Below are 72089 nucleotides of genomic sequence, written 5' to 3'. Positions count from 1 at the left end.
CAGTTGTTCTTTGATCCCAATCCGTACCGGTGTCACCAGACAACGTAATTTAACGACCACGAAGGGACTCGAACCCTCAATCTTCTGATTCGAAGTCAGACACCTTATCCATTAGGCCACGCAGTCTTTGTTGACAGGGTTTTACTGAAAGTTTGTGTTTTTTATAAAGCCTACAGATGCTCATAGAAAGGAGTTATTGACCACAAACAGTACTTGGAATGATTTGAATACTAAGGGACTCAAATCATCAAATCTGATTTCAGTCACCTTTTATCTACTCCACCTTAGTCTGCGGTAATAGCACGCTTGTATAAACTTCTCCAAATTGAATGTGTTAATAGCAGAAGGTATCAATTGAGGTAGGGAGTACAGATGCCCTACTCATTTGGTCGAAAGTAACAGCAGAGGTTGGAGAGTTGTTCTTTGATCCCAATCCATACCGGTGTCACCAGACAACGTAATTAAACAACAACGAAGGGACTCGAACCCTCAATCTTCTGATTCGAAGTCAGACGCCTTATCCATTAGGCCACGCAGTCTTTGCTGACAAGATTTTACTGAAAGTTTGTGTTTTTTATAAACACTACAGACACTCATAGAAAGGAGTTTTTGACCACAAACAGTACTTGGAATGATTTGAATACTAAGGGACTCAAATCATCAAATCTGATTTCAGTCACCTTTTATCTACTCCAACTTAGTCTTCGGTAATAGCACGCTTGAAAAACTTCTCCAAATTGAATGTGTTAATAGCAGAAGGTGTCAATTGAGATATGGAGTCAGGATGCACTGCTCATTTGGTCGAAAGCAACAGCAGAATTTGGACAGTTGTTCTTTGATCCCAATCTTTCCCTGTGTCACCAGACAACGTAATTAAACAACCACGAAGGGACTCGAACCCTCAATCTTCTGATTCGAAGTCAGACGCCTTATCCATTAGGCCACTCAGTCTTTGCTGACAATTACTTATTGAAAGTTTGTGTTTTTTATAAACACTACAGATGCTCATAGAAAGGAGTTATTGACCACAAACAGTAGTTGGAATGATTGCAATACGAAGGGACTCAAATCATCAAATCTGATTTCAGTCACCTTTTATCTATTCCTACTTCGTCTTCGGTAATAGCACGCTTGTATAAACTTCTCCAAATTGAATGTGTTAATAGCAGAAGGTATCAATTGAGATATGGAGTCAGGATGCACTGCTCATTTGGTCGAAAGCAACAGCAGAATTTGGACAGTTGTTCTTTGATCCCAATCTATATCTGTGTCACCAGACAACGTAATTAAACGACCACGAAGGGACTCGAACCCTCAATCTTCAGATTCGAAGTCAGACGCCTTATCCATTAGGCCACGCAGTCTTTGTTGACAGCGTTTTACTGAAAGTTTGTGTTTTTTATAAAGCCTACAGATGCTCATAGAAAGGAGTTATTGACCACAAACAGTACTTGGAATGATTTGAATACGAAGGGACTCAAATCATCAAATCTGATTTTAGTCACCTTTTATCTATTCCTACTTAGTCTTCGGTAATAGCACGCTTGTATAAACTTCTCCAAATTGAATGTGTTAATAGCAGAAGGTATCAATTGACGGAGGGAGTCAAGATGCCCTGCTCATTTGGTCGAAAGTAACAGCAGAGGTTGGACAGTTGTTCTTTGATCCCAATCTATACCTGTGTCACCAGACAACGTAATTAAACGACCACGAAGGGACTCGAACCCTCAATCTTCTGATTCGAAGTCAGACGCCTTATCCATTAGGCCACGCAGTCTTTGCTGACAAGGTTTTACTGAAAGTTTGTGTTTTTTATAAACACTACAGACACTCATAGAAAGGAGTTATAGACCACAAACAGTACTTGGAATGATTTGAATACGAAGGGACTCAAATCATCAAATCTGATTTCAGTCACCTTTTATCTATTCCTACTTCGTCTTCGGTAATAGCACGCTTGTATAAACTTCTCCAAATTGAATGTGTTAATAGCAGAAGGTATCAATTGAGATATGGAGTCAGGATGCACTGCTCATTTGGTCGAAAGCAACAGCAGAACTTGGACAGTTGTTCTTTGATCCCAATCTATACCTGTGTCACCAGACAACGTAATTAAACGACCACGAAGGGACTCGAACCCTCAATCTTCTGATTCGAAGTCAGACGCCTTATCCATTAGGCCACGCAGTCTTTGTTGACAGTGTTTTACTGAAAGTTTGTGTTTTTTATAAAGCCTACAGATGCTCATAGAAAGGAGTTATTGACCACAAACAGTACTTGGAATGATTTGAATACGAAGGGACTCAAATCATCAAATCTGATTTTAGTCACCTTTTATCTATTCCTACTTAGTCTTCGGTAATAGCACGCTTGTATAAACTTCTCCAAATTGAATGTGTTAATAGCAGAAGGTATCAATTGAGGTAGGGAGTCAAGATGCCCTGCTCATTTGGTCGAAAGTAACAGCAGAGGTTGGACAGTTGTTCTTTGATCCCAATCTATACCTGTGTCACCAGACAACGTAATTAAACAACCACGAAGGGACTCGAACCCTCAATCTTCTGATTCGAAGTCAGACGCCTTATCCATTAGGCCACGCAGTCTTTGCTGACAAGGTTTTACTGAAAGTTTGTGTTTTTTATAAACACTACAGACACTCATAGAAAGGAGTTATAGACCACAAACAGTACTTGGAATGATTTGAATACGAAGGGACTCAAATCATCAAATCTGATTTCAGTCACCTTTTATCTATTCCTACTTCGTCTTCGGTAATAGCACGCTTGTATAAACTTCTCCAAATTGAATGTGTTAATAGCAGAAGGTATCAATTGAGATATGGAGTCAGGATGCAATGCTCATTTGGTCGAAAGCAACAGCAGAATTTGGACAGTTGTTCTTTGATCCCAATCCATAACGGTGTCACCAGACAACGTAATTTAACGACCACGAAGGGACTCGAACCCTCAATCTTCTGATTCGAAGTCAGACGCCTTATCCATTAGGCCACGCAGTCTTTGCTGACAAGTACTTATTGAAAGTTTGTGTTTTTTATAAACACTACAGACACTCATAGAAAGGAGTTATTGACCACAAACAGTACTTGGAATGATTTGAATACGAAGGGACTCAAATCATCAAATCTGATTTTAGTCACCTTTTATCTATTCCTACTTAGTCTTCGGTAATAGCACGCTTGTATAAACTTCTCCAAATTGAATGTCTTAATAGCAGAAGGTATCAATTGAGATATGGAGTCAGGATGCACTGCTCGTTTGGTCGAAAGCAACAGCAGAATTTGGACAGTTGTTCTTTGATCCCAATCCATACCGGTGTCACCAGACAACGTAATTTAACGACCACGAAGGGACTCGAACCCTCAATCTTCTGATTCGAAGTCAGACGCCTTATCCATTAGGCCACGCAGTCTTTGTTGACAGGGTTTTACTGAAAGTTTGTGTTTTTTATAAAGCCTACAGATGCTCATAAAAAGGAGTTATGGACCACAAACAGTACTTGGAATGATTTGAATACTAAGGGACTCAAATCATCAAATCTGATTTCAGTCACCTTTTATCTATTCCTACTGAGTCTTCGGTAATAGCACGCTTGTATAAACTTCTCCAAATTGAATGTGTTAATAGCAGAAGGTATCAATTGAGATATGGAGTCAGGATGCACTGCTCATTTGGTCAAAAACAACAGCAGATTTTGGACAGTTGTTCTTTGATCCCAATCTATACCTGTGTCACCAGACAACGTAATTAAACAACCACGAAGGGACTCGAACCCTCAATCTTCTGATTCGAAGTCAGACGCCTTATCCATTAGGCCACGCAGTCTTTGTTGACAGTGTTTTACTGAAAGTTTGTGTTTTTTATAAAGCCTACAGATGCTCATAGAAAGGAGTTATTGACCACAAACAGTACTTGGAATGATTTGAATACGAAGGGACTCAAATCATCAAATCTGATTTTAGTCACCTTTTATCTATTCCTACTTAGTCTTCGGTAATAGCACGCTTGTATAAACTTCTCCAAATTGAATGTGTTAATAGCAGAAGGTATCAATTGAGGTAGGGAGTCAAGATGCCCTGCTCATTTGGTCGAAAGTAACAGCAGAGGTTGGACAGTTGTTCTTTGATCCCAATCTATACCTGTGTCACCAGACAACGTAATTAAACAACCACGAAGGGACTCGAACCCTCAATCTTCTGATTCGAAGTCAGACGCCTTATCCATTAGGCCACGCAGTCTTTGCTGACAAGGTTTTACTGAAAGTTTGTGTTTTTTATAAACACTACAGACACTCATAGAAAGGAGTTATAGACCACAAACAGTACTTGGAATGATTTGAATACGAAGGGACTCAAATCATCAAATCTGATTTCAGTCACCTTTTATCTATTCCTACTTCGTCTTCGGTAATAGCACGCTTGTATAAACTTCTCCAAATTGAATGTGTTAATAGCAGAAGGTATCAATTGAGATATGGAGTCAGGATGCAATGCTCATTTGGTCGAAAGCAACAGCAGAATTTGGACAGTTGTTCTTTGATCCCAATCCATAACGGTGTGACCAGACAACGTAATTTAACGACCACGAAGGGACTCGAACCCTCAATCTTCTGATTCGAAGTCAGACGCCTTATCCATTAGGCCACGCAGTCTTTGCTGACAAGTACTTATTGAAAGTTTGTGTTTTTTATAAACACTACAGACACTCATAGAAAGGAGTTATTGACCACAAACAGTACTTGGAATGATTTGAATACGAAGGGACTCAAATCATCAAATCTGATTTTAGTCACCTTTTATCTATTCCTACTTAGTCTTCGGTAATAGCACGCTTGTATAAACTTCTCCAAATTGAATGTCTTAATAGCAGAAGGTATCAATTGAGATATGGAGTCAGGATGCACTGCTCGTTTGGTCGAAAGCAACAGCAGAATTTGGACAGTTGTTCTTTGATCCCAATCCATACCGGTGTCACCAGACAACGTAATTTAACGACCACGAAGGGACTCGAACCCTCAATCTTCTGATTCGAAGTCAGACGCCTTATCCATTAGGCCACGCAGTCTTTGTTGACAGGGTTTTACTGAAAGTTTGTGTTTTTTATAAAGCCTACAGATGCTCATAAAAAGGAGTTATGGACCACAAACAGTACTTGGAATGATTTGAATACTAAGGGACTCAAATCATCAAATCTGATTTCAGTCACCTTTTATCTATTCCTACTGAGTCTTCGGTAATAGCACGCTTGTATAAACTTCTCCAAATTGAATGTGTTAATAGCAGAAGGTATCAATTGAGATATGGAGTCAGGATGCACTGCTCATTTGGTCAAAAACAACAGCAGATTTTGGACAGTTGTTCTTTGATCCCAATCTATACCTGTGTCACCAGACAACGTAATTTAACGAACACGAAGGGACTCGAACCCTCAATCTTCTGATTCGAAGTCAGACGCCTTATCCATTAGGCCACGCAGTCTTTGCTGACAAGTACTTATTGAACGTTTGTGTTTTTTATAAACACTACAGATGCTCATAGAAAGGAGTCATTGACCACAAACAGTACTTGGAATGATTTGAATACGAAGGGACTCAAATCATCAAATCTGATTTTAGTCACCTTTTATCTATTCCTACTTAGTCTTCGGTAATAGCACGCTTGTATAAACTTCTCCAAATTGAATGTCTTAATAGCAGAAGGTATCAATTGAGATATGGAGTCAGGATGCACTGCTCGTTTGGTCGAAAGCAACAGCAGAATTTGGACAGTTGTTCTTTGATCCCAATCCATACCGGTGTCACCAGACAACGTAATTTAACGACCACGAAGGGACTCGAACCCTCAATCTTCTGATTCGAAGTCAGACGCCTTATCCATTAGGCCACGCAGTCTTTGTTGACAGGGTTTTACTGAAAGTTTGTGTTTTTTATAAAGCCTACAGATGCTCATAAAAAGGAGTTATGGACCACAAACAGTACTTGGAATGATTTGAATACTAAGGGACTCAAATCATCAAATCTGATTTCAGTCACCTTTTATCTATTCCTACTGAGTCTTCGGTAATAGCACGCTTGTATAAACTTCTCCAAATTGAATGTGTTAATAGCAGAAGGTATCAATTGAGATATGGAGTCAGGATGCACTGCTCATTTGGTCAAAAACAACAGCAGAATTTGGACAGTTGTTCTTTGATCCCAATCTATACCTGTGTCACCAGACAACGTAATTTAACGACCACGAAGGGACTCGAACCCTCAATCTTCTGATTCGAAGTCAGACGCCTTATCCATTAGGCCACGCAGTCTTTGCTGACAAGGTTTTACTGAAAGTTTGTGTTTTTTATAAACACTACAGACACTCATAGAAAGGAGTTTTTGACCACAAACAGTACTTGGAATGATTTGAATACTAAGGGACTCAAATCATCAAATCTGATTTCAGTCACCTTTTATCTACTCCAACTTAGTCTTCGGTAATAGCACGCTTGTATAAACTTCTCCAAATTGAATGTGTTAATAGCAGAAGGTATCAATTGAGATATGGAGACAGGATGCACTGCTCATTTGGTCGAAAGCAACAGCAGAATTTGGACAGTTGTTCTTTGATCCCAATCTATACCTGTGTCACCAGACAACGTAATTTAACGACCACGAAGGGACTCGAACCCTCAATCTTCTGATTCGAAGTCAGACGCCTTATCCATTAGGCCACGCAGTCTTTGCTGACAAGTACTTATTGAAAGTTTGTGTTTTTTATAAACACTACAGATGCTCATAGAAAGGAGTTATTGACCACAAACAGTAGTTGGAATGATTTGAATACTAAGGGACTCAAATCATCAAATCTGATTTCAGTCACCTTTTATCTACTCCACCTTAGTCTTCGGTAATAGCACGCTTGTATAAACTTCTCCAAATTGAATGTGTTAATAGCAGAAGGTATCAATTCAGATATGGAATCAAGACACCCTGCTCATTTGGTCGAAAGCAACAGCAGAGCTTGGACAGTTGTTCTTTGATCCCAATCTATACCTGTGTCACCAGACAACGTAATTTAACAACCACGAAGGGACTCGAACCCTCAATCTTCTGATTCGAAGTCAGACGCCTTATCCATTAGGCCACGCAGTCTTTGCTGACAAGTACTTATTGAAAGTTTGTGTTTTTTATAAACACTACAGATGCTCATAGAAAGGAGTTATGGACCACAAACAGTACTTGGAATGATTTGAATACTAAGGGACTCAAATCATCAAATCTGATTTCAGTCACCTTTTATCTATTCCTACTTAGTCTTCGGTAATAGCACGCTTGTATAAACTTCTCCAAATTGAATGTCTTAATAGCAGAAGGTATCAATTGAGATATGGAGTCAGGATGCACTGCTCGTTTGGTCGAAAGCAACAGCAGAATTTGGACAGTTGTTCTTTGATCCCAATCCATACCGGTGTCACCAGACAACGTAATTTAACGACCACGAAGGGACTCGAACCCTCAATCTTCTGATTCGAAGTCAGACGCCTTATCCATTAGGCCACGCAGTCTTTGTTGACAGGGTTTTACTGAAAGTTTGTGTTTTTTATAAAGCCTACAGATGCTCATAAAAAGGAGTTATGGACCACAAACAGTACTTGGAATGATTTGAATACTAAGGGACTCAAATCATCAAATCTGATTTCAGTCACCTTTTATCTATTCCTACTGAGTCTTCGGTAATAGCACGCTTGTATAAACTTCTCCAAATTGAATGTGTTAATAGCAGAAGGTATCAATTGAGATATGGAGTCAGGATGCACTGCTCATTTGGTCAAAAACAACAGCAGATTTTGGACAGTTGTTCTTTGATCCCAATCTATATCTGTGTCACCAGACAACGTAATTTAACGACCACGAAGGGACTCGAACCCTCAATCTTCTGATTCGAAGTCAGACGCCTTATCCATTAGGCCACGCAGTCTTTGCTGACAAGTACTTATTGAAAGTTTGTGTTTTTTATAAACACTACAGATGCTCATAGAAAGGAGTCATTGACCACAAACAGTACTTGGAATGATTTGAATACGAAGGGACTCAAATCATCAAATCTGATTTTAGTCACCTTTTATCTATTCCTACTTAGTCTTCGGTAATAGCACGCTTGTATAAACTTCTCCAAATTGAATGTCTTAATAGCAGAAGGTATCAATTGAGATATGGAGTCAGGATGCACTGCTCGTTTGGTCGAAAGCAACAGCAGAATTTGGACAGTTGTTCTTTGATCCCAATCCATACCGGTGTCACCAGACAACGTAATTTAACGACCACGAAGGGACTCGAACCCTCAATCTTCTGATTCGAAGTCAGACGCCTTATCCATTAGGCCACGCAGTCTTTGTTGACAGGGTTTTACTGAAAGTTTGTGTTTTTTATAAAGCCTACAGATGCTCATAAAAAGGAGTTATGGACCACAAACAGTACTTGGAATGATTTGAATACTAAGGGACTCAAATCATCAAATCTGATTTCAGTCACCTTTTATCTATTCCTACTGAGTCTTCGGTAATAGCACGCTTGTATAAACTTCTCCAAATTGAATGTGTTAATAGCAGAAGGTATCAATTGAGATATGGAGTCAGGATGCACTGCTCATTTGGTCAAAAACAACAGCAGAATTTGGACAGTTGTTCTTTGATCCCAATCTATACCTGTGTCACCAGACAACGTAATTTAACGACCACGAAGGGACTCGAACCCTCAATCTTCTGATTCGAAGTCAGACGCCTTATCCATTAGGCCACGCAGTCTTTGCTGACAATGACTTACTGAAAGTTTGTGTTTTTTATAAACACTACAGATGCTCATAGAAAGGAGTTATTGACCACAAACAATAGTTGGAATGATTGCAATACGAAGGGACTCAAATCATCAAATCTGATTTCAGTCACCTTTTTTCTATTCCTACTTAGTCTTCGGTAATAGCACGCTTGTATAAACTTCTCCAAATTGAATGTGTTAATAGCAGAAGGTATCAATTGAGGTAGGGAGTCAAGATGCCCTGCTCATTTGGTCGAAAGTAACGGCAGAGGTTGGACAGTTGTTCTTTGATCCCAATCTATACCTGTGTCACCAGACAACGTAATTAAACAACCACGAAGGGACTCGAACCCTCAATCTTCTGATTCGAAGTCAGACGCCTTATCCATTAGGCCACGCAGTCTTTGCTGACAAGTACTTATTGAAAGTTTGTGTTTTTTATAAACACTACAGATGCTCATAGAAAGGAGTCATTGACCACAAACAGGACTTGGAATGATTTGAATACGAAGGGACTCAAATCATCAAATCTGATTTCAGTCACCTTTTATCTATTCCTACTTAGTCTTCGGTAATAGCACGCTTGTATAAACTTCTCCAAATTGAATGTGTTAATAGCAGAAGGTATCAATTGAGGTAGGGAGTCAAGATGCCCTGCTCATTTGGTCGAAAGTAACAGCAGAGGTTGGACAGTTGTTCTTTGATCCCAATCCATACCGGTGTCACCAGACAACGTAATTTAATGACCACGAAGGGACTCGAACCCTCAATCTTCTGATTCGAAGTCAGACGCCTTATCCATTAGGCCACGCAGTCTTTGTTGACAAGGTTTTACTGAAAGTTTGTGTTTTTTATAAAGCCTACAGATGCTCATAGAAAGGAGTTATTGACCACAAACAGTACTTGGAATGATTTGAATACTAAGGGACTCAAATCATCAAATCTGATTTCAGTCACCTTTTATCTACTCCAACTTAGTCTTCGGTAATAGCACGCTTGTATAAACTTCTCCAAATTGAATGTGTTAATAGCAGAAGGTATCAATTGAGGTAGGGAGTCAAGATGCCCTGCTCATTTGGACGAAAGCAACAGCAGAATTTGGACAGTTGTTCTTTGATCCCAATCCATACCGGTGTCACCAGACAACGTAATTTAACGACCACGAAGGGACTCGAACCCTCAATCTTCTGATTCGAAGTCAGACGCCTTATCCATTAGGCCACGCAGTCTTTGTTGACAAGGTTTTACTGAAAGTTTGTGTTTTTTATAAAGCCTACAGATGCTCATAGAAAGGAGTTATTGACCACAAACAGTACTTGGAATGATTTGAATACTAAGGGACTCAAATCATCAAATCTGATTTCAGTCACCTTTTATCTACTCCAACTTAGTCTTCGGTAATAGCACGCTTGTATAAACTTCTCCAAATTGAATGTGTTAATAGCAGAAGGTATCAATTGAGGTAGGGAGTCAAGATGCCCTGCTCATTTGGTCGAAAGCAACAGCAGAATTTGGACAGTTGTTCTTTGATCCCAATCCATACCGGTGACACAAGACAACGTAATTTAACGACCACGAAGGGACTCGAACCCTCAATCTTCTGATTCGAAGTCAGACGCCTTATCCATTAGGCCACGCAGTCTTTGTTGACAAGGTTTTACTGAAAGTTTGTGTTTTTTATAAAGCCTACAGATGCTCATAGAAAGGAGTTATTGACCACAAACAGTACTTGGAATGATTTGAATACTAAGGGACTCAAATCATCAAATCTGATTTCAGTCACCTTTTATCTATTCCAACTTAGTCTTCGGTAATAGCACGCTTGTATAAACTTCTCCAAATTGAATGTGTTAATAGCAGAAGGTATCAATTGAGGTTGGGAGTCAAGATGCCCTGCTCATTTGGTCGAAAGCAACAGCAGAATTTGGACAGTTGTTCTTTGATCCCAATCCATACCGGTGTCACCAGACAACGTAATTTAACGACCACGAAGGGACTCGAACCCTCAATCTTCTGATTCGAAGTCAGACGCCTCATCCATTAGGCCACGCAGTCTTTGTTGACAAGGTTTTACTGAAAGTTTGTGTTTTTTATAAAGCCTACAGATGCTCATAGAAAGGAGTTATTGACCACAAACAGTACTTGGAATGATTTGAATACTAAGGGACTCAAATCATCAAATCTGATTTCAGTCACCTTTTATCTATTCCTACTTAGTCTTCGGTAATAGCACGCTTGTATAAACTTCTCCAAATTGAATGTCTTAATAGCAGAAGGTATCAATTGAGATATGGAGTCAGGATGCACTGCTCATTTGGTCGAAAGCAACAGCAGAATTTGGACTGTTGTTCTTTGATCCTAATCCATACCGGTGTCACCAGACAACGTAATTAAACAACCACGAAGGGACTCGAACCCTCAATCTTCTGATTCGAAGTCAGACGCCTTATCCATTAGGCCACGCAGTCTTTGCTGACAAGTACTTATTGAAAGTTTGTGTTTTTTATAAACACTACAGACACTCATAGAAAGGAGTTATTGACCACAAACAGTAGTTGGAATGATTGCAATACGAAGGGACTCAAATCATCAAATCTGATTTCAGTCACCTTTTATCTATTCCTACTTAGTCTTCGGTAATAGCACGCTTGTATAAACTTCTCCAAATTGAATGTATTAATAGCAGAAGGTATCAATTGAGATATGGAGTCAAGATGCCGTGCTCATTTGGTCGAAAGCAACAGCAGAGTTTGGACAGTTGTTCTTTGATCCCAATCCATACCGGTGTCACCAGACAACGTAATTAAACAAGGGACTCAAATCATCAAATCTGTTTATAATTGATAAGCTGGCTTGAAAGGAGTTTGGCATTGATGACCAGCATTCTAGATCTGAATCAATCTGTTGGAAGAAATTGTTCATAATGGTTGATTGTATGGAGGAGTAAATATTCAAACCAAGGTACCTAAACTTCTATACTACAGGAATATCTGGTGGAAGCAATATGCTACTCATAGCTTTATTCAATCATAGGAGTGCAGATTAATGTGAGAGCATTTAGATAAATTGTGGGTTGCAGAGGTAGAGGAGCATGTTAATGACATGTTATCCAAAACCAAACTGCTATAGTGCTGACCACAAACATTGCCATTCAAGGGGATCAAATACCTTCTCTGCATCTAGAGAAAGCACTGCTGCAGGCATTTCCAGATGAGCTGAGGTATCAATAATGTGCAGAAGACAATAGATATTATCCATAGCCAAATAAGATTTAATAAATCCGGTCTGATCAAAATGAACCAGGTGAGACATGAAAGGTTCAAGGTGAAATGCTAGGACCTTAGCATACAGTTTACGTCTACATTCAGGATCGATAGGGGATGGTAACTAGCACACTCTGCTGGATCTTTATCTTTTTTTTAGCTGCAGGGATATTATTGCTGTATTCATATCCAGCTCCCTTTCTGACAGCATAGTGCATCATATCAAGTAGTAATAGTTCAAGTAAAAGCCAAAATGTTAAAAGAAATTCTGGGGGTATGGTGTCCAAAACAGGGGATCTACCTTTTTGCATACTCAACATTGCTTCTTTAAGCTCAGACAAAGAGGGGAGAGTCAAGTAGTGCTGCTGCATCAGGGAACATCTTAGGAAATTTCAGAACTTGAAACTTCAGAACTTTTTTACATATATTTTCATCAAAATCTATTTCTGAGCTATACAAATTGGAAATTATTGGAATAAAAAGTTTGAAATGTTGCATTTATCTCCCTAGGATCTGAGTGTATGAGTGTGCTATGTGAGCCAGACTTTAAGAAGATCAGAGTTTCATAGCTAAAAGCTGACTAGGACGAAATGTTTAGTCATAGAAGAAAAGCATTTTAACAAGTGCAGTGGATCAGAAATTCTGCATGATGTCTGAGCAAAGTACCCAACTCCTTAGTAATGAGGTCCTGTTCCAATGCAGTTTCAAGTGAAGCTGAATAATGCATCAGACATTAACAAATTAATTGATGAGATTGGACATTACATTAACATTCTCAAAAGTATCTTTTGAAATAGGTACAGTACCCTGTGTAAGGCTTTATACTAAAAAAGTTTGGATTTGAAATCAAACAATTACTATGAGATTAAATTAGAGATTCTCAGCTTTTATTTTTTGTGTTTGTGTAGATATTGGTTTCACCATTTAGAAGTCACAACACTTTTTATACATAGCCCCCGTTATTTCAGGGCACCAAAAGTAATGGGACAACTGGCTTGCAGGTGTTTCTGGTTGTGGGTGTGTTCTGTCACATTTGTGCAGGCATAATGGTGCTTTCAATGTCTCGTGTTGGGTGTCGGTCAACATGAGGACCAAAGAGGTGTCAAAGAAAGTCAAGGAAGCCAAGTCAAGGAAGCCGAAACAGAAACATAGCCAAAACCTTAGGCTTGCCAAAATCAACAGTTTGTTGTTTATATTGAGCAATAACCTTATTTGTTTGTTTATCTTTTAGATGTGTTGTTTTATTATTATTTTTCTCATGTTTATCAAGAGAAGTGAAAATCTTGAATAAAATATAAATCATTAAAGAAAAAGTTATATTTTCAACAAAATTGTTCATTAATAAGTGGTCGATGTTTTAACCTCAGAATAACTGTGTACATTGAAAATCCATTGTTGTTTAATGTCAGGTATGTTTAAATATGACATTGAGAGAGTTTTGATTGAATGTGTTTTCCCCTCAGGGTTGTTAATGCAAGGTTTAGATAGGGCCCTACTAGCACAGAGCTAGCTCACTACTGCATTGCAAAACTGAGAAAATCGCCTTTGATCATAACAAATGCTTCTCCAATAGAATGGATGAAATGCTAATCAGAAGCGTTAATGTAGTACTCCACTATTAAGGTGAAATAATTCCAAATGACATAGTGGCATCAGTTAGCACTCATTAAAAAAGAGTACATCATCTAAGCAAAGAGCCTTCCATAGCATAGACAGATCTGTCTGTGTGATCATATATATTTTCTAAGTTGATAGTCTTAGATGGTAGTGTTTCATTGTCACCTCAAGAATAGAAATAACGCCTCTGGTACTTCATCTCATCACAAGAATGCCCCTTTTTTTCTTCAAGCAGCAACACTTCGATCTGTCATTAAATGTGCTTGCTCTGAAATAACAAACCCCATGCTGACAGTGTAAATTAGTACTGAGATTTGAGAATCCACCTCTGAATCTGAAGACTGAGACTACAATTGCACCATGTGTGTGAGATACTAAAAATAGACACCAACACTGGTCAAAATGGGTGTAATCCATATCATGGACAGTTATGGTAGAGAAAAATATACAGTACAGTGTGCAAATAATGTGACAGAGAAGCTGAAGAATGTGTTCTTCTTGTGGCTCTACAGAAGTTTGGATTTGAAATCAAACAATTACTATTAGGTTAATGTAGAGATTCTCAGCTTCTATTTGATGGTATTTGTGTACATATTGGTTTCACCATTCACAAATTACAACACTTTTTATGCACTTTTAGTCCCCCTATTTCAGGGCCCCCAAAAGTGATGGGACACTTGGCATGACAGGTGTTTCTGGTTCGTTAGATGTGTTCTATCACATCGTTTGTGCAGTCATAAGAAAGCTCTCGATGTGCAGAGTATCACCAGAGAAGATACTCAGTATCTGGTGGGGTCATTGGGTCGCATTCAGCATTTGATTGACGGATTGTCTGAGGCAAAGAATAGTCTGTCTACATCTTGGGGTTTTTGAATTTGCAGTGTAATGCACCTTTTCACATTACACAATAGGATGGGGGTAGTCAAGGCTAAACCCCTTCTCTTGACCTTTTCATCATGTCGGCAATAGTCCCTGTTGCAAACCCTCTGCCAGGTTGAAAGGTGGGGGAGTGTTCGGGTGTGAGGCATTTAATATTCTTCTCAGTCAGGGACTATATTTGCCATTTGTGAGAGAGGGTTACCTGTGTTTAATGCTGGCTTACTTTCTCTTACAAACTTTAGGAAGGCTACAGGTACTGGCATGTATCCCATTTGCATATTGTCATTAAGCTGACACAAATGTCATTGAACAAAGCCACGCTCAGCAGAGCACATATGATTGAAACATATTTTTTTATCAAATGATGTGTCTGGAATTTGTTTTGCTGTCTTTTATTGAAATGAGATTCGTTGTGCCCTCCAGAACACAGCCCTGTGTCATATTCACTTATGATTGTCCTTTTGTCATCATTATATGTTGTTCTATGGGAAACATATGTAGCTTAGATAATTGGGTAGATCTAATCTAGTAGAGACTAGAGACTTGTATTAATATGTGCAACAGCACAGGAACAAGGAACATGAAGACATGATCAGGTATGGTCTATTTCATTTGAATTCCAGTTTCATGATCCCAATTGGATATTTGACATTGATATTCCACTTGCTTAACTGAAATTATAATGGTTATTAAACCACTACTTCCAAAAAGATGCCCGTAGATGGTTGCTTGTGTGCATCGTCTTTTCCAACCAGGTAGGACTATATTGCAGAGAGTTGTTTATGCTAGCTTGCAACATGGAAGAAAAACAGAAGGAAAAACTTCATTCAGTTTTGCCAAAAGTGTGCTCTATACACAAAATCTAATCAATGAGGTATTTGATTGGTTTTATCTGTGGCGAGGTGTCACTCATTTCAAACAGGTTTTCACCCCTTTGTAGCCACTTTCTGCAAAGGATTTCCCCAGGCTTTCCGAATTAGAGAAGCCTGGTCTCCAGGCCCGGCACCAAGGGAAAGTAACTAAGGGGGCACATTACATTTCATACATAATTATTACATAAGCTTGGTCATAACACAGGTTGGAAAATCTTTACAAAGAGAGAGTGCATTTCAATGACTTTGCAAATAAATGATTCAAACTATTATACTCAAACATATACAAAAATATATAGGTTATAGTTAGCTGGCTAGTTCTTTAGGTAGGTAGGTTTGTTTACTCAAACTATATTGCTGACGACCTGACAATACCTTCAACCCAGGCACCTGGCTTTCATTCAGTCAGTGACAGGCTCACACTCATATGAGCTTGACCAACAAGCGGCAACTTCAGATGGTGGTTTATAGGCTGGACGTCTTTCCAGAGAGGTGGGTGAAGCAATGAGCTGATCTCAAGACAGTTCACCCTTTGTGGAGCGGATAAAATGACTGGACCAAAGATGTTCCGATTTATGCATTGCCCCCTCAAGCCTCCTCATAGCACCGGGCCTTCTGGTCTCAATGAGGTCAATCTGAGAGGTATATTCAGTATATTATGAATTGCATGATCAATACCATACTAAGGCTATGGTAGTTCCAATACGCGCCTGTATCTGTAGCCACGACCAAAACTTTAACACTGCAAGTTGAAATACCCCCACCGTGCCATCAAATTGCTGGCTAGCTTTTCAGTGGCGTAGCTGGTTAACATCTGGTGTTTCGGAGGGTGCTCACGTGTGTTGGCAATATAGACCAAGACTCGTGCAAGCTTGTGAGACAGGAAGCTATACTGTTTCGCGACAGCGTGACACCTGTTACAGTGGTGCCGTGACCCAGACTGGCAGTTGTGTTCAGCTCAACGGCTGGGGTCACTGTGGAGTGAGTTTAGAAAGGTGAGTGTAACCAAATTGAGATTGTGAACTTACTCCTCAAGTTGAAATACCTGCACCATTGAATTGCTAGTGTTTTGGTGGTGAAGCTAGTTAACATTGGGTGTCACATGTGTTGGCAATACAGAAGACACAAGATCGAAACTCGCCGTGTGAGCTTGTGAGCGAGGAAGCAATATTGTTTCACTGCAGTGTGACACCTATGAGTCCGATTCACTTTGGGATAGCCATTTTTTGGGCAATTTGAATTTGGCAAACCTGGTTTCTATTTGCTGCATGAAAATACTGTACTAAAGCCTTTTAGTGAAAAAGGCGTGGGAAATAACTTTCAATCAAGCAAGTTCTGTACCCATGAGATCAACTGCTTTTCCACAGGCTCTTTCATTGTGCCGCAAATGAAGTGGATTGCAGGCACCCGTATCCCTCTAGCCTTTATAATACTATAGTTGCCTATACAGTACTAATTATACCTACACGTACTCGAGCGATGGATAGAGTTAGCCTATTCTTCAAATGTTCTTGTGTTTTTTTGTATGTCATGGCTGCTGGGGAGGCCCTCTCAGTTGACGTATTTCCCTTGAGATGCTACAGAGATCTACATTTTTAAAAATTTGTGTGTTCCATTTTACAATACACAGATTATTCATGAACAGTAAATATGTAATTACGTTTCATTTTACAAGTAATTGTATATTTCCATGGGAAATCATATAGTAAACGAGGCCTTGTTCACGTAGTGATGTATATTACTGGACACATTATTCCAATGATATTTTAGAGCAAGCCAGCATTATATCAATACTTTCAGAGATGGAAAAAGTTGTCAAACATAGAAAAAGCGGCAGCTGCAGGAAGCTCTATGATCCGTTGCAGAGAGCAGGTTTTGAACGGTTAATCCGTACTGCAATGGTTAACAAGACGAGAGCGGGAGAGGCGAGAGGCAACAGAGCAGGCAAGACAACACGCAGTGTCCCGCGCCTCACTGATCACAACGCCTGCTCAGAATGCAGTGAGGAACATAGCAGCGACAGATGTGATTATAATGGATTCAGATATGTAACCCTGTGATTTGTGCGTTTGCTTTCAATGTTGCCACTATAGCGACTTCCAGATTCAGAATCACTGTCGGAATACATAATTCTACCGAGACAGTGCGAGCGCAGAAGTCCTTTCCGTTGCGTACTGGGCGGCATGCATCGTAAATCTGCCTCTTTCAGTGAATGGGACGTCGTTGGTGAAAAGCATTAATCGACAGTTGATATATAAATTACTTATGAAAGTCTCCTCGAGGTCAGTGAACAGAGCTAGCGGCTGCATGGGCAATGAAGGTGGCCGGGAAACAGCAACCTGAACTGTTTGAGCGACCAGCCAGCCTCTTGGTTGCAACTTGGGTAAGTCGATCTAACCTTTTCCTCCCCTTATTTACCAAGAGATTGAGGATATCTGTCCGCTTTGTCAATTGGCCCAGTTATGCTGAAAAATAAGTTGCTTTTTTTTGTTTTGTTTTTTTAAACAAATACCGCAGGAGATCATTTCTCCATAATGTTTGTAGAATTAGGTGAAATTGCTGAAATATCATAACGTATGCAGTTTGAGCTGCGCGCTGTTTGTGGGAAGTGACACAGCTTACATTGACATGGGCTATGCATTTCAGTTTTTCCATCAATGTTGTCTATTTTGAGGCATTTAGTTGTTTGCCAGGTATACATGACATACTGAGGAACATTAACTCCCTACAGGGGCTATTTTGTCCTCCCACGGAAGCAATACACCTATTCCCCTATAAGTTATTAAACCCCAAATAATTATGTATCTTGGTCAGGTTGGTCAGTGATTCTTAAGGGGTTTTGGTTAAGTCTCATGTCTAAAGTTATTGATTTCGTTCAATAATCTGTCATCACGTATGGAATGAATACATGATTAACATGATATAGTCAGAGTGGAGCTGGCCACACTCTTGATTTTAGCCAAGGGGAAGGGATGAAGAATGCCATTATTGTCATATTTTAGTTGTATTAGCCTACTTGATGAAGTGAGACACTGGAATAATTTGGGAGGCTGGGGTACAAACACACACTAGTCATATTGTGTCTATTTTGAGCATATGAATGCCACTGAATACAGTACACACCTTGAATAGAGGACCTGTAGTCAATGGAATTGCATCATGGTGCATGCGGCTCTGCAAACCCCACAACAATGTGAAGTGTTGTTTGAGACACTTAAACATAATGTTTAACTTAAAGTTAAATAATCCAGAATAACAATATCACACCCCCAGATTTCCCCTCATTAAAGAAAGTGAATATCTGTGGGATTTTAAAAGTTATATAACACTCCAGTGTCAGACAGACCTGTACCGAATTGTCACTGACAAAGGTACAAGCTTTGATGTTAGGTTAAACGTCCAGACTATGATCCGAGATATAGTTTATGAAATGATATGAAAATATGATTGGTATAACATTGGCTATAACTTAAAACAGTTTGGGCTAGAGACAAGTTGAATGGTGAACTATGAATGGTGTTACCATGACAGTCACAGTACTGTTTTTCAGGCTACAGTGCAGTGTCTGGATATGTCTAGATCAAACAAACTTTCTGAAAACAGGAAAAATAAGTTTCTCATAAATGTGTCTCTTGATGCTCTTATTTCTTTATGAAAGCGTTCCAATGCCTGAACTTTCCGATGCCTTTTATGCCAATTATGCAACGGATGCCCCTTCTAGAAGAGCTGTCTTCTCCACATGGAGATTATTAACAGTATTTAGTGTATACACAACGTTTCTCAGTGCTGGAAGCTGACCTAAGCAACGGAAGCCTCCGTGTGGAAATACGTATGTAACATGTATTCTGATAATTTTTCAGAGTAAACATCCTGTTTTTGCAAGGGGAGGGAGAGGAAGAGACACTATTCTGATTTGTCATTACAATTTCCATTGCAGTGAAAAGACGGCGCAATCCTGCATACAGTAGGCCATTGTTTAAAAGGTTTGTACTGCCATTGCAACGGTGGTCTAAATGCCACTGCTGAGACAGACACAAGTTGTGAAGATGTGCTGCTGAAAGCAACCACAAGGTGGTGACGAGCTGTGAAGGATGTTTGAAAAGAGCCATCCTTCTGGTATAAATTACTGACAGTGCTGACATTATTGGTGTTACCTCCAAATAATCAGTCAAATAAAAATTTGAGAGAATGGTTTGTGATGGTTTGCTTTATCAGCTTGCCTTATCATATAGATATGTTTCAAGTTTATTATAGTAGCTCATGAATTAAAGAGATGCAGAGTGGTATGGTTTAAATATCACATTATCTTATTGAGGACCAAGCAATGGGACCAACTTGTTTTTTTTTCAAATGTCATAGCGTGGAGAAGTGGGGGAAATGTTTTCGTGCAATTTGACATGAATAAGCGTGAGTCTGCTTTGGTAATGGAACCAATGCATTATTTAACAATTACAGAAAGATTTTGGGTTTCAGTGGGATTGAGACTGGATAGAAAAGTAGCCTGCGGTAGGCTAAGATGGCTGTGACATCAGCCCACAGTTGATGACAAATTTGCTCACCTTCCCCCACTCCGGCCCTATATTGTAGTTCCCTGCGCATTGCAGACCCATGATGAACTCTCAGTGAAAAGAGAGATCGCTCTGTCTGTATAAATGACTGACTAGCCCCCCTAGTTGATGACAATTCTCTCAGAGATGGGAGCACACCTCCCCCCCAACCTGCTCATAGATTGCTGCTGTGGTTTAGACTTGGCTCTCCCTTGTTGGTGTATGGGCTGGTCCCACCCCCTTGACACACGATCTGTTCCAGGTGGAGATATCGCCCTGCTGGAGAAAACACACCTAATCTGATTTGTCCTTCCCTATTCTAGTATTTTTCCACTCAACTTTTTGTATATGCGTGTGTTGCATCATCCTTCTTGATGACCTGACTTAACCTCTCCATGTATTAATCCAACGTACCACGGGACTAATGCTTGATCCATCTCTCATTTATCAACAGGCCATCACATTAGTAAATTTAGCACACTGCAGTAATGTATTTTTCTTATAGCAATAATAAACTGTTTTTATAAAAAAATAATTCCTCAACACTGCACATTACCCATTTGAATCAGACTCCCTTTGAAAAGAGAGATAATTTTGTCCAGCATGAAGGAGCATAAACGCTCAATGTTTTTATTTGTTGATTTGTTGATTTTTATTGATGCTTGCCAAAAATACTAATGAATAAAATGTGTCTGCAGTAGCTCGGAGCAGCGTGTTCATATGTCCAATATTGGTTAATATTGTCATATCACATGTCGACAGGGGGATCAGGGAACCTTATAACCTCACCCCCTATTTGGGGTGAAACGGAGCGGGAGAGGTTGGCAATGGCATTATGATGAAAACTGTGTGCACAAAACAAGATTAAATTACATTATTCTATTTGTTCCATATTTTAACGAAGTTCTAGATGTAGCCTACTGGTGACAGTTGTTTTCCATGACAACTGTAGCAAACAGACCTGAGATCTGAGCTAAACAAATCTCAGTTGTGGCACATCTCATGGATAAGCTTTTCTGCGACGTTGACGTTTTACAGACGTGACTAATGTAGGCATTAAAGGAGAGAGCAGGGTTGAATTTCCGATGCTGCAGGAATTGGTGATCTGCTGAGGGGTGCCTATTAGCATGGCCTTTGTCTTTCTGCTGTTGATTTGGAGGAAGTTGTTTTGCATCCAAGATTTGATCTCTTCACAGTTGGACAAGGTTGACAGAGCAGATGTTGTGCCAAGCTTGATATACAGTGCCTTCGGAAAGTATTCAGACCACTTAACTTTTTCCACATTTTGTTGTGTTATAGACTCAATTTAAAATGGATTAAATTAAAAGAATTTGCCATCAATCCACACACAATACCCCAGAATGACAAAGCGAAAACAGGTTTTTAGACATTTCAGTAACATTTATTAAAATTGAAATACAAAAATACCTCATGTACATAAGTATTCAACCCTTTGCTATGACACTCTTAAAATTAGCTAGAATGCAAAAATGCCATCAACAAATCACTCAAGAAGTTGAATTGAGTCCATCTTTATGCAAGGATAATAGTTCATGTAATTTTGGAATTAATATCTTTGTTTTTATAGGGTCTCTGGTTTGCATAGGAATCAATTACACACTTGACGACTTTGTGCTGTTGGAGTTGTGTAGACCTGCCATTGAGGAAACCCACCCCTACCACAAAACTGTCATTTCACCCTTGTTTCTGACAGACACAAGCCATGAATGTTCTCCTTGTACTGATCTTGTTGGCTAGCTAACAAACTAACTACTATCTATTAACTAATGTTTTCCCTCTATGTGATTAATTTTCAAAATGAGAGAATTAAGTGAAAATGAGGTATTGCTTGTTAAAAAAGTGGATTCAGGGATCAATCCACCAGTGCCTCTAGTCCTCTCCCTTTGTTAAATAAATCCCAAATTGTTCCTGTAATGTAAATGAAACAGCACTTGATTAAATAAATGTTTTATACCTTATTTTGCTCAGTCTTTTAATTGTTTTGGCCTGTGAATTGGACCAAAGTAATTGCCCCTCTGAAAAGTCTCCTCTTTAGTTTTGCAGCTAATTTGCGTTCATTCTAGGGTAAGAACTAATCCTAAAAGTCACCAGAAATTAGCATTTAAAAGCTTATTTTTATGTATTGTACCAGTTTGCATCCCTGTCTGACACATTCATGCCTACCTCCTGGAAAGTGTTCCTGATCTGTGGGACAGCTGTTTTGGGGGTTTTCTTAATTATGGTGAGCACTCTTCGGTCATCCACTGTAGACGTCTTCCTTGGCTTACCAGCCCATTGCTAGTGATGTTTCAAACTGTTGATTTTGGCAAGCCTAATGTTTTGGCTATGTTTCAGATTTTTCTGCCTAATAATGGCTTCCTTGACTTTCACCTTGACACCTCTTTGGTCCTCATGTTGACACAAAGGCAAACTCAAAGCCGAGAATCAATACTGTGGATGGATTTGGTGGAGCCAGCCATGTGATTTAAATGTGGCTGATACAAAAACAGTGATCGTTCATCCAATGTGAATGGTGATCAATGCCCCCTTCTCTCAGCCCGGAAAACCTATTTACAGTTGAATAAGCATGCCTGGTGGACGTCCTGAGGATATCGTGGCTTTCCTGTCGTCAATTCCTATTGTAATGTATAGAGTATAGGCCTCTCCCACCTGTGTCCTATTGCCCTTCTGGCCATTCCGGAGTTGAGACTGAAAAGACTCTGGAATGACCTGCCTGAGGATATTAGGCTAGCAAGATCGGTACTTCCTTTTAAATCTCTTAAGATTTTTTTTTTTATAGACTAGCCTTTAACTGACGCTGCCCTTATTGTTTTTAATTGTTTTTTCAGTTTTGTACACTTCAATTCCTGCTATCCCTCAGTTATGTGTTTTAAGTTGCTAACTACAAATAATTAGGACCAGGATAAGGAAGGCATCTCAGTTGGACCATTAGTAATGAGATGTTGTTAAGGATCTTAATTGAGATTGTGTTGTTTGTGTTGATGGACTTTAGGCCTACCAGTTCCAACCAAAAGGTATCACTCCCTTTATTTTATAAGTGCTCAAAGAAGGATGAATAATGGTTAACACATGCCAACACAATGTTTTTCAAGCACAAACATGTTGCAAACCCCATAAGGTAATGACTGCAGTCATTATTGGCATATTTCACCAATAGGCATTTGCCAAAATACACTTTGTGCCCCCTTTGCGTTACCATACCATCTGTATTCCCCAGAGACAGAACACCTGAGTATAGCTACTTTTGTTGTGCTCCTGACTTGTGTATTGCCCAGGGGGTCGTTTCAGGGAAAATGGCAAGGCCTTAACTCCAAAGTCTCTCTCGTCTTCACTCAAATCTGAACTTGAAAAGAGACATGGCTCAAACCTTTGGGCTTCCTAGATTACATCCACTCAACTGTTTCAAATGGGAATGTAATGTGTTAACAAAGATAGGAAGAGATTTTGAAAATGTGATGAAAACGTAGGAACTTTTAACATGACAAAGGTTTTACAATTGGATAGATTAAATGTATTACTTTTGACCTCCACTGGTGCATATAATATTACTTTTACTGTTACTGTGTTCACACACAATTATTTTTCATATTATTTGGAAATGGACTCTGTTTTTTATTCAACTTTAATTAATCAAACATTACTTTTAACATTAGCACAACATCCCACAGATTTACACTCAATTAGTAATTAAAGGCACAATCTGGAGTTACTTCTGCTGTTGAATGGTCATTTCATGAAAAACTAAAACAAACTGAGAACACCTATTTACATATTCAGCCCATTTGCTGTGGCAATCCTAGACAGGGTCCTTTTTTTATATATAGTATGGCTGTGATGTGGTCATAATCACGAAGTGCAGCCAGGTGTCGACGACCATCACAGCCGTTCCGATATCCACGATATAGGCCAGCACACCCTTGAGTGTGTTTTTGCTGTTATACAACTTTACACCGACAGCAACTATTTTGACAACAAACAATGATGCTAGTGTTTTTTTCATGGTAGTTCATAAAACTATCACCGTCTTTAGGGACGGTGCTATTTCTGGAACGCATGGTCAAATGTGATTGGCATGGGAATGTAGCCATTGAACTAGCTAGCTTGCTTGGTTCGTAACGTCCAGTGCCTTTGGTGAATATGTGTCAGTTTGGCTAGCTAGCCATCTGTATAGTCGCTGAAACAAGTGATGTAGCCAGATTAAAGATTTAGTAAGCCTGCTAGCAATAAAAAATCCCCAGATGTAGCTGCCACTTGTTGCAGATCAGTGTGACAACAAAATCGCAATGCACCCACGGCTGAAACTAAATTGGAAACATTGCATCCATCCAAGGGGTTCGCTGCACTGGTGCAGTTCACGAAACACTAATCATGCTGATGTAGCAATAAAAGTAAAATCAGCTGTTTTCATTGTCCATAGACGAGTTATGCATCTAGTTGAGTTGTCTATAATGCCCACATTAGCTGCACTGATGGGGGGAGATTCCTCTTCTTGCATAGTGAGCTTGAGTGTGTATTATGGTGTATCTATACATTTCTCAAGCTAATGTGATGAGGTAGCCATGCTGGATATCCCATGGATATCAGATTGGCTGGAATGCTAATTTTGCAATAACAATTTTTGGTTGGATCTAACCGTTATAATAATATATTTTTTTCTATCCCACTAGACAAAGTCCGGAATTGCCCTGCTGTATAATGAGGAGACCAATAACACTTTTGATGTCCGCCTAAAGCTTACAAAAGAGTTGTTAACAATACAGAAGCTTGATGTGGTTTGCACAAGAGGAGGTGACCCACAATTAAATGTAAGTACTTAGGTTTTACCTTGCCAATAGGGCACTCATTTTGGTATTGTCTAACTATGTGTTTGAAAATGTTCCTCTATGCTTACATTTGTCTGGGTAAGAGAATGGTATTGTCTTTCTCTTAATGTTTAATTACTCACTGCCACTTCTTTGACATGGTAGTTGGCTAATCAAGACAAGACATGTGGTGCACAATGCTTGGCTGTAAGGAAAGCTGAAAACTTAAAATCCATTAAATGAAAGGACCTATTTATAGCGGTGATTAGGCTACACAAAGTTGTAATGATTGACCATGTCCAACTAATATAATTGCGTATATTATAACTACATATAAAGTGTAGCATTATTATTCATTTACTTGCAATTGCTACACAATTTGTGATTGGTCTACCACATGGATTTGCCCCCCAAAATGGGTGTGTATAAAGCGTGTATAAAGCCTTGAGAATTTATGCACCAAATCTTTTCAATAGTTCGAATTGATCAGTTGAAAAAATGTTGTCTTGTTGTGCTTATAATTGTACTAATTGTACTGGTGGAGGGGGCCCAAAGTAAAGTTTTTCCATGAAAGTATGACATTGGAATGCATTTTTATGTGACAAACTAGGATGCATGGTATGGTGCCTTAAATTGGCCTAATGAAGGCACCATAGCAGGCATAATTTTAAGGTACCTTCTGAATGGGACATGCAGTAACTTCCCGCCTTCAAATGCTGCCTTAAAAGACAGCATCCTTCCTGATTGAGACACAGCCGAGATGAAGCTGGCCATTTAGAATGTTGCAGTAAAATGCAGCAAGACTGTTCAGAATACTGTAAGAAAATTATTAAAATTATTAAAGTTATGTAGTTGTTTGAGCTAGCACAGTATTATTGCCTTGATCACTTTTGTAAATCAAAAAGGCCACTAGATTCCACATGTGCACATGCAGTACAAAAACAGTTTTTTTTGTGAGATTTTGAGTCTGGGTGTGCTCAAGATTTATGATGCCATGTGTGCCGCATGCGGTGGATGGCTCAGACATTACAGACAGATTGATAGGAAAATGACTTGAGTCTCCCAGTACAACAGCATAAGCCTATGTTGCACGTTTTGTTCATCAATATTTTCTTATTCAGTTATTTGCAGTGAATGTTTAGTAGTAAATTAATCATTTGTAGCAGCTATCTATTCTAGAAGCACAACTAAATAGAAGCACTTTCATTGAAATGATTTACATACTATACATTTGTCATATTTTAATGATTAAAAGAAAATGAATAAATTGAATAAATACAAAACTTTAAAAAAAAACTGACGTTTTATAGTGCCCTACAAAGTATGAAATAAAAAATACAGTGCTCCACGCACAAGCCCTGTTATGAGAGTCACACAAGCCGATAGTCCTACTGACTACCCCTTTTTCTCTTTTGAACCGAAATCGTGACCCAAAAACCGAAGTATAAACTGAACCGTGGGCTTGGTGAACTGTTATACCCCTAATACAAGGAGAATTTAAACGAGAGGCATAGCCAGGCACTTCCCTATGGCCCCTAACTATACTAGTTTGTATGTAGCCTTTTGGGAAGAGACAATGATTTGGAACCCTTTGTCTTCATAAGGTATTTAAGAAAAACATATCCTTCTGAACAGTTTATGAGAACTTCAATAGGACGAAGGGAAAGTAGGTCTAGCTCACTATCCTTCTCATCGAAATCCATTATTATACCAATCATCATTCTTCAATACGCTGGTAAAGTGATTGCATCATAATCAAAGAATACCATGACAACAAAGCTGTCTGGGCACAAACATAGCACATTTGTATTGGAAGCTCCATAGGAGACTAGTAAATAAAGCTAATAAAGTCACTAATAAAGCTGAAAAACTATTTTTGAAAACAAATGTTCTAACCTGTGCAGTTTTTCACACTGACATGTTTCTGGGATGATATGGAAAGCGAAATAATTAACACTAGTCAATTTTTATCATAGTGGGATAAAGTTTGACAGCCAAATATCTGCATTATCATGTCAGTGTTACAGCATTGTACGGTTGTTTGAGTGACGTTCAGTTTTGCCAGTGTATTGTCTTCATTTTATTCCAGAATATATGGAGAGTTAGCTAGCTGGCTAATTCATTGATCCTGCTTTACATAACATTACCATCACGGTCAAACACAACAATGACATCATTACGATGTTTCGCCTAAGCATGATGGGAGATAGTGATGTTGTTAATAATATGGTCTTAATTGAAAGGAAATTGTTTAAATATTATTTTACCAAGGTGAATTCCCATTTTTTAAAGCACAGAACTGTCGTACTTCGAAGACAGGTGACTGGCAGTCTGGGCCTAAGCATAAAAGTAAGTGTCAAACTTTAATCATTACAAATGGCTGAAATGTAAAGGCTATTGGACTTCAAAAGTTGTGAGTCTGTTACATTGTTTAGATGAGACAGCACTGCAAGAGTGCTCCTGGTACATCAAGGTCCAATTCTCTATTGAAATTTTGGGTTAAACTTGGATGATATGCATGGTTGTTTGGTGCATGAAAGCACATATATCCAATGGATGTATACAAATGTTTAACTTTTTGATGAGTAATTCTACCTTTCACTTGTTACTCCCAGGGAGGTGCTGAGCATAAAGTGCCTGTGGTCATATCAAAGATTTTCAAAGATCAAGTAGGTAAGACAGTATTCAATGTCACTCTTAGTATGGACCAAAAGAGCTTACATTTGTACTGATTTAATGAAAGACATCAGTGTAAAACACTTAAAGGGATAGTGTAACTACACAAACATTAGTTTTTTGATATGCAGTAGCTGTTGTGTCAGATAGGTTGTTGATCAATCAGTATGATTTTTAAGTGCATATCGTGGCTATTTAGTTATGTCCAGCAGCCCAGTTGCTTAACTTGGCGATAACAAAGATACAAGATACATTATTCTGTATTAGCTACACAACCAAGTTTGGTGTAATTAGTTTCCAGCATGATGGAGAGCATTCACTGACATGCAGTGCCCCGCGTAAGTCATGGGGCTGTGAAGCATTTTCTCTTCTTTTGGCTTTATACTCCAAAAGTTTGGATTGAAATCAAACAATTACTATAAGGTTAAAATAGAGATTCTCAGGTTTTATTTTAAGTGTACATATTGGTTTCACCATTTAGAAATGACAACACTTTTTTTATCCATAGTCCCCCTATTTCAGGCCAAATGTCCAAATTAAGCACTCATGTTTAGTATTTGGTCGACAATCCTTTGCATGTAATAACTGCTTGAACTTTGTGACCCATTGACCCCACTAGATGCTGGGTATCTTCTGTGGTGATGCTCTGCCAGGCCTGCACTGCAGTCATCTTCAATTCTTGTTTATTTTGAGGTCTTTTTGCCTAAAATGTTGTCATCAGGAAATAAAATGCATGTTCAATTGGATTAAAATCTTAAAATTGAAATGACCAGTCATGTCCTTTCCACTTTTTGGCCCTGAAAAACTCCCTAGTTACTGTGGCAATATGTTTTGGGTCATTGTTTACCATATTATGAAGTGACATCCAATGAATTTGGAGGCATTTGCTTATACTCAAGCAGACAAGATATTTCTGTACACTTTAGAATACATTCTGCTGCTGCCGTCAGCAGTTACATCGTCAATTAAGACAAGTTAGCCAGTTCTAGTGGCAGCAATACATGCTTTAAACATGACACCCCCTCCACAGATAACACCCCCCTTTTTCTCCAATCCTTCTACTTGCAATAACCCTGGTACATGATGTTATTCATCTTATCTTTCCACAATATATTTTTCCAGACCTCTGCAGGCTACTTTTAGAAAACTTTAGATACTTTTTAGAAAACTGTAACCTGACCATCCTTTTTGAGGATAACTAGTGGTAGCCTCTGTAGTTCGGATGCTAATGTATTCTGCGGATGGTAGTCTCTGACACATTCACGTGTTCCTGATCTGTGGAACAGTTGGGGTTTTCTTAATTATGTTTAGCATTCTTCAGGATCCACTGTAAAAGTATTCCTTGGCCTACCAGCGTGTTTGCGATTGCTGAGCTAACCAGGGCCTTTTTTTAATGACGTTCCAAACTGTTTATTTTGGCAAGCCTAAGGTTTAGGCTATGTCTCTGCTACATTTTTTCCCCAGATTTTTCGGCCTAATAATGCCTTCCTAGACTTTCATTGAAACCTCTTTGGTCCTCAAGTTGACAGACACCAATAGCAGACTCCAAAGACAAATGCAAAGACTTGAATCAATACTAGACATTGACAGCTCTGTTATGCCTGCACAAATGATGTGACGAAACACACCTGACTTACCAGAAACACCTGTCAAGCCAATTGCCCCATTACTTTTGTGCCCTGAAATAGGGGGACTATGTATATAAAATGTTGTCATTTCTAAATGGTGAAACCAATATGGACACAACATAAAAAAGCTGAGAATCTCTACTTTAACCTCATAGTAATTGTTTGATTTCAAATCCATACTTTTGGAGTATAGAGCCAAAAGAAGAAAAAATACTTCCCTGTCCCATTCCTTACACATGGCGAGGTACACTGCCATGAGACAAGGCAGACAACACATACAGTGTATCACAATACAATACAACATTATGTACAATGAGTGTGCAAGGTGCAGAGCCAGTGTTTAACCTAAAGCAGCGATGCCATGCCAACAAAGCAGTTGCGTTCGCAAATTTGTTCCCCCTTGCTCTGACTGACTGGCCACTCGCCATCATTTAATGAATTCCGGTAGTTTATAGGAGATTGACATGCAAACATTATCGAGACAAATAGCCAAAATGGGAGGTGTTCACCTTACTGTATATCAATCTCACTGTGTATCACTTTGTGTGGTGGTGCGCGTTGACATAGTTTCCTGCTAGATTGTAGCACAGGTTTGGATGAGTTGGGATTGACAAATATATGTAACGCTCTCGTGATCAGAGCTATTAATTGGATCCGGACAGATGCATTTTCACTGGAGTTGCTCTTTAGCAAAGACTAAGGGGAAGTCTGAGACTGAACTAGTTCATCAGCCCAATAGCAGATTAAAAAAGCATTTTCTCCTGTACAGATAATACAAACCATTTAATCAAAACATGACAGCGACAATTGAAATGCAAACAAATGATGACTGGTAGATATACCCCTAGAAGCTTGCAGTCACTGATATTTTGTGAATAATAAATCAATTCTATGCAAATTCCTCAACACCTTTTTAGCTTGTGAAAGCATGCCGTCAACATCCTCTTTCATAGATCTATGCACATCTTTTCAATAGTTAAAAGTTGTTTAATTGTTTTTGTCAGTGCCTCTGCAAATGAGTTATTATCCAGATTAGTTTCACATGTTATGCTTTTTTGTGTTCCTCAGAGCTCTGGGATGTTACTGGAGATTAGACAGACTGGAAAATAATTACTCATTTCATACATGGTAATGTGATGGAAATAGCAATCAATGTTCCTATGTTGTCATTAACCTTTGACTCTCAACGTTTTCCGCCCGCAGCAGATCAAACAAGAAAGCTATTTGTTGGGGACATCATGTTACAGGTCAGTTTGCTGGGCTCCCAACTTTTATCCATCAAGCTTCCTGAGGTCATCGGCGAAAGATGGAGATGTGCTTGTTGCATTTTAATTGAGCTATACCCTCTTTTATTCAAGAGAGAGTTTTATTAGTATACTAATATTAAGAAATCTGTAGAGCAGCAATAAATGCTCAATCTCACTAACCTTTTGTTTTTATCTTGATACCACTACAACAGCTTGACATTTTATGGATGGATATGCATTGATTTATTGAACCAATTCTTCAATTTCTTCCTTTGTTGATACAATGTGGGTGCTTTATATCTCACATCCAAATCGAATGTTGGTTTTGAAAGAGTTGGAAATCACTAAAGTTAAAGTAGCTTTGTTTCTGCCAACTATGTATATAATTTATACTTGCCAACTGAGTCGTGGGTCCAGGAAAATATAACTGCCATTGGCTTTTTATAATTTTGTGATACCTGCAAAGCCATTGATAAGGTTACTTCAAAGTTCAAATAATTCAGTGGTGGTTACATTTGCCAAGGCCAACCCAGAAATGTTTGTGGGTCACATAAGGCTGAAACAGAGATGGTATGCTGCTTTAACAATGATAAAAAACCTAATTTGTATAGCTAATTTAATTCGACATTAGTAATCTTAGGTGATTTACAATTTGTTTGTTAACTATAGTCCCTTATTTGTATTGTTGAACTGCAAGACAAAATTGCATCTATTTGCATCAATTACTATCAATTGACTTTGCGCATCTTCTTTTGTCTCTTTAGGTCAATGGCATTAATGTTGAAAATTGTACCCATGAAGAAGTCGTGAGTATATTTTTAATCAGGAGCTTGCCATGTGTAATCTTTTCCCAGAGTGAAAAACAAAAACAAGACGTTTTCCCAATGATTGCCCAAAGCTCCTGTCGTTTTCAATCTTGGCTATGACAAATCGATAAGAAGTAGATTCATCACACAAAGGCTGCACAAACATGTTGCTTAGAATGTCGGAGAGGTGTGATTCATGAGCGATTCTCTCTCTTTCGCTCTCTCTCTACTGCTACAGCTGTTCTTCGTATACATCACATCAAAATACATCATGAGCTATTTAACAGTGTAAAAAGCCAGGCTGTTCCAACAGTAGAATAGAAGGCTAATAGAAGGCACCATGCTGTGAACTTGGCGGCGCCACTATGTAAATATTTCAAGGCAAATTAAACTATGTTTAGTAATGAACTATGAACTATGTCACCAACGACATTGTTGTTAAAAACAAAAGCGAAAGTGTTTTAGCACTGCGTTTTAGCTGTATTTTTTGCACATTTTGACATGAATAAACACAAGTTGGCTTTTGATAATGCAATCCAGCGCCACCTTATTCAAAAATCCTGGAGAGGATCCTGCCTCATCAAGCTGTGACAAAAATGGGTACATTATTGACTTGTCTTTGATCTTGTTTGTACCGGAAATGGTTGGCTTTCATTAAGTTTTGTTTGTAAGTCCCTACCTATTTGCCTCTGAAATATATCACTCGATAGTGTTATTTTATGCTCCCTAGACTGTCACGCATGCACTGCTTTTGATTTCTTTGACAAGATCTGCAGTCACCATGTTGTTAGCTTTGAAAGGTGAGGTAGACTTCAGAAGAAATTGTCTTGACACGCTCAATGGTGAATACTGTACAGAAGCTTGTCCCCCAATGTCTTTAAACTGTCCAGACTTAAGTCATTTGTTTGTGTTCTCTACACCCCTACAAACAGTATTAACCATCATTGGGCTTACTGCACTAATAATTCATTCAGTTATGGCCATTAAATATGGGAGTGGTGTTGGCCCAGTAGCAAGGCTTGGCAGCCATTTTGAAAAAGATAGCCATGGGGGCAGCTGTGAACAAAAATCTGCGATGGCCCTATATCCAATTTCATATTTTTAGCCCCTCTCTATCCGAATTTAAAGGTTTTATTCTCTCATCATTAAGAAACTTTAATACAATTGAATTTATATCTCTCCACTGGACAAAGGCCATTCCTATGGGATGGAGTGAAATACACAGGGCAGATTTCTTGTCATGTCTTAACACTAACATTATATGAGGAGTCATATTGCATATTATTTTAATTAATAGATACTAGAGAACAGTAATATGACCTTTTCTGCTTAAATGTAAAATATTTAAACTAGGAGGCAAAAAACTTAATGATTTTGACCATTTTGAGGGGACACAACCATTTACAGGACACCTTTGTCATATGTTTGTGTTGTCTACATTCCCACAAACAGTATAAACCATCATTGTCTTACTGCACCAATAATTCATTCAGGTATGGCCATTCAAATTGAGTATGGTCTCGGCCACGAAGTGGTTAGCTGCCATTTAGAAAATTACTGCCATAAGACCAAATCTGTGATGGCCCTATAGCTAACAATGCTCCTTAAGACATGCCCTGGCTCTGTGTCAAATTTGGTGCTTTTATCACAAAAGGCACAATCCTTTCAAAGTGTGGCCTCTAGCCGCCCCACTATACTTTCAAGAAATGTGTGATCTCAGACATTAAGAGGGTAATTACCTTCCATTCTCAGCTAGCAGTTTTCAAGCCTCTCACCAGCAAATGAAACACTGTGTTTGAAATCATAGTTCTGTGTGTGATTACTTAAGAGAAATCTCACTTCAGACGGGGCTTAACTGCTGATTGCACGTTCTTTATTTAGCTCAAGTGTTTTCTTGTCTGCTTAAATCCTGTGCAGTTAGATGTGCTTGTGGCTTGTCATTTCATTAATCTCTGAGATGCTCAGCCCTCTCTCTCTCTCTCTTTCTCTCTTTCGCTCTCTCCAACCTGGCTCTGGCAGGTTCATCTATTGCGGACTGCTGGGGACGAAGTCACCATCACTGTACGGTACCACAGGGAAGTTCCGTCTTTTTTAAAGCTGCCTTTAGGTAAGAGTTTGAGGGGAAGTGCCAGATTACATTGGCCATGTCATATCCTGTACTGTAAATAACTATAGCTTTGGTGATTTGGAGTAATCAAACATGTACTGCAAAAGCTCAGGTGTGGCTATAAGGTGTAAGGCTGTCATGCTGTCATCTTCAAGTTGTTCCTTTTTTTATTACATTTATATTACATAATAGCATAAAGTGAATGCCATGCATTGGCCATGCATCTTCTGAGGCATATACAGTGATATCTAATGTCTGTTTATGCCAGTTTTGTGTTTGAGATTGGCATCCAAAGCTTTTGACAGAACACTTCCCGAACAGTTCCTGCTAGAGATGTGCATGACAATTGTGTGTTGCAATATGATGTTCCTAGCAAATATTGTTGGCAAACACTTAGCACAATGATAACCACACAACTAGGAATAATGTTCTCTTTGGAATGTATGAGCCTATAATCTTGTTCACCAGACACTTCCGGCCTAATGCTCAGTAGGTCTGGTGGATACCTTCATCGGTTAAAAGTCCCGACACACAGCCACTGGCTTTGCCTCCCATCACTCATCTCCCACAGCACCTCACCCCAGTGTCGAGTTTACTGCATATTGCAAGACACATGCTCCATGTCACGCCGTCTTGATGCAATTCAGACACGAGGAGACTTAATGGTGGCTCTCACACCGGTGTTGTGACTGAGCCCCCTCTCAACAAGCACCTCTTACATTGCACAAGTAGAAAGGAGCCATGATCAAAAACATTCAGACATGTCAGAATTAAAATCCGACGTGTTCATGTCTTCTCTTCATGTCGTTGACCAATTCACAGTGTGCGAGTAAAGGCGTCAAGTTCACCACAGATCTTTTTACAGCAGATATGTGCATTTGGTTGGGAGAATGTGGCTTGTGGCAAATTCGTGGCTGAAATCACACAGCGTCTTCTTGACTATACTTGTTTGCTCAGGGGAATGTTTTTGCTTGCTCAACACATGGTATGTTGATTCAGATTCTTTCTGATTCAGAACCATGCCTCACAGTTGTGTGATTTGCTAAGATGGTGTTACGCAACTGATCCTCATCAAAATGTTTATCAAGGTTTATCATGATTTTTCGTTGAGAGTTCACATTACCCAAATCTCACAGTTTAATATCCCCCTCTTTGAAAATGTTCTTGATCAACAATTTACAGTTTTGGTACTACCCATCCCATACCTTGAATGCCAAGTTATGCGACCATACATTGAGTTTTGAGGTATTAATTAAATAATGAAAAAATCTGAAATTCTTCCTTTGCTGTTGCTCTCAGGTTCTCCTGGACCATCCAGTGATCAAAGTAGCAGAGTACCCTCTCCATTATTTGACAGTGGTTTACATTTAAATGGAAATTCCAGCAACACAGTAAGTAATAACTATTAACATTATGAAATGCCATTGTTTTTTATATTGATGTTTTTTTCCTGTTGTTCAGTTTTTCTTTGTTGTTGTAAAGGTAAATATATCCAACTGATGTACAGCACACCAAAATGTCTTTCTCTGATCGTTGCATACTCAAATCAAGAGACCAATGTAGAGGCTTTGATACTGCAACCTATGGATTACAGAATAAAGAGGAATTTTTATTAAAGTTAGTAAAGTAACTAACTAAGGAGACAAATTCCCCCCAACAAATTCGCTCACCTTCCCCCACTCATAGCAACTTGCGCTCTGGTAGTCTAGATATCACACTGGTTAGGCTACTCCTAAAGCCTATATGCGATCTCTTTGTGTCGTGGTGCATGTTGGCATATAGATTGTAGTGCAGGTTTGGATAAGTTGGGATTGATATACTGACATACATGTATATGCAACGCTCTCATGGTCAGAGCTGTTTGGAGGGGTGGTCTCGGGTGAATTGGCTGTAGGCCTTGTGTCATTGTGACCCGATCATTTCTTGTTTTTCACTCGTACTAACCACTACGTTATTCTCCAAACTGGTATGTGATCAAGAATGTCAGTGTTGAAATAACAGCACAAACCAGCATTGGCCATTGTTAACAAATATGTGGCGTAAGGTGAAGTGGGAATTAAATGTCTGTGTGTGCTTGCTCAAATAGTTTCCGATTAACAAACAAAGGCGTTCTCCCCCTTCAAACGATCTCTCAAAAAGCACTTTACTAAATAAATGCATCATTATTATTACTATTATTACATTGTGTGAACGAGAGAAGGCTGCCCTTGCTGATTATTATTATTTATTTTTTTATTTCATCTCTGCAATTTATGAGCTGCTATAATAAACTTGATTTTGCTAATCTATCTGATAAGGCAAGCTGATAGACAAACCATTCTCTTTTCAAACATCCATCGCTTTTGCCAGCACTTCACACCGTGTGTCTGCTGCAGCAGCGGTGGCAAGAGTAAAGTGAGAAGAAAAAAAGGAATGGCCCAATATCCACAGCATATTTCATCTGTGAAATATGGCGGAAGGGTGTGTTATGGCTTGGGCATGTATGGCTGGAACTGGCTCACTTGTCTTAGTTGTTGGTGTAACTGCTGACAGCTGCAGTAGGAAGAATTCTAAAGTCTACAGAAACATTGTGTCAGCCCAAGTAGAAGTAAATACTCATTGGACAGCGTTTCATCATACAGCAGGACAATGACCCACAACATACTGCCATAGCAAGTACAGTTTTCAGTGGACATTTGTTGACTGGCTAATTCAATCTGCGGATTTAAATCCTATTGAACATGCATTTAATTTGCTAAAGAGGAGGCTTAAGGCAAAACATCCTCAAAACAAGCAACAATTGAAGATGGCTGCAGTACAGGCCTGGCAGAGCATTACCAGAGAAGACACCTAGCGTCTGGTGGGGTCAATGGGTCGCAGATTTCAGGCACTCGGGACAAACTTTACTGATGGCGTCCCGTTGTTTAAGTGTGAATAGGAATTCAGGGCAGTCAGGGTATCATCAGGGTACAAATTGGCTGAATAAGCCCCTGGTGTTGCCACTTACAACAACAGTTTGACATATTGTTATATAGAAGTTATTACAGGGACTTCGGCATGCAGGATACCATTTTTATTATTGTTTTAAATCCTTGAGCATGAATGTTACTATCCATGCTATACAATGATATTGTATAGCTGATCAAATAACTGATCTTACCAACTGACCTTAAGATGCATTCCATATGGCATCTACTATAGACTGGAAGAGTGAGGCTGGCTCAGTTCACATGGACTTCCTTGCTTCATTCTCTTTAAACCTGAAATATTTAGTATGAGCAAGCAGAACTGCAGCTAGGCCACTTGAGCATTTCATTGGAAATGTAGCTCTGAGTCTGTTGATTCTATTTTTATCTGAAACAAAAGCTGGAGAAGCCAGATATGCTCCTGGAGGACAGGCTTTTGTGTGATCCTGCATTATCCCTGAACTCCAATTTGTTCATGCTCATTTAATCTCTGTAGAAATAAATCCTGACACATGCCTAACTATGCATAAACAAGTCTGGTTTGACTTAATGTGACAAAAGGTCAGGTTGCATGATACTCTACAGCAAAGTCCCAGGCTGAGAGGGCAGGTGGCTGACAAACACCATTAGCCGGCCAGTTTCCTCACCCCAAAAAACCCTCATGACGTCAAAAACATGCAACAGCAATAACTGCATTGGAGCTACAGTACAACAAAATGGATCATAGACTGTCCTGAGAGTTCGGCTAACATGCGAGTGATTACGTTTATTCATGGTCTTTTTCAGTGCATAATTAATCTCGTCTCTCAGTCATCATTGTCTTCAGTCTTTTTCAGAGCAGAATTAATTATGAATGCGTTATTGTTTTCAGAAAATGTGAGTAGTTGTTGACATGAATATACTGTACATTTGTAACAAGATGTAGGGTGTAAAGTGTTTCTTTGTTTGCTTTGTTACTTGACATGATGTTAGCATTAGACAGACATGCAGCATAGTGAGTTAATATGTACAGTATGAACTAAAAGAAGGGTCAATGAATCAGGTTCAGAGGCTCAGTGACTTCTTTCTCTCTACTTGGAGTTAACATAAAAAAATGCTAGTTCAAGAAGAATTGTTTATCCTTGCCTGCAGGTGATGAGTATTGGCTATGCTTGTCCTCCCCTGTAGATTCCCTCGACTTTGAAATTATTGACAGTGATTTTCTTTCATTGGACCCAGAGTTTTTTTATTGATTCATTTACATGCCTCAAAATAATTAGGTTGGGTCTTGTGTCGCTTCAGAAATGTCAAGAGATACAGAAGGGTGACAGATATGAAAGACAAGGAGTGTCAGCTTAGCTCTCGTTCTCCAGGCCCTCTGTGAGAACAGAGACCTCCTTACTCTAATCTGTGTTAATGGTCTGTATTAAATGTCCTGTCATTTCATGCTCTTCCATTGCACGGCACAACTTGAAAGTCAAGGCAAGTGTAATTATAATTTTTTTTTCATTTTGTTGCTATAGATACTGAAATTGAAATACTTTATTGTTTATCCCACTGATCTATACAGCTGTGTTATAAACCCCATTAGTTAACACAAAATCAAAGATTGAAAAGCCACAGGGCACACATGAAGGAGCCTCATGCACTCACCTGCTGTGGCAGGAGACTCAAGAAAAAAGGCCCCCCTCTACAAGGAGTCTATACAGTCTCAAGTGGAGGGTGTTTGAGGGTTGGTGTGAAAGATGTGGTGTGGTGCCTTTTCTATGGTCCATTCTCATGGCCCTAACCCTTAGGCATGCCATGTCGGTGTGGGAGAGACAACAATATGGGCACACCCCCTTGGGCGTCGTTTTATGAATTGAGTGAGTCGTCCGGTCAATTTGAACGCTCAATTTGAGCCTGTGGAGACCGTCGACATTAAGACTTTGTCTTATAAGACGGCATTGTTGCTAGCCTTGACCACAGCCAAGCGTGTTAGCGACCTTCATGCCCTCTCGGTTCATCCTTCAAGGGCTACAGTAGGAAGGTCGACTCAATTTGTACTACGTTTTGTGCACTTGCTTTGGTGCGCGTGTTCTCTTTCACTCTAGTCTGGGCAACCAGGAAGTGAGATGCTGTGTGTGTCAGTGTGAGTGTGAGTGTGAGAGACATCACCAGGCTGAAACCATGCCAAATGAAATGGGCAGCTTCATGATAGCTACATCACGTTTAATATATTGATAACTAACAGTAGCAACAGCAGCTGACAGTGATAAGCTGCTGACACGCGTCTCTATCATTAATTTGTAATGTATGCTTTATGGAGAGAGAAAAAAGGAAGGCTCACAACTGATATATAAAGGTTGAACAAAGTATTCACAAGCTAAACTGATAAAAGGGGTGAGATCAAATGTACTTACACCTGGTGCTTTGTCGAATGTGGCATAACCATTTATGGCTTTATATTTGATATATATATATAGCATGCAATTTGCTCATAAATGATTTATGAAGCATTAATGTTGGCTTTATAAAGGGTAGCAGAGGATTCATTAAGCTTTTAACACTTTTTAGTGGGACCTTAAATATCAACTTAATTAAGGAGTATTTTTTTGTCCACACTGTCGTAATCCTCATCATTTTATTTGGATTACATGATTATAATACAAAATTACCCATCAATAATGATTAATTACTTACATGAAAGGTAACAAGAAAATTTGCCTATGGGTCCAAAAAGGAGAAAAACACTGTTGTTTTTCCATCTGCATGCAATGATCAAAGCGACCCGGCCAGTGACTGAGATAGCGGACCCTCATTGCCTTGTTCTTATATTCTACGCAGGCTCCATCCTCGCCCTCCTCGCCCTCGGCTAATGAACCAAAGTATGAGAAGCGCTGGCTGGATGCCGTGTCCCTCCCCTTGTTGATGGCCCGAGTCTCCAAATACAAAGCAGGAACGGATAAATTAAGGTAAAGGTAATCCTGTGTGATGTAATTCACCTTGGAGGCGCACAGTTCACCAAGTGCAGCTGTTGGTTTAGCACTTTTCATTTAGGTGAGAGGGTGTTAACGCCAATATATATGCGCAGGCATGTAGGGCCTTAAAAGGTCACTGAATCCTGCCGGAAAAGCCTTGATAGTATTGGAGGGTCTAACTTAACAGACTGGATTGGCTCTAGATTCAGACAGTATCAATGTTTATTTCTTGTCATTTTCCATCCTCCTTCTTTCAGAAATGTTATATACTGTATGTTATAAGACATTCAGAAATGATTCATTTAATAGCCCTATTTTAACTGCTGTTTACAAAGAAAAGATGTGTTACAATAACTGGTAACTTCTGCTAAAAACAGTACATCAAAAAAATGTAAGATATTGTTAAAAATGGCTCGCTACCTTAAAGCAAATGTGTGTTAAAGCATAACCAGTTATTTAGAAAAAGCTCTTTTGCTATTGATAGTAATACGATATTCATACGTTTTAATCTAACTAATTAATGAAAATATTATTGAATGGGTAATAAATGCAGGCGATAGATGACAAGGAGGAAGAGCTGCTGTCTTTGTAAAGGAGAGAGAGAGAGAGAGAGAGTGAAGAGAGAGAGAGAGAGAGTGAAGAGAGAGAGAGAGAGAGAGAGTGAAGAGAGAGCCAAAGATGATGGTGTGAGGGACTCCGATAGCTACTAGCTCGATGAACTTTGTCTTTTGAACTACTTCAGCTCCACCTCCATTCACTAACCAACCAATCAATGGTGTGCAACATCTACGCATACCGTTAGAGGCAATAGTTCTAAGAAAATAATTAATTAAGAATAAGATCATTGTTAGCAAACTATACTCCTCGAATGAGAGTTCTGAACACATTTTATACCATCCCAGACCATATGAAATTCATACAGAAAGCATCAAATGACCGGTTGTAATAAACTGATTTTTCACTTCAAACATAACTCACTTCATTTTCAATTCATTTCACTGAATTCCTGTTGAGCATTATCAAAGATACATTGCTTAATACTGGAAGGAACATTACACAATAATGACAATAATATCAAAATACTACTCGTAAGACACACTTTAAAATGAGATCAAATATGACCACAGACATCTATGAAACATTTGAATGTCACAAACTCCTAGGTGAGGGTGAGAAGAGGTCATGAGGAGTTAATTTATAATATAATATAATATATGCCATTTAGCTGACGCTTTTATCCAAAGCGACTTACATTGCAGTGAGTGCATACATTTCAGTATATATGGTCCCAGCAGGAATCAAACCCACAGGACGTTGGCCAGACATGCCCATTCTTCTGTGACACAATGAATCAGGACACTTGTAAAGTGATAGAGGAGTAATTGATCAAAGCATTCCCTTTGGCTCATAAACACAGGTAATCAACATGTGTAAATGTAATGCAGTGGTCATGAGTTAAGCCTACAGTTGTGTTTCCCACACTAATCACATTTCCAAACCAGTTTAATAATCAGCATGTCTTCAAATCCATCTACAACACATTCACTTTCACTTCAGGATGTACAGTGTCCCCTCAAAGATACATTCTCCCAGTTCCTCTTGATTTCACTGTGTTCCTGAAATTTTTTTCTCCTGGATGTCATCCTTTGGATTAACCTATTCATTCCTAACCTCTTATTCCATTCTGCTTCCTTAATCCCTTTGTTTTCCTTTATGTACTCCAATTTCCCAATGTGTAACACTCTGGGCTAATGTAATTTCTTGTTGTGCTCTGTCACTCTCAGAGATTGTCTTGGTTTTAGAGGACCAGGCTGCAGCAGTCTGCTGATAGTTGAAGCAGAACATTACACTCTCCAGGCAATCTCAGAAATGGGTCAAGCAGGGCATGGCTATATCTATCACTAGGCTTGCGTTAATTGAAATAATGTTATTGCGAAAGGCTACATGTACTGTATGTGTTATAATCTCTCTCTCTCACACACACTAAGGCTTCAAGCATTGCGCTCCCTGTAATGTATCTGCATCCCACGAAGCATTGAGAGGATAAAAATCATTACATTTGAGTATCCCACAGAATCACCTCTGGCAAACCAATGGCCACCACACAGAATTATAACAAGGCTATTGCACATGTGCACCTCAGAGTGTCAAGAGTATTTTCAACAGAGGAAACTAGGTTCACTAAAGGATATAAGAATCACGACTCTCACTAAACAATGTTTTGTCTTTTAAGCAGGGGTACAGGTTTTGATTATTTCTAACCTTGATTGCTGTGCCTGTATACTCTGTATTCTCTTCAGTCCGTGTGCACTACTTAATGTGCAACATATCACCCCAGCCATTGGAGGATTGGCTCAACACTGACACTCTCAGCTCTCCCTGACCTCAGTGATCAATGTGATTGCCTAACCATCACACAAATCTGATTTGGCGTTGTTGTCATGTTCAATGCTGCTCTCTCTGTTGAATACTATTGACAGCTGTCCCTGAGTCTAATTCATCTGCACCATGTTTCCAAACGCCCCAAAATGAAATGTCAAAAAGCATCACATTGAATTCTGCTGATGATTGGGATTCCAGTAGAATTGAATGCCATTTCACAGTGGCAGTATCATTATAAGTGACATGCAACAAATGATGATGTACTTTGAACCAATATAACCAAGTCGGTTTTTTTTTACCTTTTGACATTCATCATTTTAACATCAATATTTTTGTCACATTGTTTTGATTAGCAGAGGCATTCAATTAATTTCCTTCATTGTGTCATGCTGATGGCAACACAGTTTTCTTGTCCAAGTTTGAAGTTTGATATTTTTGCAGTGCATAGCTGGTGGATAGAGACATGCTGTATTTCCCTTATGCTCTTTATCACTGAAGGTTAAGAAATCCTCCTCATTGTAACCTACTTGAGATAACTTAATTGAAAGAAAAATGTTTCCTCCTGTAGTTAAAAGTGCTTTCAAACCACTGTATTTCTATAACCTCGACCTCTATGCTCCTCCAGGTCCAACAGCTTTGAAGTCTTTGCCCTAGATGGAGCAAGTACCAATATTCTACAGTTTTGCACTGCAGCAGAAAGCACAGATTGGCTTCAAGCAATATCAAGCAATATAAATGATTTGACACTAGAGAATGTAAGTCAGTATCTACTACACATTTTTGATTTGAACTCAGGATCTGGATTGGGAATAGGTGTGATGAAATAGAGCCACTTTTGGGAGAAATCCTACATGTGATACACATTTTCAGGTTAACCATGTGTTGATGTCAATGGGCAATTGGTGTGGCACTTTTTCGTTGATGTTTTTGCGGATAAGAAGTTAGGATTTGCGCCATCCGAATATGGTCACATATATTAAGCATTTGTACAGTGCCCTGCATAAGTAATGGGACAGTGAAGCATTTTTTCTTCTTTTGGCTCTATACTCCAAACGTTTGGATTGAAATCTAACAATTACTATGAGGTGAACAGAGAGATTCTCAGCTTTTATTGAAGGGGTTTTTATTGAAGAAAATGTCTCCAAATTCATTGGATGGCACTTCATCATACAGTAAGACAATGACTGAAAACATACTGTCTTAGCAACTAGAGAGTTTTTCAGCGCCAAAAAGTGGCAGGTTTTGACTGGTCAAGTCAATCTTCAGATTTAAATCCAATTGAACATGCATTTCATTTCCTGATGGTAAGATTTTAGGCAAAAAGACCTCAAAACAAACAACGACTGAAGATAGCTGCAGTACAGACCTGGCAGAGTATCACTTGAGAAGATACCCAGCGTCTGGTGGGGTCAATGGGTCGCAGACTTCAAGGAGTTATTGCATGCAAAGGATTGTCGACCAAATACTAAACATGAGTGATTCATTTTGACATATTTGATAAATCTGTCCCATTACTTTTGGGTACCCTGATATTGGGGGACTATGTATAAACATTTGTCATTTCTGAATGGTGAAACTAATATGTATACAAATACAATAAAATCATATCTATACTTTAACCTCATAATACTTGATTTAAAATTCAAACTTTTGGAATGTAGAGCCAAAAGAAGAAAAAATACTTCACTGTCCCATTACTTACGCACGGCACTGTATATCTTTCCTTTCTGAAACATTGGACTGAACATATTTGTGCTTTGAATAAACCATTGGAATCATCCTTATGATACTGTATGCAGGGCAAGTAGACAATGAGTCAAAAGTGTGAGTCCCTCTCCTTTTAGAAAAAGGTACTCTGCACCTAATTAATGACTGCTAAATACTCATTCACCATGAATGCTTTCAATGACCTCTCAAGAGTTTAGCTTTCTCATTTCCTCCATTTCATTTTGATTAGCGCGCTGATGATCTACAGGCGTTTGCCGCTAAAGATACAGACGTGCTCTGCACTTTACCACCGCACAGCTGCTTTTTTAAAATTGTGATTAATTCACTTGTGCGTCACCTAATTATGGATAAGGAGTCTGATTGCTAAATGTCCAATCAGGATGTGATTGTGAGGGAGCTTCGGGAGAGCGGAACTCTGACTTTTATTGTGGTGACCTACAACCTATAAATAGATTCTCTGACACATCCTTGGGGTCCTAATGTGTTTGTCAAATGAGAGTGACTATATGATGACTTGCAGTCACTTGCAATAGGAGGTTATTTGATTTGACCATGCCGCAGTAAAAGTAAATTAGTAAAGGCGTCAATAATCTTTCATAAATCCTTAAGGTTGAAAACATGCTGTGTCAACTAAGGGTGTCAAAAACGTTATGACACACATGGCAAAACACTGTATACAATAATCTGCTTTTATAAATCTGCTCATAAACAATTTTGAGAAGCATCTATATATATATATGTATATATATATGTATATTGTAAGATACTTTATGTTTTGTACATGGCCTGATATGCATCTTTGTATAGTAGAAAGAGCCTCATACTGTTAACATAACTAAAGCAACTAAAGTTGTGCCAATAATAAGCTGTTGGTATACTATTGGCCAAAGAAACACCACCATACTGATACACTTTTTTTCAAAATTTTTGTTAACACTTTATCATAACTGACTTACCTTTGTCATTCTAACCTCCATGGGAATCTTCTTTTCATTTGTGTAATAGTATCTGAAGTCAGAATTAAGATTAGATGTTTTGTTTAGGTGATGAAGCTGAGAATTTAAAAATATGAAATTTTTTAAATCCTGGATCCACTGTTTTCTCCTCTAACAGATGAAAATGATCAACAAATACTGCTCTCCGGATGATCAGGTATTAATGCCTTCATTTGCAAGGAGCATAGCTCAACTGGCATGCTCCACCTGGCTGCAAACACAGTTTAATTGTGCATTGAAATACATTTCGACAGTCAAATCTTGTACTTTGTTATTTCCCCTAATAATCATGAGAATAAGTTATATTATTAGTGTCATGTTATTATTGGTAATCAGTGTTACCTATCAGTGTCTCTTTTGCTAGAGCCTTCATAAGTTTATGATTATCGTTGGGTAGATCCCACATAAGGTGCATCGTTATCCAAACTGTTTCACAAACATTTTGCATTAAAACTGATGAATAAAGTCAGTATGTGACCACTTTTGAGTTGATTTGATATGATTTGAGTTGATTTCTGATATTTTCACCTGCTTGTTCACTGGCTGGTGTTATATGAGACACTTACTGTTGCACAGTAAAAAGATGCATACAAAAGACTGTGGAATGTGGAAACTCTGCCTAGTTTTCTGAATAGGTTCATGGAAGCATGACTCAAGAATACAAGATTGATTTTCATCTTTTGAATCTTGTCTTGGCAGATTGTTCACATGGGTTGGGTGTGTGAAAACCCTCAAGGAAATGATACTGGTCGGCCATACAGCTTCAAGTTCCTGGCATTGAGAGGCCCCTCTCTCTACATCTTCAAAGTTCCCCCTGTATGAACCTCCCATTTCCTCTTGATACACTGACTGATAACGGGGTGCACTATGCAGCATTTCCACATGTGAATAGCCCTTTATGTCTATGCTATATCTGTAGCTTGTAGTTAAGTAATATAAATATTTAAGTGAAATTTGTTTTGAATAAGTGATAAACTTGCTTGTTTGCTGGCGAGTGGTCGGCACCTTATATACAAACATCGTCCTCTTCATTCTTGTTTTTGGAATTTGTATAAAATAAATGTCCCTACAAGTCATGTTTTTTTGGATTGCGATGAGGTAAGAAAGTAGTACTCTTTATTGACATATTCTTCTGAAAATCTGTGGATTTTTTGACTCTTCACTATGTTCAGATTTTCTTGGAAACAGCATTTTTTTAGGCATAATATTTTGGGCAACTTACAGCATTGAGGAGTAACAAGTAAATACATGTTTCAAACTCTCAACAGTAAACAGTACAGTATGTAGACCACTATAATCAGTGGTGGAAATGGGAGAGAATCCCTGCCAGTGAATCAAATCTATATCCACCACTGATTATAATGGTGTTTTTTTGTGCATATGCTGTACATTTGATAAAGCTTCTTATTACCTTTAACCAGGCAACCTTTTGTCACGAAGAGTCCACATAACATGCTATTGAAGTCCATATACTGTAAACTGCAGTATGTAAACATAACTGGAGACACATCATTTTTGGAGGCAGGCAACAAAGTATTGCTGGAATTCGGAAATTGATCCAAAAATAAAAGAAAGAATAAGTCTTGTTCAAAATATGTACAGTACACACTTGTTTGATCTTTTGTTTTGCCAACACAGGTCAGTGAGACTGATTGGGGACAAGCTGAAACAATGTTTAACCTCTATGAGGTTCTTTTCAAGGTTCACAAGGTATGTCTGAAGTTAACCAGAGAGCCATCACATGCACATCTCATTGAATTGTGTGTGTCAATGTGTAAAAGTACAACAGCTGTCTGTAACATCTCTGATTAGGCAAAGTTTGTTGAGTCAAAATAGTCTCCTTATTATATTTATTGACTTTACAAAAAATTCCATCAAGATGGCTAGTCTGTTGTTTTTACAAAACATCCACATACAGTTTTGTCTCACTTGAACTGCATGCGATATCTGTTGAAATCATGTCCAGGCCTAATGAATGTCATGTTAACTGAAACGGCACATTTGTAACTAGAATTTCAGAATAAATGTATAAAGAGTGTTGCACCTCACCTTTCAATGCAGTGATTTTGTAATTTAAGACAACCTCTACTCTTGTTTAAGCACACACTCCCTCTTAATGATTTATTTTTCTAAAATATCTCTCAAATATCATAAAAAATGTGTACACTCTGTGGGTCCCCCAGGACCAGGATTGAAGAACACTGTCCTTGTAAATGAAACGAATGAGACTTCATGCTCATGGGTGTCTCTGTTGCAGCTGTGGATGGCAGAGGACTGCTGGATTCAGGCCAGGCTCTACCTAGGCCTCCAGCAGGACTACGACCAGCAGGACGGAGAGCCTTTCTGCTTCAGTATTCTGGTCGGCCACGGTCAGAGTTACACTTTCAGAGCGGAGCTGGCCAATGACCTTGCCGTGTGGGAAAATTCCTTCCAAAGAGCAGTCTTCATGGAGGTGCAGAGAGTAGGGGTAAGTTGACGAACAAACAGAGCATGTTTGTCACTGTTGCTTGATTGATTGGGTTGGTTGGTTGATTGATCATTTGCTAACAGGGACAATGCACAAAAGTCTGTTATTAGCAGTTAATTTACCCCAGGCAAAACCAATGCCTACTGTCTAAGAATCATGACAAATTGGGTCATTGCTGCCAATACCAGAATAGAGTACATCTTTAATATGCAACTGGCCCTCTTTTGGGTATCTACATTAACGACCACTTAAGGTTAGCCTACATTGAAAAATCATGCTACATTCATACATTCATACAAGTGTTTGTTTTTATAGGGTCTCTGATTTGCATAGAAATCAATTACACACTGTGTGGATTAGGATGTCACTACCAACTCAGCAAATTTCATAATTTTCTCTTGATCCTAACAAACTTCCCAGTCCCTGCCGGTGACAAACATACCCTAACTTGATGCAGCTACCACTATTCTTCACACGAGAGATGGTGCAGAAACTGCATTGCATGTGCTGGATTTGCACCAAACTTAATGTTTTGTAGTAAAATCAAATAAACACATTTCCAGCCACTTTCTTTGCTGTATTACTTGAATTCATCCATTAAGGGATTCTTTTTGGCCACTTGGTTATAGACCAATTTTGTAAAGTGACTGAGATGATCCCATCGACTGTGCTTTTTTCAGGGTCGCATTCCTACGCAGTTTTGTTCCTCTCCATTTGCTCAGTTTGTAATGACAACCTGATCCCCACAGTGTGTAATTGATTCCTATGCAAACCAGAGACACTATAAAAACAAAGATATTAATTCCAAAATTACATGAACTATTATCCTTGCAACTTTAAGAGTGTCGTAGCAAAGGGTCTGAATACTTATGTACATGAGGTATTTCTGTATTTACATTTTAATAGATTTACTGAAATGTCTAAAAACCTGTTTTCTATTTGTATTGTGTGTGGATTGATGGAAAATTCTTTTAATTTAATCCATTTTAAATTGAGTCTGTAACACAACAAAATGTGGAAAAAGTGAAGGGGTCTGAATACTTTCCGAAGGCACTGTATGTTCACCAGTACATACTCTATGCATTTTTTATTAAATCTCTCGCCAACGCCAATGTGAAAACCTGGAAGAGGGACAATATTGATTGGTATGGCATAGGGCTCCATTAGAGCCCTGTCATGGGAACTTTATGTTATATAGCCTAGCCTGAACTTTAGATTTTTTCTAGAGCAGCCATGCTTACTTTTTTAACATAATTTTTTCGTTATCATACATTTGAGCCACTGGTAAAAAGGTATGCTGGATGTCAAGTCAGGGATCACATGAAATGGCCCCTTCAAATGCAGCCAGCCAAAGTAAAAGGCTGAAAACACAGTAAAGCCTGAGGGCTATGAGAACTAGAGACATTTATACATAATACAAAGGAAAGAACCTGTCAAATGAGATTTGAATCACTGCAGTGCTGAAATACATTTCAAGGGCAAAGTGTGAACCCTCAAAAGTCCACAACTGGCTTCTGCATCAATTTTCCTTACGATCCCATGTCAGTTATTACACAAGAAAATCCCAGAGTAGCTCACAGGGTTGAGCAGACTCAGGTTCATTGGTGGTTGAGAAAATAAATCGTCAGTGTGACAAGTCTTTGAAACCAAATATTAATCCCCTTATGTTATACAAGTGTTCATGTGGTCATGGAGAGTTCATGATCATGATTCCACGGGGCTCAATAAAGTTTCCCAGTTAATTCTGTGGACAGTCATTCCCTAGGCAAGTTCTTAACTGTACCAGAAGAAAATGTCAACATGTAGGAACTGGAGAATGTAATGGGCCACGGCCTATTACAAAGTATGAGTGAATTGACAGGCTCTCTTAATTTTACACAGACTGAACTTTCTTTTGTGGCTTTGATGTATCTGCACTTTTTGTGAGCAAGGAGTCTTTACATATCTGCTTTCTGTAGTCATATTGGACGATTGGCATTAACCTGAACTGAGCTACCATTGAAAATGCATATATTGACTTACATTCACTGAGCACTTTATTAGCAACACTATACTAATACTGGGTGGGGCCTCCCTTTGCTCTCAAAACAGCCTCAATTCTTTGTGGCATTGATTCCACAAGATGTTGGAAACATTCCTTTAAGATTCTGGTCCATGATGACATCCTGCAGAAATCCTGCAGATTTTTCAGGTGCACTTTCAAGCTGTGAATCTCCTGTTCTACCACATCCCAAAGGTGTTCTATTGGATTCAGATCCGGTGACTGGGAAATAGATCGAATTTTGAAATTATGGAGAGGGAAACATTTGACCATCTATGGAAAAATTACTCTGATTAATTCTCTAGTTATTTCACAGTTTACATATCTATTTATGGCTCTACCGACTCCTCAAGTCATATGAGCAAAAATACTTAAGTTTAAGTTTATTAAAGTAGAGATTATCAGCTTTTATATGATGGTATTTGTGTACATATTGGTTTCATCATTCAGAAATTACAACACTTTATGCATAGTCCCCCTACTTTAGGGTACCCAAAAGTAATGGGACAATTGGCTTGACAGGTGTTTCTGGTAAGTCAGGTGTGTTCCGTCACATAATTTGCGCAGGCATAAGAGAGCTGTCAATGTCTAGTATTGATCCTAGGCTTTGCATTTGCCTTTGGAGTTTGCTATTGGTGTCTGTCAACATTAGGACCAAAGAGGTTTCAATGAAAGTGAAGGCGGCCATTATTAAGCTGAAAAATCGGGGGGAAAAAACAATCTGAAACATAGCCAAAACCTTAGGCGTGCTCAAATCAACAGTTTGGAACATCATTATAAAGAAAAGAAAGCACTGATGAGCTCAGCAATCATAAACAGGCTGGTAGGCCAAGGCAGACTTCTACAGTGGATAGCTCATAGTAAATAATAATTTAAAAAAGAAATACTGATCAGAAACACTCTCCAGGAGGTAGGTGTGAATGTGTTAGAGACTACCATCTGCAGAATATGTCACCAGCCAAGCTACAGACGCTTCACTGCAAGGTACAAACCACTAGTTATACTCAAAAAAGATGGTTGCTGTTACAGTCTGCTAAAAAGTACCTAACGATTTACAGCATACCACCTCATCTGTGAAACATGGTGCAGGGGGTATTAGGTTTGGGCATGTATAGCTTCCACTAGAACTGGCTCACTTGTCTTTATTGATGATTGTAACTGCAGCATCAGAATTAATTCTGAAGTGTATAGAAACGTCTTGTCTGCTCGAGTGCAGGCAAATACTTCCAAATTCATTGGATGGTGCTTCATCATACAGTAAGACAATGACCCCAAACATACCGCCATAGCAACTAGGGAGTTTTTCAGGGCCAAAAAGTGGAAAGGTCTTGACTGGCCAAGTCAGTCTTCAGATTTAAATCCAATTGAACATGCATTTCATTTCCTGGTGATACGATTTTAGGCAAAAAGACCTCAAAACAAACAACAACTGAAGATGGCTGTAGTACAGGCCTAACAGAGCATCACCAGAGAAGATACCCACCGTCTGGTGGGGTCAATGGGTCGCAGACTTCAGGCAGTTATTGCATGCAAATAATTGTTGACCAAATACTAAATATGAGTGCTTAATTTGGACATTTCATAAATCTGACCCATTACTTTTGGGTACCTTGAAATAGGAGGACTATGCATAAAAAGTGGTGTAATTTTTCAATGGTGAAACCAATATGTACACCAATACCATCAAATAAAAGCTGAGAATCTCTAATTTAACCGTATATTAGTTCGAGCCATTATTAGAGCCAAAAGAAGAAAACGTTCTTCACTGTCCTATTACTTTCGCAGTTCACACTACGACTACACAGGCATTATTAGCCTATTTGACAAGTGATGTGATCAAAGTATTTTAAGGAAATATTTACACACCATGTTTTCTTTTTTGTTACACAGTGATTGATAGAACAGATCCAAGAAAATATTTACACAATGTATGGATAATTAGGGTAATATTTGTGGTACACTCATGTCTATCTTTCACACAGCAAAATGTTTACAGACAGGAAGACATATTTAAAGCTTCTATAACCTTATACTGTCACAAGGGCATATGACTGTAACCAAAACATTATTAACAATGAGAGGACGGATCCTGTGTTACTTGATGTATGATGTTTCCTTGGGAGTTAGTCATCCTCTTTATTTGTAACCATAAACAGGACACAACAAAAAAACACTTCCACACATTATACTTCTGCTACTGCGTGGTTTAGTGAGGGAACATTGTACGAAAGTGGTAAACATCTCTAAAATAAGCAGCTTCACAATTAACTTTAATCAATGAAACCCTGAAAGTTTTGTATAACCTCTGATTGGTTTGGCAGGCTTATATTTTAGCTTTCGGGCCTTTGCCCATCTTCTGTCTCCCCTGGAGGGAATAAGCAAAATGCTGATTGTCTGAACCAAAGCTGAATTTAAATACATTTTCATTGGCTGGTTTTCATTGGCTGAGCACATTAATATTTATGTTTATTCATTGAGAGCATACTTATAATTCCATGTATTTTTAGTGCATCCAATATAAAGAAAAGAAAACCTGCACTCGCGAGAATTACTTTTAGTAATTTAATGCATCAGCAGCGGTCAATGAACGCATTTCTGCATTTGCCTTCTTCAGTGTTATAGAAGAAGAAATATAACATTAAAGTATGGCACAGGTTTACAATAAGCTGAATTATATGGTATTAAAAGATGGGCAGGAATACTGTCATAGCAAATAGATGCTTCCCACACTACACTTTCAGAGTTGTGTTTGATTTGTATAGCAGCTTGTCCAGGGTGGAGGGAGTTGACACTTGATTTGGTCTGCAATATGTCACTCTTTGCAAGTAATTAAATCCTGGCCACAGTCTCACTGAAAATACACAGTAGGGAATATACTGTAAGTGGAAACAAATAGAAAAGGAGAGGCAGTGCAATATGTTTAGGAATTTGTGTTAGTTACGCTTTATTTCTACTGTATAATAGGTAGACTGAGGTTTACAGTACAATTTGGCAAGTACTAAAATATATTACTCATTGATATTCTGTGTGCAATCATCTAGTGTATCTAAATGATTCTTAACAAACAAATGCACTTGAACCTCTCTTTCTAGATCTAGGTCAAGTGCTACTCTTACAACTACTGCTGCTATGGAATTCTTCCCGACTATGTGACCTGACCAGAAAAACTCTAAGAGCATTCATTATGAAAACTCCTAACTACTTAGCAAATGTCTGGAATTGTCTGTAAGTAAGTCTGCCCATTATTGTCCTGAGGTGTTTTTGCAGTGTGGGCAGCTTGAAAAGGCTTCATTAAAGTTGAGTATTTTTTCCCTCTGTCAATGGAAAAAAAACAAACCGTAAAATCTGCCTTTAATGATGTCACCTTGGGACATTGTCCTCTAGGAGACCACTGGTCATGATGAAGGATTTCAATTAGCTGGTGAAGCTCTGTTCTCCAGCCAATTAGGCAAGCCTCCTGTGGTTTCAGAGGAACACTCAACAGAGTTGAAATTGGGCTGAGCCAGGAATTGACTGGATGCTTAAATTAAATAAACATTACTGAGGAAAGAAGAAACAGGACTTGTCCTCCCTGCACATTTTTACTCATGTCTATCTTGTATAGACCTATGAAATGATGCAGTGTCATACTCCTTAGCAAGGGTTCATATTGTGTCATATTTCACTGTAATGTAAATATACAGTAGGTGGTGTTTGATTTAACATTGAGTTTGGGGTGGCCAATCTTACCCCCAGATGGTCGGTGTGGATGCAAGCTTTTGCCAGTCAAGGAGAACATTTGATTCTAATCAAATAATGGTCCCCAATTAAAGACTTTGATGAATAGAAAAAGGTGTTACTGCTTGGCTGGATCAAAAGCCTACACTCACACATACTTGCCCACCATTGATTTAACCTCACCCAGACTGTGTGGCAAAGAGATGGTCTGAAACCACAGCATGTTGCACTCTCCAAATCCCTGTTGAGAAAACCCTCTAATTAGCGATGTGTAGTCAGCTCTTAACATATCACAGCAAATTCTCATATGAGGTAACAAATCAGGCCTTGCACAGTTCTCTTCTCCCGGCAGCTGAATTTCAGCCGCCTCTGCAGGAGGTTTGGGGTCTCTAAATGGCAGCACACTCAGTAGGGACTGTCGAGTCCTGCTGCATTCACTGCTCACTGTACTCTATAATTAAAAACAGCATCCCGCTACCGATTTTGTATGTGTGTGGGTGTGTGGGTGTGTGTGTGTGTGTGTGTGTGTGTGTGTGTGTGTGTGTGTGTGTGTGTGTTTGAAAGTAGCAACACCTGAAGTTCACAATTGAATGTGTAAGGTGCCACAGGTGTGTTGATGTCTTTTGACTTCTTGAAATTCTGTTTGAGTTGGCTTCCCTGTTCCGTAGACCTGGAAAATAGAAGACTGGCATTGCTGTACAGAGCCAAACATTGCCACAAAGACCTACATTGCACTAGGATTGCAGCAATCCTTACACATCAGTGCTTTCAACAAGACTGTGAAAAGCATTGTGCCACACATTCAGTTGTTGGTGTTATTGGTGTTAGTTAATGGAATGTTACAGACTCAAGGCCCTTTCAAAACTATACTTATTGTTTGATGGTTTGAATGTTAGTTGTATATTCTGTATTGTATAGTTATTACTCTATTTGATTTGATTCCTATCCTTGTATTTTACTGCACTGTTGAGAGGTAGGTTGTACAGTAGGCCAGTGTTTAAAAGGTTCATACTGCCATCATAAAAGCCACCACAAGGTGATGATGACAAGAGCTGTGAAGGATGTGTGAAAGGATCCATTCTTCTATTATTTACTGACATTGCTGACATTATTGGTGTTCCCTCCACATAATCTCTAAAATAAAAATGAGAGAGAGGAATGTTTGGAGATTGTTTGTCTTGTCAGCTTGCCTTATCAGATGGAACATTTTAAAAATGTAGTTTATTGTAGCAGCTCATGAATTACAGAGATGAAGAGTGGAAATGGTATAAATATCAGGTTACCTTAACGAAGACCAAGCAATGGGACCAAATTGTGTTTTCAAATATCCGTATTCATTTTGCGGTCATTGTAGGTGTCGTTATTAGTTATTGATCGCAGTAATTGCTTCTTTTTTTATAAAGAGTAGTCCAAAAGCTTTCTATTTCAACCCACAAGTTCACCTGACCAGGGCACAAATAGAGGCACCAATATCACTTGATAACAAGTGCAAAGTGCCCTATTATTCTTTGACCAGGCGAAAATGGAAGAGACATCACATTTTAGCAATGATGGAATGAATCTATCACATTTCTGCCGCTCTCGGCACAGAACAGGGGAAAGAGGAGAATGACATCAAATCAAATACAACTTTATTTAAAGTGCATTTCACACAGGTGTCTCAACAAACTTTACAAAGACATGACAGCATCACAACAATATAAAAAATATAAAAACAGTAAATTTAATATGGAATGAAACACTGTTAACACAGTACGGGAGAGTTGCTACGAGTTGTTGGACTTAAAATGGGACAGGCAGGCTATGGCACCAGCTGTATTCTTTTTTATATGGGGGACAAAAAGCAGTCCAGCATCTTCGGATCTGATGGAGTGGGTTGGTAGGGTTTGATTAATAAAATACCATTTAATGGTTTATAAATTAAAAGCAAGACTTTGAAATCTATTCACTGTTTTACTGGGAGACAGTGTACAGTGGGCCAGTTGTTAATAGGTTCAGGCCGACATTACAGTGGTGGGCTACCTGGGCTGCCGCTGCTGCAGCAGACACAAGTTGTGAAGTGCTGCCGAAAGCCACCACAAGGTGGTGACAAGCTGTGAAGGATGTTTGAAAAGAGAATGGTTTGCCTTATCAGCTTGCCTTATCAGATAGATTGGCAAAATCAAGTTTATTATACCAGCTCATGAATTACAGAGATAAAGAGTGGAAATTGTTTAAATATCAGTTTATTTGAAAGAGGGCCAAGCAATGGGACTAACTCCTATCTACTCTCATACCGTCATCACCCATTCTCTCACAGCACAGAGAAGCGGGGGGAATGTTTTAGCGCAATCTGACATTAATGCAACCTATTGATTACAGAATGAAGTTTGGGATTTTCATGCAAGACAGGAGTCAGGATTTGGGGTTTCAGTGGGATTGAGACTGGATAGAAAAGTAGCCTACAGTTGTAGGATTTTAATTTCATGAGGGGGTGCTGCTTAAAACGCTGCGATGATGTCCTTGGATAAACCTCTTCATGGACACTTCATAAAATGTATGTTGCAAACGTGAAAAATCTGTGCAGTAATTTTACCTGCTTCCCCGGAAATGTGAAGAAGCGTGGATGCAGAATAAATAGCCCTCCCAGTCTGTTTCTGCAAGAAGGAACATCAAATATATACATTTCTAACGTTGAACTTGTTTTATCTTGAGAGTCCTGTGAAATCAGAATATTTTCAAGTTTGGTTGGTTTATCCATTAAGGATAGGACTGTATTTCGGTTTATCATCTAGTTTTTCAAACGGGTACCGCTATCGTATGCTTGTACTACTATTATCAAGGTTTCTATTACATTACCATACTATGAAGCTGAGTGAATATGTTTTTAAGTGTCCAAAAAGCATTGAAACCCATCATTTCAGACACTGTGGATGGGGTTTATGTGATTAGCAGCGCTGTTAGGCCTACAGTACATTTTTAATTGTGCATAATAGTGTATTATAAGGATTGATCCAGTGTCAGTCTTATGTATCAACCCTGGATGGAATTTGAGTCGAGAAAGCAGATCTGAGAGCAGGCTTAATGATTATTTCATGATCGACACAAATTGCTCTCTACTTTAACTATGAGCGTATGACGTGGCAGCCTTAATATGTTCCTATATTACTGTAATTGCAATTTCTTTGTATGATGCTTACATAATTTACTTTCTTTCTTGATACATGATGTTGAAATCTTGATATAAATGTTGAAATCTGTCTGAACATATTGTTTATAGAACTCTGCTCTCTCAACAGTCAAACATCTACATGTGCAGTAGCCAGGGAAAAGTGCTATGTTTTACCATAGACTTCGAATCTGGCTTCACTTGTTCAGAGAGCTCCTCAAAGGTAAGTTTGTTATTTTAACTTAAAGCCCAAATTCAATAAATTGCAGATAGTCGTTTTCTGCACAGCTTTGAGGTTTGCGTTTGATTTGCAAAACTGTGTACCAGTTGGAAGTTGACACATGGCAGTTTGGCGAGGCACTCCAGACTAAAATGGCAAATTTTATATCTACCTTTCAGATTTCAGATTTTTAAAAATACTTTGCCCCTAACATTGGAGCTATCATAAATAATAATAAAGGTGGCCAATTGTTACACAGAGACGTTTGGGTGGAACCAATGACGGCACAGAGAGTGGAGAACAATGGTTAGCCCAAAGGCGTATTTATTAATAATAATAATAATAATAATAATAATAATAATAATAATAATAATAATAATAATAAGGGATAAGGGAAGGGGGACAGTAAGGGTAATCCAGAGAGTAGTAGAGGGCCGGTCCAGGGTCGGTAGGGGGATGTCCAGTATCAGGTGAGGGGAGGGGAAGGAGCCGAGGGAACTGGGAGGAGGCTAGGTCCGTGGGACAGGGGTAGAGGGTCGAGGAGACGAAGGGGCTAGGTCCGTGGGAGGGTCGAGACGGAATCCAAGGGGGTCGGGACTGCAGGAGAAACACAGGAGACAAGGGGGTAAGACAATGACGAGGAGACAGACACAAGAAGCACTAGGAATCACTGGAGGGCTGAAGCATAGTTGCGAAGATACACAAAAGTTACTGTATGGTCACAGTACGTTCTGGCACTGGACTGAAGCTCAGGCAGGGTTTAAGTAGGGCGTTGATTGGGGATGGGTTGCGGGTGCGTTGATTGGGGATCGGGTCCAGGTGCGCTGTCGACTGGGAGGAGGACACTCCAGTGATGACCACCACGGCCTCGAGGTGGTGCCAGAGGGTTGGTTAGGAGGGGGAACCGTAACACAAATATTATAGTGAAATTGTTGGGAGATCACAGTGTATAAGGTTACCTGAGTGCAGTATGCATCTTCCTTGGTGTTCCGCAGTCCGAAAGGAGGTGTGTAAACAAGCAGATGGTCCATGTGACATCACCTTCAGATGTTTGTTATTACATATTTCATAACACTGGGATATGATCTGCTATAACAGGATCTGTTTGAATGTGTTAAATAAATGATTTGTGAAGCTTCTACATGATGTAGGCTTTATACAGGGGTTTCGGAAGGCCCTTTTGAAGCCTTTCTAAGTTATGATTAATTTAATATCCCTTGCAGAAAAAACTATGGAGATACAAATTCTCTCAGCTGAAAGGCTCTTCTGATGATGGGAAAACAAGGGTGAAACTCCTTTTCAAGAATGCTGAAAACAAACAAATAGAAATGAAGGTAAAGTGAAATCGCCTATCATCAATTCAGGTTCCATTTCATTTAGTTTAATGGCCTCTCTGAAGGATAATATCTACTGGTTAGCAATGTAACAAAGAGGCTTCATAATGTGAACATTTTGGTCACATAAAATTGTATTTTGGATTGCATGCATAGCCACACAATATATCATAATGAGCGGCTCTTTCTGAAGAAGAATATCCACTGTTTTTTTGGTTTGTGAGAGGGGGTAAATATCCATCAAAGATTTAGCCATTTTTAAACAAGTAGAAAGTCTGAGGTAAACAAAATAATGAGTTAACAATAAAACATTCATTTATGGATTTTACAATCACAACAACAAAAACAGAGTAAAACAAACATACAGTAATAGTGAAATAGGGTTATTCAGTTCTTCTTTTTTGGGTAGAGTTTTGTCCTTTTTAGTTGTGTGGTTTAAAGCACTGTGCGTGAAATAAACAAATAGATGCTATCAATGATACTTCAGGTCATGAGCAACATAGCTGACAATGTTTTTTGCCTGTTCTCCTTTTAAGTTACATTTTTGTTTTTCGTTGCAGGAGCTAGAGTTTGCCAATCTGACTGCTGTCCTTCACTGTATACATTCTTTTATCGCTGCCAAAGTGGCCTCTATGGACCCTGTCTTCGTCAACAGTCAAAACATCTCTGGAAAGTACATGAACAGTTAGACACTTGTTATCATGTACACTTTAGTCACATGAGCCAATTGACTATTTTATGCACATTCAAAGTCAATTAATATGTATACCTTGTTCCACTTATTTTTGTATAACTCTTGTTAAATAAGGAAAATATGAAAAAAGATTTCAGACTTTGGAAGCAGATGATATTTATACTTACATTTGAACATTGATTTTACAATTAGGGCCATGTAGAAACACATACAACCACACAGAAATGTTATTTCTTTGTGTGTGCATTTTTTAATTAATGTGAAGATACAGGTAAAAAAATGTCATGATTATTTGCAAGGAAGAATATACTTGACTGAACTGTTATGGCCCAAAATTTAGTTAGTAATATGTGTTTGCTTCTGTGTTTTTCTTTTTTTACTTGAACCCTTGTCAGTAATTTGATGAATTCTATTCAATCTGACAATAACAAAACTAGAAACTGCTATCAAAGCTATTCACGGTTCTGGTCATTCTCTTGCAACATACATAGCAACAACACCTGTAGACAATTTTCAGGGAAGTGGGTAGCACTTTCTATTACAGCATGGAATTAAGGGGTAATAAGGTAAAAGCATATTGCGTTTCTCGCAATAAGATCCATATTTCTTTACAATTACTTCTTGAATTGCATGGTCACACCGATGTAAGGAATTTGTAAGACAGTCATGATGAAGGTTAATTATTGGGTTATTATATAGAAATAAAGTGTTAAAAGGCACATTATCATTTGTGTCAACAGGATCTTGCTACCTCCACCTTTCCATTGCATAGTTAACAAATTTTATTGGGGATTAATATCCAGTAGAGTAGAACATCTTTGCAGTTATATTCCTGTTACCATGTTGTTTCCCCTCTATACTATATTTATAAAAGTATGTGGTGTGTTACCCTGGAATAAGACTAGAGTGACACTGAAATTACAGGGAATCTGGGCTGGAAAATGAAGTGATGCCCATTACCATAGTGTTACCCCTCAATACCATGTAATGATGTATGTGGTATGGTACCCTGAAATGAGACTATAATTACAATGAAATTACAGAGAATCAGGGCTGGAAAAAAAACTGCCTGTTATCATAGTGTTACCATCATGTTACCCCTCAATACCATGTTATTAAGTATATGGTCAGTTACCCTGGAATAAGATTAGAATTACAATGTGCAACAATTTTACATGGAAATAGCACTAAATGTCCATATATGTAGCTATCACAGAATGGAAGTCCTTAATAAAAACTCATCACCTGAAATCTTGTCCTCAGCCCGCAAAATCGCATGTTTATATCTGGTCCGTATTAACCAATCAAAATTGACGAAGAGGCGGGACAACGGTCCTTTCTCATCCGAAATGGTGGCTCGTTGCTGCTAAATTAGATGGCTTTTTCAACTGTTAGTGAGATAAATATACATGATTTCTATATGAAGATTTCAAATATATTTTGTTTTATGAAAATAGCTGCCTTGCCCTTTAGTAGCCTGGGGAAAAGATTGTGTTCTTCCTGGGAGGCAGCTGTTGAATTTTGAAGCTGCAATTAGCCTTGCTGCCACAGGTGGCGCAAAGTTGCAATATGTACCTTTAAAGGTCCAGTTTGTAACATTCAAGTTTTCTAAAAGCTTCCTAATGGTTGTAATGACTATGTTTAATCGGTAGCGATCAGGGAATGAGATCCCTTGAAAGAAATATTTAATTTACGAATGCTGTTTTGGTCCTGTGAAAGTGTTTTCTAAAATGGAGTGTCCTCCCTGATACTTGGTTTGTATCAATGGTTTGTATCAATCACACATTCTCTGCGGTTTCCCTGGCTGGTTGCTTTGGCTGGCGTAGGCGGTACGATATGACGTCAGCACTTTATAGAAGTAAGAGACATGCTTATAATGTCTGATCTAGGCTATAAAAATGTTACGATGGCCACTAATTTGTATATTTAAAAGTAATGAAAGTCACGCTGGAATCTACCTTATTTGGCCAGGAACAATATGACATCATTGGAATTACATTGGGAATTGTCTTTTTTGACAGAACTACAAGTGAAATTACAACTACGTGGCAACTAAGTGGCCACTAGGTTTTGCTGAGTGCCCGCCAGACGACTGATTGATCCCCTGGTTTGTATACAAACATGTTATGGCCAGGGGTGTTCTAGAAGAGTGGTCGTTGGTTTAAAGGTGCTTTATTCACAGAAGCAAGTTTAACAGTTCGGGGATAATTTTAATATCCTTGTGTTTTGTTAAAGTACTAAGTACTAATTTCTTACATCATAATCCATAAAACAATCATTGCTGGGACCATTTAAGGTGTGTCATTTGATTAATATTTCAAACCATAGTGATACAGGGAGATGCTGCTGTTTGTATACGGCAACAAGTAGCTTTCTAGCTTGAATCGGTTAAAGAATTATATTCAACACTCATGGAATTGTGTTCCTTTACTACTACATATGCAGCATCATTGGCGTTTGGTTCTATTTGCAGGTGGAATTGTTGCATAGAGCACCATTGATGTTTGGCACCATTATTCAATAATTATTCATTATTTGACTGGCATTATTCAAGCAAATCTACAGGGGATTAACTATGATGTAATTGCCTTGTATCAGATTGGTACATAAAAAAACAAAACTGTAGGCTACTTACAAACTTGCTACAGGTTAGATAGAGAGTTATGCCATCATTCTGTAGTTAGTTAATGTGATACAAAGCTTATGTAATATAAACTGTGGCCTAATGGGCATGCACTTTGTTGCTTTTTGTGCATGTAAAATGGAGCCAGTGTAAGTGTTTTATTCTTACATATTCCATGACCTACAGTCAGCATTCATTCAATCACTGTGGCTGCAGCATTATACAGCATCAGAAGAGTGTGTGATAAAGGCAACAGACCAAAAATGCCAACAATTGCTGTGCTTGCTGCAGGAGTTCAAGGTCCCAGGGGGTGTTTTAGTTTGTATTTCGGTCAGCCGTATCATCACCACCTCTTCCTCCATAACAAAGGGGTGTGTGGAATGAAAAATACTGGACTGGGGAGGAACAAATGAAGATCTGTTTTTATACAGGCTATGCTAATTGTAGCAATGGTATCTGTGACTTGTGTATTTATGTGTCTGAATAGTTTACTTTGGACCTGCCATTTTTTATGCAACCATGCACTGACATTTATGACTTTGCTTGATCAATAGAAATTCAAAGCATAGGCACATTAATTTACATTCATATTCCCTAAAGCATTTTTTTCCTCTTTAGTGTCCATATATAAACATAATAAATCCAAAATGAATTTTCTTCTCTATGTGTCTTGCATAATGCTCTTCTAACAGATGATTATTTGCCATTGTCATATTGTAAATTGGGTCACATTTATGCAGATTGTTCTGTTATTGAATTTCAAGCATTGCGTGGTGGAAATGGGCAGTCACTACAGAATCTACAGTACCCTGCATAAGTAATGGGACAGTGAAGCGTTTGTCTTTTGGCTCTACACTCCAAAAGTTTGGAAATCAAACAATTACTATGAGGTTAAAGTAGAGATTATTAGCATTTATTTGATGGTATTTGTGTACATATTGGTTTAACCATTCAGATATTACAACGGTTCTTATGCATTATGCAGGTGTTTCTGAGCTCTCAATGTCTAGTATTGATTCTAGGTTTTGCGTTTGCCTTTGGTGTCTGCTATTGGTGTCTGTCAACATGAGGACCAAAGAGACGTCAATGAAAGTCAGGAAAGCCATTATGAGGCTGAAATATCAGGGGGAAAAAATCAATCAGAAACATAGCCAAAACCTTCAACCTTCAAAAATCGGCAGTTTGAAACATCATTAAAAGGAATGAAAGCACTGGTGAGCTCAGAAATTGCAAACGGTCTGGAAGGCCAAGAAGACTTCAACAGTGAATGACTGAAGAATGTTCACCATGATTAAGAAAAAAAAAACAACAACTGTCCCACAGATCAGAAACACTCTCCAGGAGGTAGGCGTGAATGTGTCAGAGACAACTATCCGCAGAAGACTTCACCAGCAGAACTACAGAGGCAACACTGCAAGGTGCAAACCACTAGTTAGCCACCACAGGCTAGCCAAGTTACGGTTAGCTAAAAAGTACCTAAAAGAGTTATGGAAAAAGGTCTTGTGAACAGATGAGACAAAGATTGGAAAAGATTTTTCATGCTTTCATTCAGAAATATGTTCAATAGAATGTAAAGTGTGTGACAATGTCTATTGTGTCTGCTGCAAGTTGCAAAATAATCTGAAAATTGATGTAAAAAAGTCTTGATATTGACTGGAGAGGAGGTATGTGATTTATCACATCTGATTTAGGAATAAACCCCTTTAACTGAGATCACATTATGAGACGGCTGCCTGAAAGTTCCCTTTTTGGTTATTCTAATAGCTATTTGTTGGTGCAGTTCTGAAACAGTAAAGAAAAAAGAAAAAAAAACGTGTGCACTGGCCTCTGCCTGCAATTGGTAATCAGATTGTTAATCTCTGATGTGCACTGCACTTATGGATGGAGAGGGTTTGAAGTGTGAAATGTGTTGAAATGTATTCCATGATTCAACATGACAAAAACGGCATTGACTGAATTTTGTGCTCTACCATTTAACTCCTCATCTCAGTTGGATTCCTCAAATTCTGCACAGTTGGTGGCAACCTTGGACAACTCTGCCCAGTTGTTATATATTTCACACTTTATGCAGCTGGTGCTGCAGAATCTCTTCATCATGTGTATGTGGTATCTGTATTTTCCCCTCTACACCATCATTTTGTTCTATTTAATTCATTGTTTCTTTTGAAATTTTATATTAAATTGTTAGTGGCAAAATAATTGGCCCTCCAGAACTTTTAAAGTAAAGTACCTTCTTAACAGTGTGTAAAGCAATGTATAAATAAATCACATTGTCATAGTTTTACAGTCACCTCACCGTATTTTGATTCCCCCTGGCTTAGAGAGGCCCTAGGCAGAATCCAATAATGTATTTAGGTCAATGGTTGGGTAAAACAGACTGAAATGCTGTCAGATTGCATCAGTGTCATATGGATTGTTGCTCACCTAAATTCCTGAACACATATAGCAGATAAAGCATAAACAGTTCATCTTTATCTTTTTTCTTACCTTTTATTTTATTGCCTTGCATTAGTTATTTTCTTTTGGTGAAAAACACAGTGTAGATTACCAAGATGGCTGTTTCCCTCAAAGAAAACTTAGGCACCATGAAGTACCAAAACTGTTTGTAGAGGGCTTCTATAAACATCCTGAAGAGATGACGGGCCAAGGCCCTCTGCTGAAGTCACCGCCTGGTTGATAATGTTATGCAATTGCATCACCAGCTTGTCAAGTACTGAGCTGAAGTGCATTGCTCAATCTACCGATGGGCATAACACCCACTCTTGACAACGCAAGCAACAGTACGCCTCTGAATGCTAACTGAAGCATTTGTGATGAGAAGGCTTCTTGGGGCTACCCAAGAAGCACCGGTGCGTAGTCTTTTAATCCAAGAAATCCTGTAGCCTGTTTACAGAGTTCGGAAAAACAGGTTTCTGTAGTGTTACATTAAGCCATTTACAAATTACAGCTTGAGAGGACAGGAGCAGTGGTGTGAAAACAATTTTCAAGCAAATTACTATCTGAAAGGAATGCATAATTCAGGTGTGGAGTCAGCTACTGTGGTGGACCCAGACCTGCCAGACCGGGGGCCTAACCTTGCAGGGAAATAAATCCCTATCAACACTGCATGTCTACTAGCAATAAACAGTGTCATTCAATTTGATACAAGCAATACCTTGTAACACCATTTTTGTTTGTTTTATAGAACTTCCATTAAATTACATGTTCATTGTATTATGCATTCATGCTGTCTTTGTAAGGTATTGCATGACACCTACTTCTCACCATTTCACTTAAGACTTACAGTACAGTTGCATTCACAGCAGATTCCTGAATGTACATTACCTGTGTGTGTATGGCCTCTCTAAGGATTATTTTCAAGTACTCTGGATGAGTGACTTGTTTTTATAGCCTTATTCCTTGACATCAGGTCAGAAAGTCGTCCCTCGATGATTTTTAAAAATAGAATAAATACTTTTACTGTCAGTGAATGCTAGAAATATATTGGCTGGCAATTTGAGCAGGGTCCTGCTTCCGCATCAACCATTGTTAAAACCACCAACATGCCACCAACATACTGTAACAATACCACACAGCCCCTGTTATACCAGATAACACTTTTGCTACCTACTAGCACAATTAGCATTGGGAACCTCAACCTATTTCATCTATCAGAACTATTGCATTTGTATGCAAAATAACAGCATAATTTCTCATAAGCAGTTTGTGTAACTCTAAATGCCATCTGTTATGCCAGTCACAAAAGGATTTAATAGGGATGTTAACTTGCAACAATATTCCAATTGAATTTCTTCCACTTACAATCCTGTGTCTGTTTTGGCTACACTATGAATACAGCTTCTCACACTTGGAAAAGGATTCCACTGTCCTTAGCTAATGGAAAACAAGAAAAATTGGTCAACATAAAAGTCATTCCTCTAAAAATACATCCTGGTATCCTACTTATTTGCATAATAGAAGTGGTGTTCCTTGCTCAAAGACATAAGGACAAATCAGAGAGGTAACCACACTTTCTTCTTGTTCATTGTAGTGAAGCGTGGGTTTACGTAACTCAGTACAGTGTGTGTTCCCTTCTTCACTTCACCTCTCTAAATTGTGTATGCTAAGCAGAGCTGTATACAAGGCAAGAGAAAACAGAATTGAAGTGCTTCTTCAGCTTAGTCAACCAGGTATAAGAGAACCTCTTAGAGTCGCAGTCATAAGCAACTGAAAAATGACTCGCTGGGCAGTTTCAGAACATCTGCTTTGAGTATACCGGCAAAAGGTGGGCAAATGCATTTTCAGACTGTAACTGTTTTGAAATACTCTTTTTATTCCAGAGAATAATTTATACTGTACAAGAGTACTTGTGGGGGTTTTTACGTAATGATAACTCACATCACATACAACCATGTGACAACTGAGCTGAAGGATTGACAGTTGCTTTTAAGTTAACTTGATAGTCAGACTTCTGAAATGTAAGATGGTTAAAAAGAAGTTGTTGTGGTGAGATTTGATCTGGGAGAGTGGCCTGCTTTATGTTGCAGTATCAACACCATGGCTGTTCGGCTGAACTTGAGCTATGCTATTGTATCCTGCATGATCCTAGCATGTTTTTCAAGTGAAGAGACCAGAAACACCAAACGTAAGTAAGCTCTCCATTTTCCTCTGGTTGCATTACATGCACATGTTTCTATGTACAGACAAGACATTTCTATTGTCTACTCTTGACTGCAAAAGTTTGTAGATCGTCTATAGAATATCTACATTTACATTTAGTAGTTTTAGTAGTAGTTTTATCCAAAGCGACTTACAATAAGTACATTAGTACAGTAAGTGAATCAACTATACATCAGTCACTGTAAGTAAATGACTGATGTGGGGGGGGGGGGGGGGGGTCACAAGACAGTGGAGTTCTCAACCGTGATGGAGAAGTCTTGGAGAGGGCAGGTTTTCTCAGGATGATTTGGTATACAGAGAGAACAATAAGGGCCCTAGGACAGAGCCCTGAGGGACACCAGTGGTGAGGGTGCGTGGTGTGGACAGCGACCCTCTCTACGTTACCTGGTAAGAGCGATTGGCCAGGTAGGATACAAACAAGGACAGTGCAGAGCCTGAGGTGCCCAGCTCTGAAAGGGTGGAGAGACGGATCTGGTAGTTTACTGTGTGAAACGCAGCAGACAAGTCCAGAAGAATGAGAACAGAGGAGAGGGAGAAAGCTCTGGCAGTGTGAAGGGCCTCCGTGACAGCAAGGAGTGCGTAGCCTTGAAGCCAGATTGATGTGGGTCAAGGAGATTGTTCTGAAAGAGATGGTTACAGACAGCACGTGTTGGCTTCTTGAGAAGAGGTTTGACTCTAATTACTAATTGCATAATCTCTCAATTATACACAATGGGAAAGAATTTCTGAGATAATCTAGTGCTGGCAAAGAGAGCAAAGTTATTGCAAGTCAAAAGCATGTGACGCTAGATGGAAAATTGCAGTTGTCCCACAAGTTAATGTATGCAAAGTAGGTGATTATTCAGTCAGCCTAACTAAAGCTGGCAAAGGGCCAGACCCCAAAGGTACTAAGACAGAAATTCAACTAGAAGTATAAAGCATCCTGTTTTATTTTTCAAAAACAGTAAAACATAAAATACAAACTAACCCTAAAGGTAGAATAAAAGTGGAATAAAAGAAATTAAACTAGATGTACCTGTGTGAAGCTGTTGCACCTCTGCTCATTTTGCAAAAAACTATTAAAATAAAATACAAAATAAATGGTAGAATAAAGGAGGAATTCAAACTTGAATTAGCTGAATTATGACAGTAACTCTTCAAGACCCATTGTGAATATAATGGTAATGTTTTTTGTTTTTTTTCTAGTTATGAATAGCAGAGATAAACTTAGCTAATAATAGAGTAACAAAGAGGTGCAGGTGCTTCAACATGTGGTTAAGCCCACATATTCAGTGATCTGCAGAAGGGGTGCTGCTCAGTCCATGGAATACACGTGAAGACTACATTCTAGCTGGCAGCTTCCCTGTAACAATGTTTATTTGCCACCATTGACACTTTTCGGAGATACACTTCTCCCTCAGGGAAAAATGCATATCTGATGTGTAATATCATAATTATTGGCATTGTCCGTATTGTCTGTGCATGGGACATGTGTGCAGAGCGAGATTGACATGACTTTGAAAGCTCATTACAACTGTATTTGCCTGGGGAGATTCCCTCTACAGTATTTCTAGTTGTATACTGTATCACATCTCTGTGGACTGGGTTCAATATCTACGTTCCCCTCCATGGAATATCATGATTTCCTCTTAAAGATAAGATCAATGTCAATAAAAGTCATACTCTGTAAATAAAAATGCAGAGAGAACGATATGGTAACTAATTGTGTTCTCATGCTCAACTCTGGTTTCATTAAAAAGGTATATTGATTTTTCCTGAGATTCTCTAGAAGAGGTCAAAGTTACTGGCACAGAACAGAGTGTTTCCTTTAAGTATGTCGAAATGGTAGTTGATAAAGGTACAGACATTTTGCAATGGTCCAAGGGATTTTTGAATACTTCTTGCAGAGATGACATTACCAGGGTGAACTTCCTATGTAATAAGTCATGTGAACTTTAAACATTACCCTTCCAAAATGGAATTACTACAAATGCAAAGCTCCAGTTTCCCTTTCTTAAAGCAATAGTTTGAATACGATCTACTGGCAGAAAGGAACAACCAAAGCCATGTACACAGGGATAACTGAAACTTGTGTGATTGCCACACAGTTACATATTAAAATGATCACCGTGGCAGGTTGCCCTACAGAAGAAACTGAGAAATTGAGTTCTCCCTGTATGAGTGGATTTGGTTGCTCCTCTCGGTATTCAAAGTTGCTCTGTGACTTTTTGTTGTTGTTGTTGTTGTTGTTTATGACATGTTTTGTGAACACATTACATGATACAGTACACTCTCCAGGTACATTTGACAATGGGAGATTTATAATTTCCTCAATTCAAGAGAGCCTTCAGATGGTAGACAAGGCATTATGTCACACCAAGAAAAGGTAATTACCCATTTCCTATCATAATTAATTTTGCCAATGCTTCATGTCTGGATGCCCTTGAGAAAAAATGTAAGAGGGAACCACATTTTCCCCCATTTGACCCACTCCTCTTAATCACAGACACAATACACCCCACTCCCCGATGCAGATGTTAACATTTCATCGGAGAACGGAGCCTGAGACCCAAGAGATTTCCAGAGCTGCAGAGGTCTTTGAAACAAGTCTGCACATTTTAAAGGACAGAGCCAGCCGGAGATATAAAAGGGCTCTCGCTGAATCAGGTACATGTACTGCATAGTCGAATTTTGATTCAAATCATACTGCATTTGCATGATCTTGCTGTACTAGCCTTGTCATGGCAGTCCAAGGGCCACGTTTATACTTTGCTAAATTTGGCTAATCAAAGTTGTGATATAGTTAACCTCTCCAGAGTCCATTGTTGACATGGCAAGGAACAGCCAAGAGATTGAGGATCTGCACTCAACTTACAGTTAAATGTAAAAGATAATCTTTCGTATAGATGCTTGGATGTTCTTTGCAAAGGCCGTGCAGGAACCTAATTAGGATGTCTATTCCAGACTGTTTGCATTCATTAACTTAATACTGTCACTTCTCAAGAACTCCTGTCATTGGAGGATGTGGAGCTGATTGCAGACCTCTCAGGATGTCCTCCTCCCATACACCCTGCCACCTGTCACACCGATTGCCGATACAACAAGTATCGTTCCATATCCGGTGTCTGCAATAACAGGTATCTGGTCTCATTTCTGTCGTTTCATTGATTGGTGAGTAAAATGTCAACATATTGAGTCAGCAAAGCTGGATGTAGGTACATGGTGGGCAGCTTGAATTCAAGATACATGGTGGGCAGCTTGTCCACCCAGATCCCTTGAATTAGCCAGTGATAACTGAATGTTGAAGCCGATATTGTCCCTGCAAATCTTAGCTGTTTGCAGATAGAGCTGAAGTGGTTTGGTTAACTTAGCTAGTGTGATGATGAGAAACCTTTTGAGACCGGAAGACTTGTTTTAGCCCTTGGAGCTAATGCTGATACTTTAGCTTGACAGGCTAACAGTCTTGTTAACTGTTAGCCTGCAAGTAACACAGAATCAAATCCAGTTGGTCATACAGATATAGTGGCCTCCATACAACCCAAACGATGAACCAAATGATGAACAGTCAATATGCAGATGCACACCATTGTGGTGTGTGCATTAACATAGGCATGCCCCAGTAAACACAGTCATATCTATCCTTGGTTTTGCAATCATAATACGTCAACTTTAATTACTTTGAGAGACCAGTGTGGGTGAGGTAAACTAAATTGTCATCAGCTGCCTGAATTTGTGTACACTTATAATGACATAAACAGCTGCGGTCGCAGCATTGGTTGCCTGTATAGCCTGCAAGTTGATTCAACATTCCTCATCAGTGTTTTATGCTTAGTTCCTCACACAATAATTCTACTCTTAAAATACTTGTTTGTGACAAACTGTTACTTGTACTAGCACAAATTTGTTCTCTCTTCACACTCCCATAATTTATTTGCAAGATTCATCAACATCTTCTATTCATACTGTAGATGGAAATCAACTTAATTTATGGAATGCATCAGGTGTATTTCCTCCTCTCATCAAGTATATGAGGTCCCACAATGTCATTGCAATAAGAGGACCTTCAAAAGTCCACAACGAATTATACCATTGGCTAGAGGAAGAACAGTTAATCAGTTAAATTACAATAAATCTGCAATATGATCGTGCTAAGCAAGGAATTACATGAATGGACATGTACAAATTAGGTTTGTTTATAGAAATTTGAAGGACACAACACCTGTTACTTAGCCACAGGAACACCTTACAGAGTGGGTTAGAAAATGGTGGATTTTCCCTCATCTATTCAGAAAGAATTTGTTGTTACTTTAACTGACTTGACTACAAATTGAATCCCCTGGAGGCATGGGTCTCTGATATGTTTCTACTATGTTAATTTTCACCCAATCAGCACTATTTTTAAGCACCATAATTGGATTCTAATTCAAGCTTGCAAAAAACCTTGAGTGGTTGGCAAGTAAATTTGGGATGAAATGTGTGAGGTTGCAATCCAAGATGGCATACAGTACACACCTGTTTTCTATTATGGGATATTTTGTATATACTAAGACATGTTTTTCAGGCAAAACCCTCTCTGGGGAGCAGCCAACAGTGCCTTGGCCAGATGGCTTCCAGCAGACTATGAAGACGGAGAAAGACAACCCAAGGGCTGGAACCGTGGGCAACTCTATAATGGGTTCCAACTTCCTCTGGTAATCTCTAAAGTGTGAGACTGCAGGACGTACACCATGTTTGGGTTTAGAAATTACATTTTGATGCAGTCTCATAAAAAAGGGCCATTATTTTTTTGGGCATAATCTATTTTCTATTAAATAAACAGTATAGTTCATTGCATTCAAATAACTGCAGATATGTAAATAGTGTAATGATACTACTGCATTTGCATTCAGGAGCCAGGTGCAAAAATATTGATTATTTCTTATACAATAACATACATTATTTTCTATCTTCCATAGTAAGTTATTACCAAGTTTTTTGCTAACAGGAAGATTATCTTACTTGCATTAATATTCACATTTCAGCCAACTGGCTTATTTCGTTGAATCACAACAAATTCAAGTAATGAAGGAAATCCTCATTAAATATGTAACACACTACAGTACGTAGCCTACACAATCTGCAATTTGCTAACTGTATTACAGTTGTCATTGTCATCTTCATACCTCTATGAAACTACCATTTCTTTCAGTTTTCACTTTTGTTTTTTGAGAAAGTAGGCCATGTATTTGCCTGCCGGCATTGTGCATCAACTGATTTTGTAAAGATGAGACCATTCATTCATTATACAGTAGGTCATGATTATGAAGACACACAGTCATGGCTCACAGTCACCAAGACCATTTTTCAAAAAGGCTGGTGATCTAGGGATCCATTATAAGAGTATTTGTCTAGTCCTATGATTTCCCTGGAAATGACAGCAAATGAAGTTAAACTATAGTTTATGACATTGCAGTTCTGTGTTATATTTCCTCTATGAAAATGGGTGACCGCAACATATCACCAATTCTGAGTCAATGCTTCATGTTCTCACTGTATTAACAGGTACGGGAAGTCAGCAAGAAAATGATGCCAAGCACCAGGAAAGGAATTGTGCAAGATTATGCTTATTCTCAAATGCTGGTGGACTGGGGCCAGTACATAGACCATGACATATCCTTCACTCCTCAAAGCACAAGCAAAGCTGCTTTTTTGGGAGGACTGGACTGTTTGAGGACATGTGAAAACATAAATCCCTGCTTCCCTATTGAGGTAACCCCTCACATGATATGATTCTCCTAATCAATCACAGTTGTCTTTCTCTCCCTGTTATTGAGATTTCTTTCTTTTACATTCCACATTTTACATACATATTTTTGTGAAAGAAAGAAGAAATGTATTGCTGTTGTAAGAAGTACAATGGGAAAAGACAGGGTCCCCTGATTGAATTTTTGTCAATTCTAACTTGGTACTGAAAATGTCATTCTCAAATCAGCATATTTTACATTAGGCCTATAACTGGAATAATCTTTCAAAATCTAAATTGTAAATGTAGTGCTTCTATAATACATATACAGTCACCATGAATAAAATCAGTCTCAGTTGGACAAGTTTTGAAGCTCAAGCTACAGTATCTAATTGCCCCACATACAGTATGCCCTGCATTGCACTGAGCACAGGATGATTGAGTCAATCATTGTGTTTTCATCTGTATTTAATTGTTTAATCAGATGGATATTGAATTTCATGATTCTGACGCAGGTAGTGTTTTAATTTGGTTGCTATGACAGCTGGTCAGACTGTAAAGATAACTGCTGACTTAGAGGAGTTTCATATCCCATAGATAATTATGAATAGCATTTCTTATTCAAATATAGTCTGTCATTATTTTCTCTCTGACGCAGACACTCCCTCATGACATGTTGTCCAGGAACAAAAGCTGTCTGCCATTTTTCCGCTCGTCGCCCGCCTGCTTTGCTGGCAATGTGCAGGCTGCTGTGGCTGACATCAAACAAGTGCTACAGCGGCAACAAATGAACTCAATCACGTCTTTCCTGGATGCCTCTACTGTGTATGGCCACACCCTATTCTTACAGAGTGCCCTCCGAAACTTGTCAAGCTCTCAGGGTCAACTGGCCGTCAATTCTGCATTCACAGACCAAAGCGGCAGAGTGTACCTGCCTTTTGTCTCTAGCAGCCCATCTGCATGTTTTCAAAACCCAGCCGATCCCCAAGGGCAGAGGGTGGACTGTTTCCTGGCTGGAGACAGTAGGGTGAATGAGATCCTGCCCCTGTCAGCTCTGCACACACTGTGGGTGAGGGAACACAACCGTATAGCAGAGACCTTGGAGGACCTCAACCCCCACTGGAGCTCAGAGATCATATATCAAGAGACCCGCAAGATCATTGGAGCTCTGCACCAGGCAAGTCCCACTGTCTTTGATGGAAACTAGGGCTGTCAAACGTTTT

At 38.9% G+C, this 72089-nt stretch overlaps 2 protein-coding genes across 2 annotated transcripts in view; both read left to right on the top strand.

Annotated features, from left to right (window-relative positions):
- Nucleotides 1-17527: 17527 nt before the first annotated feature.
- On the top strand, nucleotides 17528-59442 carry sntg2 (syntrophin, gamma 2). Its single transcript, XM_083682810.1, has 17 exons — nucleotides 17528-17822; nucleotides 24675-24812; nucleotides 27102-27158; nucleotides 27425-27482; nucleotides 30317-30360; nucleotides 31125-31166; nucleotides 33186-33273; nucleotides 34573-34664; nucleotides 39024-39151; nucleotides 42165-42294; nucleotides 44381-44419; nucleotides 44962-45078; nucleotides 45901-45972; nucleotides 46520-46729; nucleotides 55766-55858; nucleotides 57079-57189; nucleotides 57750-59442. The coding sequence occupies exons 1-17, from the start codon at nucleotides 17754-17756 to the stop codon at nucleotides 57876-57878; spliced, it is 1617 nt and encodes a 538-aa protein (XP_083538936.1). The 5' UTR covers nucleotides 17528-17753; the 3' UTR covers nucleotides 57879-59442.
- A 7544-nt stretch (nucleotides 59443-66986) lies between these two features.
- Nucleotides 66987-72089, top strand: part of tpo (thyroid peroxidase) — a gene marked incomplete at its 5' end in the record, with an annotated part of 16181 nt that continues 11078 nt past the window's right edge. Inside the window, 5 exons of the mRNA XM_083684111.1 lie at nucleotides 66987-67002; nucleotides 68149-68281; nucleotides 69706-69835; nucleotides 70686-70892; nucleotides 71525-72043. Of these exons, the coding sequence (XP_083540237.1) occupies nucleotides 66987-67002; nucleotides 68149-68281; nucleotides 69706-69835; nucleotides 70686-70892; nucleotides 71525-72043 (1005 nt within the window). The remainder of the gene's footprint in view (nucleotides 67003-68148; nucleotides 68282-69705; nucleotides 69836-70685; nucleotides 70893-71524; nucleotides 72044-72089) is intronic.

Source organism: Argentina silus (genome assembly GCF_951799395.1).
Source record: "Argentina silus genome assembly, chromosome: 13".
NCBI lineage: Eukaryota > Metazoa > Chordata > Actinopteri > Argentiniformes > Argentinidae > Argentina > Argentina silus.
The sequence above is the reverse complement of the archived record's forward strand: the minus strand, read 5'-3'. Positions and strand labels throughout refer to the sequence as shown.

Coding starts and splice junctions, on each gene's coding strand:
- sntg2 (XM_083682810.1), top strand. CDS start 17,754: ATGAAGGTGGCCGGGAAACAGCAACCTGAACTGTTTGAGCGACCAGCC. Junction 27,159..27,424: donor GTCTGGGCCTAAGCATAAAA/GTAAGTGTCAAA, acceptor TGTTACTCCCAG/GGAGGTGCTGAGCATAAAGT. Junction 44,420..44,961: donor ACTGCTCTCCGGATGATCAG/GTATTAATGCCT, acceptor TTGTCTTGGCAG/ATTGTTCACATGGGTTGGGT.